This window comes from Thermobia domestica, chromosome 8 (genome assembly GCF_964235325.1).
Source record: "Thermobia domestica chromosome 8, izTheDome1.hap1.1, whole genome shotgun sequence".
Lineage (NCBI taxonomy): Eukaryota > Metazoa > Arthropoda > Insecta > Zygentoma > Lepismatidae > Thermobia > Thermobia domestica.
The window spans coordinates 164,339,743-164,411,831 of record NC_137461.1 but is presented as its reverse complement, the minus strand read 5'-3'; the positions used below and the strand labels follow the sequence as shown (position 1 = coordinate 164,411,831).

General features: G+C 37.7%; 2 protein-coding genes across 2 annotated transcripts; one reads left to right on the top strand and one right to left on the bottom strand.

Moving 5' to 3' along the window:
- Positions 1-17,314: 17,314 nt before the first annotated feature.
- Positions 17,315-54,658, top strand: EMC5 (ER membrane protein complex subunit 5). The gene is made up of 4 exons (XM_081767194.1): positions 17,315-17,469; positions 31,871-31,923; positions 33,994-34,097; positions 54,452-54,658. The coding sequence occupies exons 1-4, from the start codon at positions 17,388-17,390 to the stop codon at positions 54,597-54,599; spliced, it is 387 nt and encodes a 128-aa protein (XP_081623320.1). The 5' UTR covers positions 17,315-17,387; the 3' UTR covers positions 54,600-54,658.
- Positions 49,283-53,774, bottom strand: LOC145691502 (uncharacterized). Its single transcript, XM_081766911.1, has 2 exons — positions 51,309-53,774; positions 49,283-49,618 (listed from the first exon to the last, which is right to left on the bottom strand). Exons 1-2 carry the CDS (start codon positions 51,609-51,611, stop codon positions 49,283-49,285), a joined length of 639 nt encoding a protein of 212 aa, XP_081623037.1. The 5' UTR covers positions 51,612-53,774.
- Positions 54,659-72,089: the final 17,431 nt, after the last annotated feature.

Here is a 72,089-nt window from a genome sequence, read left to right as displayed (position 1 = left end):
GCTGTGTTTTCGGTAGTAATTCTCGATCGATTAAAGCTGAGGACATAAAGTCTTTTTTTTTACGTTTCCAAGTCGTTTCCAAGGGAATTTTTTGACCCAGGTCCTTTTGATGAGGGGCGTTTTGATTCTGCCCCTTTTGTCTCGGGCCCTTTTGTTGCGGAGACCTTTTGACACGGGGCCGTTTGACTCGGGTCCTTTTGTAGCGGGGCCACTTTTGACCAGGGCCCGATTGACGCATTTCCATTGCGACTGAGCCCTTTGGACGTTCGACCCTTTTGACCTGGGTCCTTTTGATGAAAGGCGTTTTGAGCTGGGCCCTTTTTTGAGAGTCCTTTTGAACCGGGCCCTTTTGACTCACGGCCGTTTGACAGGCCCTTTTGAGTGGGACCCTTCTGACCCGGGCTCTTTTTATGAGGGTCGTTTGGATTCGGCCCCTTTTGACTCGGGCCTTTCCTATGCGAAGACCTTTCAAGCCGGTTCCTTTGATGCAGGGCTAACTCGAACCCTTTTGTAGAGGGCTCCTCTTTGACACGGTCCCTTTTGAGGCAAAGGCTTTTGACTCGGGTCCTTTTGTTGCGGAGACCTTTTGACACGGGGCCGTTTGACTCGGGTCCTTTTGTAGCAGGGCCACTTTTGACCCGGGCCCGTTTGACGCATGTCCCTTGCGACTCAAGCCTTTTGTCGCGCGACCCTTTTGACCCGGGTGATTTTGACGAAAGGCGTTCTGACCCGTTCCTTTTTTTGCGGAGACCTTTTGAACCAGGCCCTTTCGACGCAGAGCCGTTTGACTCAGGCTCTTTTGTCTTGGGACCCTTCTGACCCGTGCTCTTTTCATGAGGTCGTTATGATTCGTCTCCTTTTGACTCGGGTCCTTTTGTTGTGGGACCCTTTTGGCCTGAGCCCTTTTTATTAGAGGCGTTTTGATTCGGCCCCTTTTGACACGAGGCCGTTTGACTCGGGCCCTTTTGTAGCGGGGCTACTTTTGACCAGGGCCCCTTGTGACTCAAGCCCTTCTTTCGTGCGACCCTTTTGACCCGGATCCTTTTGATGAAAGGCGTTTTGACACGGGCCTTTTTTTGCGGAGACCATTTGAACAGGACTCTTTTGTCGTAGGATCCTTCAGACCCGGGCTCTTTTTATGAAGGGCGTTTTGTTTCGGGCCCTTTTGACTCAGGCCCTTTCACTGCGGAGACCTTTTAAGCCGGTCCCTTTTGATGCAGGGTTAACTCGGACCCTTTGTAGGGATCCCTTTTTGACACGGGCTCTTTTGACGCAGAGCCTTTTGACTCGGATCCTTTTGTTGTGGGACCTTTTTGGCCCGGGACCTTTTTATGGGAGGCGTTTTGATTGAGGCAATTCTGACTCAGGCCCTTTTTTGCGGAGACTTTTGTCCCGGGCACTTTTGACGCTGTCCCTTTTGACTCGGGCCCTTCTGTAGCGGGATCTTTTTTGACCCGGGTTCGTTTGAGGCAGGTCCCTTTTGACCAGGACTATTTTGTCATGGGACCCTTTTGACATGGTTCTTTTCATGAGGGTCGTTTTGATTCGGTCCGTTTTGACTCCTGCTCTTTTGTTGCGGTGACATTTTGACCCGAGCCCTCTCGTCGCGGGGTTATTTTGGTTTGGCCCTTTTGTAGCGGGTGCCTTTTGTCGCGGGCGTTTTGACTCGGGCCTTTCTGTCTTTGCCCTTTTGTTTAGCCCTTCTGACATGGAACCATATATATAACGCAGCAACTGAAGTACTTGGGGCAGGGGGTTGGGAGAGTATGAGTAAATCGATGATCGATCGATCCAGGGCGCAGTAAAATTAATTACGCCATTGTTCATATCTTTCTATTCTCTCGACATCATGTCTGGAGATGAATGTTCTGACTAATGGGCTACAGCGGCGAAGGACGATATACGCTATCAATGATAAATGTTATTAATTTTAACTTAACATATATAGGGCAATAAAACGGAAACATTCTATGTCTCTTCCCCCCCCCCCCAGTTGGAAAAAATCCTGAGGGCGTTAGTGATTATGATGTTGCTTAGTTACTGTATTATATTGTTCTATATACGGAATAAATAATTCTCTGTTTTATATAATAATAATAACCTTATCTACATTCATTACGGTCCTTGCTTTACGACAGCGCAGCATATTCACTTTCAGCGTAATCAGTTTCCATTCTCAAATAATTACAGTGAAGCGAATGAAATAATTCACGCACACATTTAGGACTTAGAATAGTGTCCTTCGAACATTTCGTAGTAAATTCCTGAAGAGTAAAAAGCGCTAGTAACAGGTGTTAGCATTTATTAACTTAACATATAAGACAATAAATTGAAAATCTGAGAATACGAATCTTTTCAGAGATGACAGTGTGCGCCGATGCTTCAAATCTATGCCTTTACTCCCTATACCTACGTTATTTCCCTAGTCAAAATAAAATCTCTTCAAAATTAATCACAATTTCTTATGCAACCATCCCTTCCTTAGAGTACTACGCGGTCACATACCCGTCACGGTGATATGAAGGCACTTTTGGGTAGAGTTGGCGTGGGTCAATGAAAACTTGACCCACGACCCACTGACCCACCACCCACCGTGACCCACGACCCACTGATCCACCACCCACTATAACCCACCCTGACCCACCACCCACCATGACCCACCATCCACGGTGACCCACTCTGACCCACCACCCACCATGAACCACTCTCATCCACTTTGACCTACTCTGACTCACCAAAATCCATCTTCATCCACTCTGAACACGATCCACGGACTCTTCTGAACTGACTAAAGAGTTTACACTTGTAATAAAACAAGCCTGTGAAATTGTCACTAATGGGAGTTTGAATTTCTAGTCAATCGCTCAAACACCACTCTGTTACAATAACGGTGGATCTGACCTTTACGATATAAAATGGTAAAGTGTTTGTCAGTGAGGAAATTGCAACAGTTCGAGGTGGGGGGAAATTAGTGTGCCTAGAATATACTTGTACTAAGAGAGTATTCTTGCAAGTGTAAATTTCTGAACGCATTCCACAAGAAACTTCTATTCGCAGGAAAATACTCCTGTACAATATGGAAAAAGTTATGGTTTCTCAGTTCACAGTATTTTTCTCACAAAAGACTTGAAAAATCAGTTGTTCATAGGGTATAAAGTTGCTCGGGTACCCTATGTGAGAGCATTTCCATAAAGTATGCTCATAATTGTAATTTGTGTAATCACTAAAACACCGCGTTAAATTTAACTTACAAATATGCATAATTGCAATCATGGGCGGCGATTAGGGGGGCAAAGGGGGGCAGTTGCCCCCGCACTTTTTTTAAGTAACCAATTAATGTATATAGTTTCATTTGGAAATGTAACGATTTTGTATGTGTTACTCATTAATAGGAAAAAATGCTGCCATATAATATTTGCTGTTGCGTGAATACGTATTGGTTGTCTTCCCGTGGAGTAAAGAAAGCTACAGTAATTGCGTTTTAATCGCCACAGAAAATAACCCCAAAAAATAACCTATTGGAGCACAATTTCAGCATACTTTCATTTCTTCTTACAAGGGCTCGATATGTTAGTGAGCCGCTTTGAAGCTAATCGAAAGAGCATTATGCAAAAAAGTATGGCCTATTTCACAAGTTATTCTTTAATTGCACAAAAATTGACAGTTCCTAAAATGTCTTTTCTTCTTTTTAAAGTAAGGAATATCGATTAAAAAGAGCGTGATAAGAAACAACTTCTACCTTTTCCATTGTTTTGTAGTGTAATATACGAGTGAAGTGTTGTGTTTAAGGATGTACGAGTGTATATACAATAAAATTTAGTAAATTGAACATAATTCTAGGTTTTAAGTTTATTTTGTATAACTGAAGTGTGGATTGTAAGTATTGTTGTGTTTTGATGTGTTCCAAGAAAGTGAAATCTGCACCTAATGGCAACGAACATATTTCAAGAAGTTGCAAAAGCAAATATTTCTTTAAATGTCGTAGCATATGCTTGTAGTATTTACTGTCTTTCATTTTCTAAGAGTAATAACATACATTTAATAGCATGTGTGGAATTAAATATTAAGTTTTTCATTAATCCTCAGTTTCAATATAACTTTTGCAAAACAAGCATCATTATTCATTACTATGATTAATATTATCCTTTCTATTTATTTGTTTTGCAAATTTATTAAATAATCTGATATCACAATTTTCCAGACAGAATTTTAAGATGTTCATGAGCAAGGAATCAAATCTCTTCTTACACTTTCGTTGTTTAAGAGTACAAAGGGCTAGTATCTACTTGCGTTGTTCTTCTCAATTTACTTAATAAACTATTATATACGATATACGGTATTTTAACTGAAAATATAGTATCCTATTAGTTATACAACCTTTCGTCAAACAAAATGTTAGAAACAACCAGGAAAACTAACATTTATATACAAATATTCAGATCATGTCTTGCCCCCTCACTTTTAACGTCCAACCGCCGCCACTGATTGCAATTATTATGAATATTTATTACTAAAAATTAGGTACAAAGTTGAATAATACAATAAGCCATTAGTAATACAAGTATACATTTTCCATAACTTGTAATTTTCCACCTTAAAACAAATCTGAAATCGGATTTATTTCCTGTTGGTAACCTTTTGGCGGTAAATCATCCGCAGTGGAATGATGTCCATCCTTCAGCCAAGAAATAACTAGCTCGTATACTTTGAGCATGTCTAGCGGTGGGCCATTAACATTGATGAGCAACAAATTAGACAATGTTTGAGCACTTAGTTTATTTCTAATATTAGTCATCTGTAAATTCATAAGGGGAAATCCCCGTTCGCACTCTGTCGTGGAAATTGATAATACTTCTACCCGATTTCTGCAACTTCTCATCGACAATCTACTTGTTAGACTTAAGTCTGATAACGATTTTTCTTGGTCAAATTTGAAATACTCAGCAAGAAGTATCATCTCTCTATCACCATACAACATCTTTTCCATATCGATCATGTCAGTTGGCAATGTCGACCCATATAGAAAAGAAACTTCATCTACCACGCCTTTGATAGGGAATCTTGTGAATAAATTATCAATTAAAGTCTGATAAAGTGAAGATTTCTTGTTTGTTTATAAATTTAATTTTTGTAATTACACATGAAGGTTTGATGGCATTACGAAGTTCCCTCTCCCGTCTAGAAAGCGAAAGAGAACGTGGTTCCTGGAAAGTGTTCAGAGGTGAATGGGAATTTCCCTCCTGCTTCAACTTCAATTACCACACTGCTGTTTGCCATGTGTCAAATTACGATGAATTTCAATTAAATTATCATGGTATATTTATTTCCTTTTTTAATTATCAATACTTTTCAGTGGAAAAAAGGATGAAATTTCGAAGTTCTAAATCAAAGTAAGTAGACCAATGTAAAGGGAAAAAAGTATAAAATTTTCCATATAATTATGCGTACAATCCATACTTCAAATTTCCGTGTAATTAAGCTTACAGTACAAATTTTGTGCCTATTTTTCTCACAACTTTATGGGTTGATTGCCCTGTGCTGTGGGCGCTCCATATAATAAACATAATCTTCAGCAATCATTATAGCAGAAAGCAATGGATATATGAAGCCAAGCACTGTATTTTTTTGTTTCTGATTTTCTTTCTTAAATAACATCGATCGTTTTCGATCATTTTTACAAACCAACTCACTACCAATTTTCCATATATAGAAAGTGCCCCCCCTCCCCACATAAAGGAGAATTTAAAAAATGCTAGGACACATTCTGTTTATTTTCAATAAAGAGTTAATACACTGAATTTCATCTCCGTAAGTTTAACGACTTGCGAGATACTCATTTTTTCTTCGCAAAAATTCGGATCCTCACTACCTCCTTAGGATATTATGCATTACAATAAAAGCAATATAACATCCCAATTTGGATTAAGGCCTAACTATATACCAAAAGTAATTTCATTTGACTTTGCAATTTGATCGTGATGATCAGGCACACATAGTTACATTCAATTTTTATAATAATTTATATATTACAGTGATTGAAAAATGTATTTTTTTCCAGTAGTTAGCTCTAAAAACTCACAGGTCTCGAAAGCCAGGTTGTAGTGTAAGTCCTATTGCTATTATTACTATTAAAAATATAAATATCCAAAAGTGCCTGAAGTTATTTTTTCACTTGGTTAGATATACTCACCTCAGGTAAGTAGACAGAAACAAGTGGAAAAGGAAGGGAAATGAAGGTGTTGAAAGTAAAACGGAGAGAAATTTAAAGTCCTGAGAAGATACTGTCTACAATGCAGTGAGCAGAGAGGGTCGATAGATCATACTGAGTCGGTGGGTCGCAGTGGGTCACGGTGAGTGCTGGGTCACAGTGGGTCACATGTTGTTGACCCACGACCCACTGACCCACTCAGAAAACTTGACCCACTGACCCACTCCATCTCTGTTTTGGCGACGAGGACACAATGGGAGTCAAAGCAATGTAAGTGCTATACCAGATAGAAACGTGCAGAGAGAGAGGGTAGAAATAAGAACAAGTGTAAGTAGTCGTGTCATGTAATGAATTAACAGGCAGAATCCACAAGTATTTTACACAGAGTAGCACTACAAACTACTAGGTCATATGTTGCAAGGCGACAACGCGCCCCACTATTTTCGTTCGTGGCTACCGCGAACCTATTAGTGCGAGTGCTATTACCAGTCTCACAGTATCTAAAGTAATTACCACATCCACCAGATAACAGCAAAGGGACGCAGACAAGGTTGGACGACGACAAGCCTAGACACTTAATTTTGGTCGCTCCCGACAAGGTTGGACAACGACAAGGTTGGACGACGAGAAGGTTGGACGACGACAAGCTTGGACACTTCTCAATTTATCCTCTTGCGCGAGACTCGAACGAATTCCTGGGGTGTCCAAGCTTGTCGTGGTCGATCCCGACAAGCCTGGATACATCTTATTTTGGGTCGTTGACGACAAGGTTGGACGTCGACAAGCCTGGACACATTCCTGGGGTGTCCAAGCTTGTCGTGGTCGATCCCGACAAACCTGGACACGTCTAATTTTGGGTCGCTGACGATAAGGTTGTCCAACGACAAGCCTGGACACATTCCTGAGGTGTCCAGGCTTGTCGGGATCGATTTTGGATCGCTGACGACAAGGTTGGCAAACGACAAGCCTGGACACATTCCAATGGGCCGATTCGGTGCATTCAAAGCACGTAGATCTGACAAATACAACTGTTTATTCACTTCTACGGGTGTACAAGGGCAGTTAGTGTTATCAATGTACAAGGGCAACTGTTCTCTCTGATTATACTGCAGTGTTATTTTTATACCACCGTGATATTCATAAAAATCGTAAGAAGTACCACAGACATGATTATTCAATTACAATATCATATATCAATACTGAAAAATAAAAACCCGGTTTAAAATTTAAAAAAACGAGGATTAAAACCCAAAAATGCCTAGGGTTCAAACCTATTCAAGCCATCAGGCTTTGGGGCCGCTACGTTTCGACGACACCGTTTCGGCGCCAGCTCAGTTCGGCGAAAATTTTATGTACAAGGGCACACATCCCATTTAATAATTATTTAAGTAAAACGAAAATTTTGTAAATAATAATAATCTCTTTTAATAAAAGATAAATAAACTAAAAATAATTCGAAAATCCTCTAGTAGAGGGCAGTAGCTGACTGGCGAGAATCAGTCAATAGCGATATAGATGCGAGCCATGCAACTCTATATTGAAGGGCATGTATGTATGAACTGGAAACGCCTTAACTGGTAGAGTTTGTTGGAACAGACATTTCAAATTGGGTCGTTGCCGAAAGCCTGGACACATTCCTGGGGTGTCCAGGTTTGTCGCGGTCGATCCCGACAAGCCTGGACACATCTCATTTTGGGTCGTTAACGACAAGGTTGGACGACGACAAGCCTGGACACATTCCTGGGGTGTCCAAGTCTGTCGTGGTCGATCCCGACAAGCCTGGACATATCTCATTTTGGGTCGCTGACGACAAGGTTGGCCAACGACAAGCCTGGACACTTTCCTGAAGGTGTCCAGGCTTGTCGGGATCGATCCCGAGATGCTTTGACATATCTCATTTTGGGTCGCTGACGACAAGGTTGGCCAACGACAAGCCAGGACACAAAAAGTGTCCAGGCTTGTCGTTGTCCAACCTTGTCGTCGTCCAACCTTGGCGCGGTCCCACAGCAAATATTCCCCAAAAAATATTCATCTGAAGGAGAATGATAGAGTCACTAATTACAAATAATTAATTTCTCCTGGGTTGTTTTCAGTCAGGATGGTTAAAGGTCTGCCTTTCTTCCCTACACAAGGGAGGCAAAGAGAGAAAATAAGCTAAATATTTTCTAACTCTTACAAATATTCTCGGATAATTTTTCTCTTCAACAATTCTAAATTAATTCTTTCATTCTATTTGTAAGAATCTAGGAGTGTTCTTCAAGTAGCATACCAGACTCAAATTATAATAAAAACTCATCAGATTTCCTCTTTAAGATATCTTTATTGCAATAAAGTACGATAATGTCTGAGAATAGTCTAAGATCTCTAGATAAAATATTTATCTCTCTCTACTTGCTCTCCCGGAGACTAAGAAGGACTTAAGGATTTCTCTATCATAATCTCCAAAAATAATAGGGAATTAGTTCCTACTGTAGTAGATCTAAAATTCCTACTTCTGTCATTAAGACAAAAATACATATACTAATACACTTATCAGGGTTCACTCACGAAACGTTCTCTTACAAGCTAATGAAGTGAACAAATTTACAATACTAAAGATGCCTTCATCACTTATCCAGCACCTGACCTAAACCTATGCGAGAAATGGCCCGGAACCAGACCTTCCTCAAGAAAGGATACTATCTAACAAAATTAACAAGGAATAGGTTCAGTGAAGATAGAGGAATAGACCCCAATAAGAGGCCTTTCTAGATCAGCTCTCAGATCTAAAGATATTAGGTTAAATTCGCCCGTTCCAGTTTCCTAGCATTCTAGAGCGGGACCAAATGTATTTTTAAACAAACTATCAGCCTGACGTCGGCCGGTCTCGAACCCGGAGCCCTCCAATTCAAAAGCAATAAGCCTAATCACTGGACCCCAAGGACAAGGAGCCCAAAAATAAAAGTGTCTAATGTAAACTACAAACACTTAATGACCTAGTTAATATCTTAAAGTTGAAATCACGTGCTAACATTTATGCTGAATAAAATTTATGTATCCGTTAGATAGAGAATTAAACAGATTTAATTCTAAACTATTCCTGTGGACTCACTTGCCCACTCACCATACTATACAAGGACTTTTCAGCCTATTATGGAAACACCGGAACGACAGTCATCATGTAGACTGTTTCACCAAGGAACTCCAATCCCCTGAAATCGGAACCAGAGAAGGACAAAACTGCCTCTCCCGCTATTCGAAGCACTAAATGGTTCCCCGCCTCAAGAGATGCCTTCTATATATATGAGAGGTTCGGAAAGATATCCAACTTTTTTCTAGTAAAACTACCCATTGACTGATATAGATAGCATAAACGGCATAAAAGAAAACTAAAGTAAATCTGGTCCCCGTTCCCCTTTGTTGGTATCCTAAAACATGCTGGCAGCGGAACAATATTTCCAACTGTCAATCGATATCAATAAAAAGAGGAAAATTTTCTATTTTTTTCCATATACATATGCAGCAGAAAGAATATGCAAGATTATAGATTATATAGGGTAAATACAAGATGAATAGTAGTAATAATGATAATAAATATATACCATAGAACCTTTTATCTTCGAAACCAGCGCTGGTTTATCTCATACCTATATTATAGTTACAAACATACAACAATTCATACTTGTATATATATATATATATATATATATATATATATATATATATATATATATATATATATATATATATATATATATATATATATATAAACAGCAAGTGGCCCTGAACGGATCCCTTGCAATGTGCTAACAATAAACGTACCTACAGAAGATGTTCAAAGTGCTGTCTTCCTACATCTATGCAACGTACTAATCGTGAGTTTCGAATGCATTCCATCATTCCTAGTATGCTGTGTAATTGTTCACACATATCTTCAATGCAGTTTTGTAAACCGGCAAGTTCTTTTCCCTAAGTTTGAAATTCCTTTCCCCCCCCACATTCGAAGCTCTCTACCTCAGTCCCTGTCCACTTTCGTACTATATGTTATATAAATTTTTCTTCTTGTTTTGGTTCCAGGAATCTGTGGTTTTATTTTTCGCCATTACTTTTGGTACACCCTGTATATATCTGCGCTCAACTACGCAGACACTCGCAGATTTCCCCCAAATACATCAATTTATCTGCCAGAAACCTGGGCAATTCGTACAGGAGTAAAAGTCGCCCTACAACGGAAATTACCTATAGTTCGCATTTGTAGTGGTAGTCTTAGTGCTCTACAAGGGTTATGTAGAATCCCATGGACATTTGTAAATACATGGCTACACATTAATATTCATCAACAGCTTCGAATACTAGACAATAATAATCAAGTTGTTATGCTAATTCATATACCTTCCTACTGAGACATCCCAGGGAATGAAGTTAGTGATATCCAAACCACATATGCAACCCAACATGGCACGACTATTGATTCCCGTCTTCCTTCACCTGCTTTCTTCGAATTGTTGCTATAGAAACGACAAACCGAATGGTGCGCCTACTAACAACAAAGATCAGGACCTAGGATTTATTACTGGCAAATAAAACCTCCTCCCGCCACGAGAAAATGGGAGACCCCTCATAATTGAATAAGATGGTAGTATGTATGGTATCATTGTTTATATTCTCGCCTCCGTCTTTATACTGCTGAGACTCCAATCCAGCAATATAAACAACAGCAGCGCCCCTCCCGATTGTATTATTATGGAGAAGAAGTAGGTTCTTCTGACCTGACATTTCAGTGTTCTTTAAAGGCTGTTTACCGTCCGTACTCCGGCTGTTTTACTCAACATACTCATTCACTCTGTTTATTTCACTAGTCGAGTAACAATAGCCTTCTTCTAGCTAATGGGGCGTTTACACTTAGTCGATTTGCGTTCGATTCAGTTGAATTGACGTCACTTTCAACTTAATCGACCGTGTAAAAGGGAATTCAACTTAATCGCTTGTTGATCGAAAGCGACTAATCGACTGGCAACTGAATTGAAAGACGTTCTATTTTCTGTGATTGAAATAATTGAACACATCCATCGATCTGATTCGGCCTAGTTGCTTCGATTTAGTGGCAAATGCAGCGAGTCGATTTAGTCGTGCGACTAAATCGACCAAGTGTAAACGCCCCATAACAAAAACCGCCTCGTTCTTTATCATCTATTACAATATTACATAATAGTGCGGCAGTTTAGCTAGGATATTTCAACATATTGTGCACTTTTTGATAAAAGCACCAAATTTGGCACAGAGCCATACAGATGTAAGATGAACAAATTTGGATGTGGAGCCATCGGCCAACTGACCCCTGGCGGCCGTGGTGGCCATTTTCCAAAATGGCTGCCGTTGGACATCCGAAAGACAACATAAGTTAGATAAAGTTTGTTGCTGAAGGTTTTAATAGATGCTTTGAAGAAAAGTATGCCAGATATTTGTAAGTTATATATATTTAGTTCATAATTTTACATTTCAGAGCATTACCCGTCGCAAGCACATAGTGGTGTGCATTCCAGACTACCCTTCCTGCACTTGAACTTTTTCATGCAGTCTTTGCATTTGTAAGAGACGAGCTCACAGCAGATCTTGGATGCTTCGGGTAACGTTGTCCATAGAGGTTCATACACCCGCTGGTCTTGATCCAACCCCAGTCGGTTGGCGTTGGCAGTGTTGGTGCAGGAACCATGGCGTGACCCCAGACATGTCCGCCCTGATATACTGCTCTTCGGACGTGCTGCTCCAGGGCTGCTCTTGTCGGTGGGATCAGCTGTGCGTTGTTTTTCTTTGTAAACAGTTTGCGACGTGCCTTGTCAATGTCCGTTTCTGTGCTTTTTCTGTCATAAAGCAGTATGATCAACCTTTCAATTATATGCATGGCTTCTTCATTAATACGATCTGGTGCAGTGGAGAGAAGAGTGAGCGTATGCGTGAGCTCAGGTAGCACTGTCCATACTGCCCATGCTGTCCTCTTTCCACGTCCGGTGAAGCGTGTCGCAGCCCGTGAAAGCATGAAACATCGGTAGTGCCTGAGCTTTTTCAGGACCCAGAGCCAGAGCAAATTCATGGGCTGCCAAACAGCGAAACGTCTTCCCCGAGCCGAAGGATACACACATTTCAGTTTCCTGCTTCAAAGTGCGTGCCAGAGCCACCGCGAGAACAACAATATCATTGTCTACTGTACAGAGGAGGATCTTCTTGCGACCATTGTGAGCAGCGTGGGCGGCATGCAACATAATACGGGTATCGGCCTCCTCGTGGTTGCAAGGTGCCAGAGCTTAAGTATCCAAAAGCGCTGGCTTTCCTTTAGTGATGAGCAGCTCCTTATCGTCAAGCTGGAATGAATCGTACAGGATGTCAGAGAGGAAGATGAACAGCTCTGTCTTGTTTTCGTCCACTCTGAAGAAGCTAACCCAGTTCCCGGGTATAGTTGAATTACCCATCACTCGTTTTCTCACCCCTTTTCCCGCTTGGCCCTTCCTGCATCTTTTAACGAGTTTCTTGTGTAGTGGTCCCACACCAGGTCCAGTCGCGTGGCTTGATGAAATTTTGAGAGTATGTGAGGCACAAAAACTTGTTGAACATATTCTTTGAAGGTTTTTGCCATAGCAAGCTTCAGCAACTGGATGATGACTGCTCCATCTAGGACAATGCAGCTTGTTTGAGGTACCTCAGACCTAGGCTGACTGAAGTCTTCTAGACAACTGAGATCACTTTTTGCACCAAACCGGATGCCTCTGCCGTCCGATAGTGTAGGAGGGAAAGCTTGGTTTTTATGTTTGAAGAATTCGTCTAGATTTCCATCCCGGTTCCGGCATCCGATATACAGACGAGAGAAGAGGTTCACGTCATTTCTGAGGGATTTCATTTGCTGCTTGCCCTTTGCTTGAGGTTTTGTTGTAGGCTGATCAAATATTTTGATATTGTTTCTTTTGATAGGATCATGTATGGGTTTCGTTCTCTCCACCAGGCGTTCTCTGACAAATTTGTCAAACTGCACCTGTCCCACTTTCGACGGAGGTCGTCTACAGCTCAACATGGCGCGATCTCTTTGGTGTCGAGTACCAACAGATCTTGACTACCCTCTTCAAAGGAAGGATTCCCAAAGTCTTCAATCACTTTGATCATTGACAGTACATCGTTTTGGAAAGCAGTTTGCACACTCGATGTCTGCTCATGATGCTTTGTGTCTTTTGATCGTTCTTGGTTAGAGTCCTGGAACTCTTCGATGAGCCTGGCAACCTCTGGTCCTGCCACCATCCACCGTCGCATTGCGCTGGGATTGTCAGTCAGACCTACTGCACCTCCATCTCCTTTTATGGCTGCAATGTTCTGTTCGTGGGCCTGATCGATAGAGATGGCGGAGAACGGCCTAGTCGTTCTGTGGACTGTGAAATTCCCTACGAAGAAATCATTGGCGATTTCAGGGTATTTAGTCGGCAGTTCCACCATGTCTCGCAGATACACAGGTATCCAGCGCGCGTAGTTGGTGTGATCCAAGGCATGGAACCACACTGCTAGTTCTTTGAGCGCATCGACATACATAGCAAACGATGCTTGGCGCAGAGAGCGCAAGTACACTAAGATCGTCAGTTCCAATTCCAGTACAGTTGCCCAGTAGTGCAGCTGGGGGCAAGTCTCCGCCTTTTTCTGGTACCACTCTGCGAACTCAAGCTGCTTGGTGCTGGCGTCACGCAATTGGTCAATGTAGTGGTTGTATGCGTTCTACTGCAGGGTGAAGAGGGCTGCAGCTGTTACTTGATGAGCTCTCCTGGTTCGAGTGACATGTGATGCCCATAGGAAGGAATCCGCAGTCCCAGCACTGGTGATCTCTGCCTCAATCAGTGCTTGCACCCATCCGCTCCCTCGCAACAAGTCACCAATGGTCTTCAGCGCTGCCATCTCGGTATGAAGACCTCCGAAGAGGATGACGAACTTCTCTTCACCGTACACCTGTGGCCACTTCCATTGGATTTGCTTTGCCAGTGCAAAAAGCGGTTGGTCGAATGTGAGCACTAGAATCTGGCCAGGATTACTGCGTTCCTGACGACATCCATGGAGTGCTTGATCATAGCGACGGTATGGGCACTCTCCAGGAAGAGTGGGAGTAGTGAGGTGTGGCAGATAGCCCGACTTGTGTTACTGGACTGTAGACTTGAAGTGTTTTCTAATAGAAAATTTTCTTTACAGCTAATTGGATGTGTTTTAGCCAAAGATACTCTGTTTCAATATGTTGCTGCTGCCTCTCAGGGATGTCACGTTGGTAACCGGTACCTGCGTGTACTTGATGCTGCTGTTGACGGATGGAACATCTGTATAGTATTGGGGCAAATGGTCAACTGATTTGAGGCCTCTTTCGTTCGACCCTCCGAGGATACTGATGCAGCGGTGAACACCGGCTCCATGGAACGCAGGATGTTGCATCAGCGAAATAGCACTTCCATGAAATGACTGTTTTGAGGTCATAGAACTTGGATTATGGTCGATGTTGTCTACTGCAGCTGTGATGAAGACTTTGCCTCTCATCTTGCGAGGGCAGACTACTTGCTTCTGATGGTAGAGGCGGCAGGCCCTGTTCCCCAACTGTGCGGAGAGGGACAGGACTCGGTCGTAGGAATTAGAAATTCCCATGTGTGACAGCTTGTCGACTAGCTTCCTTTTACGAATGTGTGCATGTAGCATGAGTCCGATATAAATGGAAAGTGGCGTCTCTTGCGTGGTGGCGTACCGGACTGGTCGAGATGTACTGCCTATGTCGGCTCTTCGGTGCTTCACACAATTGAATTTGAGGAGTGTGCTCATAGACAGTGCCGCTTGTGTAGTGCTTTCTCTAAGGTCTTTGTTACTTGATCCTTCCAAGATCATAGTGACTAGGGCAAGCAACACGGATGGCACGGAATCCTGTTGACATTCTGGAGGAAATTCGTTGAACACATTGGATGTGGCATCGCACATCCGAAGATGTGGCGTCGCACAATTTGGGCAGCGCGCCAGATGGACAGCATCAGTATCTGTATCCAGTTCACAAGCCTTTGCCAAGGCATCGTCGAGGTCTTCATTACATGCAAGCAGGACATCGCGCCCCTGATGCTGTATACACATGTTAGGAAAGTAAGCAAGCAGTCTCGTTTAAGACGGGTCGTGTGCACTTTGTCTTCATACTTGATTCCCAACATTTATTCCATCCGCGAAACATATAACTGGGACAGGTCTGGAAGTTTGAAAACATGAGCCGTCTCGCCTTCCACTAAAACTTCTTTAATAAACACGACCAGTTGTGCAAATACAAGCCCTTCTATTGTTTGTTCACCATTTGAACTTTTACGAGACATTTCCTTAATCTTCCGAACGCGGCTATACAAATTCACGAGACAATTGCAGTGGTACTTCGCATCCTGTGCAATCATGTCCCCAGCGTTGAATTTCGTCTGTAGGTCCTTATCGCCCACAATCATTGCACACGACCTGACACGCGAGTCCAGTTGGAATGTCGCAGTTTCATGAAGAGGGGCACGACCAGCAGTTTCTCCGCAAAAGAAATATTTCACTTCTCGTTGTTTAGGTTCAGTACGTGATTGTCGTGATAGACTGCATTTTCACTTGTGGTCAGCAGCTTTCTGTACTTCGTCATCTTCGCCTATTTTCAGCTGCCTCTTTTCGTTTTGTTATACCTCAGCATGCAGGTTTTATGGTATCCTGCATTGTTTGTAAACAATGCTGCATCAACGTCACTTCCTTCATCTAGTCGGCTGAAAAGAAATGATTTGGGGAGAAGGTCAAGGTCATTGAACCTTTTCAGATAGCTGCTCCCCTTGTCTTTACTTGTATTCCAGGATGGACAAGTTAGCGATTCTCGCGTCACTTCTTGACATATGAAGCATAATGATCAGTCTGTCTCTGTTCTTGCTGTTCGGCCGGAAGTAGACTGTACTGTTTCTGCTTCTTCAGTACGAGTCTTCACGAGTTTGAAGACCCTCGACATTGTTTTCGAAACAGAGAAGGAAGAATGAGTAAATATGTAAATTAGTATTAAAAAGTAGCATCTTTCGAAATTTCAAAACTAGCTCAAATTAGTGATTGTTTATAATAGTCCGGCAGTTTAGATGGATAATTCAACATATTATGCACTTTCTGATAAAAGCACCAAAAGTTACACTCCAGTAATATCGTATGTCAAGTGACACTCCGGGAAAGTTTATTATATTTTTTTCCAAAATTGTGGTTGTATCTGTAGTTATGCAATGCGAATGAAAGGGTTAAGTATTACTGTTGTAGATGTTGCGCCTATATATATCACAAGACAGCATCTTTTTATTCAAAACATTCAATAAGTATTCACTAAAACATTCAGCAACAAACTTTATATGATTTCTGTTGTCTTTCGGGTGTCTACTGGCGGCCATTTTGGAAAATGGCCACCACGGCCGCCAGGGGTCAGTTGGCCGATGGCTCCACATCCAAATTTGTTCATATTATATCTGTCTACCTCTGTGCCAAATTTGGTGCTTTTATCAAAAAGTGCACAATATGTTAGCTAATCCGCAGTACTATAATGAACAACTACGATTTATAATGTGGTCAGTGTACAACAGTGTAAAGCTTTCTTTTTTCGGTGCAGTTTTACTATACGGATTCACAGATTGCAAAATATACGGAAAAATTTGTGAAGTCTTTAATTTGTTTATTTTATGTCGAGAACAGAACCCAACAAACCCCTGCGGGGCTTCTAACCCGTTCCTACTAGTAGTAACACGGATCCGTATAATAAAACTGCACGCTTTATTCATAGCAGAATGTGGTATATAGTGCCTCCGTCATAGTGTTCCATCTAAATTGGTAGATTCCAACGGCGCCGATTTCTTTGTAACTTTGGGGGGGGGCATTCATAAAAAAATACATACAACAATACATTTAACAATAAAAATACATATTCATAAAAATACATGAGGGCCCACATGAGATTTGGGGGCCCCGGACCCCCTTCCCCCAGGATCGGCGACCTTGGTATATTCTGTTCCTATTGTGCGTTTTCATTTAGTTTCCAGATTCATTGGAAGATATATGTCTTTAAATTTATAAATCCCGATTTACCGATTGGATTGCTCAGTAGACATTTGGCTGGAGCATCAAAACTTTATTAAAGAGTGAGGGGGGGGATACGAAATTGTATTGTATAATGGCTGCCTCCTTGTTTTACAAGTGTGTTTTCATAACAGGATTTTTGTCATTGTTCCATGCAGCATATTCGGCTGCTCAGCGTAAGTTCTAAAAGATATTTATTGCTGTAATCGTGCGTTATATTAATTTGATTCGTAAGATTGTGAACAGTATGAAAACTACGATAATTTTTATTCACAACCTCTTCGTTAAATTTCAATAATTCCGAGCAATATGGAATGAAAATATTTCCGTACAGATAAACAATAAGGAGACATTTTTATAGAACAGTATAACTCACACTTGTTCATAGAAATGGTATCTTCACATTTTCTAGACTTTTGGTGTATATAAATAATTCGCTTTGAATATATCGACTCGAGAGACACCACCAGATGTAATTCAAAAGGTTACATTTCTGTCAAAATATTTCGCAATGCTTTCTAGTATTTATTTAGCATTTATTCCGTTAAGCCTCGCCAACTAGGTTAGGTTACCGTGTAGGTCGAGTTTTAGCACACTACCCGAAATAATTGTTGGCAAATTATAATTTCCACCAATTTTCTTATTGTTCTCCGAAAGAAGACATAATCCCTTTTAGCACAAATAAAATTCAAGGGAGCTTCCACAAGTAATTGTGGAAGGGATATAGTATTCATGAAGCTGCATCAGTTCCCGAAGGAGCAGGACGCTCATACTTTTAAGGATTATTCACTGAGTGTGTACGAACTTACAAAGGGGGTAACAAAGCAACTTTTATATACTTATCGACTGATACGAAAATAAAAAAGAATGTACCTGTACTTTATATCTGCATGTGTAGTGCCCTTGTACTTTGAAATGAAATGAAATGAAATCTTTAAGTTTAACGTCCCACGATTATGCCGGTTAGGCTAAAGGAGACGGTGATTATGAGAAATGAGTGAAATGGTGGAATGAAGAACGTGGGAGGAAACGGGAGAACCCCGAGAAAACCCACGAGCACGGTGTTTGTCCACCACAAAGTTCACACGGCGCGAGCTGGGATCGAACCAGGGACCCCAAGCACCGGAGGTGAACGCTCTACCACTGAGCCACCGCGCCCCCCGCCCTTGTACTTTATCTATGACTATGTGTGTGTGGGGGGGGGGGGTTAACGCATATCGCATGTTTTGTGCACATGGATACTTCTTACTATGCACTACGTAGAAAATCTATGGTATTTCATGTAGAAGTGGTAATGGAACACAGAAGAAACGCAGATCAGGGGGTTCTCATGTATACTATTACCTCATTACAATTGCTTTAGGATGGTTAAAATAAGTGAGTGCATATGAAAGATGACTATTAGATGTTATTATGATGTACATCCGGAAGCCGTATTTATAACCAAGTCGAGAAAGAATTGTAATTTTTCAACTTTTACTTCTGGTGGCCCCCTTGTATATTATCTATACCAAGTGAGATACTTTCATGTCGCCCAGTACAAACCTTTTAGGAGACAATAAGAAGGAAATTAGTGAAAGAATTATAATTTTTCAATAATTATTTCGAGTGGTGCGCCAAAAGTAAACCTGCAATTAAAAACACAAACCAATCTATGGTATATTGTCACTATAAACACGAATGCTATCTAACCGGGATAGGGCAGCGTGAAGCAATTTTGCCTGCATAGGGAAGCAGAGGCGTCAGCGACGGTGGGTATACAAGTTTCAATAGCAGTTGTGATAGTTGTTTACAAGTAACACTTCACTTGTAAACATAAAAACCCTCTTCTGTACACTGCGCAAAAGTACACCCCTGGTGGAGAATAGTATCTAATACGGTCATCTTTCATATGCGCTTACTTCTTTTATCCACCGTAAAGCATTTGTAGTGATTTTGTACTATTTAGTAACCATATACTTCTAAACCTAAGATACAAATGTATCACTTTGTATTTAATTCTGTCGCCAGCAGAAGTTTGTTCTTATAAATATGTCTTTTCAAGCAGAGTATTGAGTTTTACGTGTAAATTTTCCATGTTCTGGTGTGCCAAAACTTGACCAACACCAGGTTACGGTAAGTTTAGTTTTAAGTTAGGATTGATTTCCCTCGCGTACGTAGTATATACCTGGGTTTGGGGCTTAGTGGAACTTAATCCGCTTCTTTTCTTGGCGTCTGCCCACTAACTTTGTACAGGCTTATATTATGCCAACAAACTTACGTGCTATTATGCAATTTGAGAGTACGGGATTTTTTTTTTTTTTTTTTTAATTTTAATTATGTAGATGGAATTGTTAACCGTTACTGACCGTAGAGACACTTTAAGAAGTGTCTTTCATTACTATGGAATTGTTATGCGAAGGTGATTTCTAGTGACTAACTAGTATAGTTTGATGCGTGTTCTCATGTTTGGTATGATTTGCTCTGACGGACAAATATGTCATACGAGTTCAGTCGAACTCATTCGACCTGGATCAAACTTGGGATAGGCTGCTATTCTTTGGTTCCTAAGAAATCAAGTGAAGAACTAATTTTCAGGTTAACTATCGCAGATAGCAACCCCAAAATACAGATTTTGCGAAAAAAAAATGTACGGAATCAGATGAAATGCCACCATGAGGGTAACAAAAACGTATTTTCATAGACGTGCCCACCAAATATTTTCTGGGGGGGGGGACAGTATCTTTCACTCAACATTATGAGCTAAAATTAAAGAAAGGCTGATGGCACTACACCCCTCCAGAAATTTTCGATATGTCACATGACAAAGTTCTGCAATTTGGGATAAATCCTATCAATGATTGGAAACGGGTTCTATTTCAGCGGCGCGAAAAACCCTACTTACAGATATTGACAAAATTTATTAAAATTAATGGGGTTTCCAGGGTGATGATATTGACTTGTATATTTTGAGACAGCACAGTGAATTTAAGGTCAGTAACTCAGCATATTGTTCAAGTCCATGTCTTCATTTATGGGAAACATTGTGCATTGTTTCCCATTTTGGCACTGAAAGTGGTCCTTGAAATGTCCTGTTAAGTAGTTCCAACCTGCTGATAATATCTTCAGCCATTATGAACTCAAGAAACGTAGATTCTTCTTCAAAAAGCGCAAAGGTCCAGCTGCTGATCCTGAAGAAGTGTTGGCATTTCCTTCAGTCTTCATATCTTCCAACATGTATAGAATTTCTTTATAATGTTAAACAACTCCCGTTATTTGAAATGAAATGAAATGAAATCTTTTGAGTTTTACGTCCCACGGTTATGCCGGTTAGGCTAAAGGAGACGGTGATGATGAGTAATGAATGAAATGGTGGAATGAAAGTGGGAGGAAACGGGAGAACCCCGAGAAAACCCACGCACACGGTGTTGGTCCACCACAAAGTTCACTTGGCGGGGGCTGGAATCGAACCCGAGACCCCAAGCACTCCCGTTATTTGACTGATGTGAGTCCACAATCCACCTAGTGGGACACAAGGGTTTAATGTTTCACAATGTTTGAGACGGAATCACCAGCATTAGCCTCGATCAGAGAAGAAAATCCTGATCTCACTTGAAGTGACTGCGAAAACAATACTCCTAGTTTATGCACCCACTGCAAAGAGTTTCTCAGTACTTCTGACGCACAACAAGCATCCTAAATCACAAGATTAGCACAGTGATCTCTACAATGTGCGTACAAGGCGAGAGGTTGCTGTTTACAAATGATACGAGTAGTTTGAGCACCAATATCTGCACAACTCATAATTCGAGCGCCTTCATAACCTTGTCCTCTGAGTTGAGCAATGGGAAGCTGGAGTCTCACAATCGCACCCAGAAAAACTTAAGCTATAAACTCACCAGTGGTTCTTGACATACTACTATAGGACCCAAGAAAACTTTCAAAGTTCTTCATCAACCCACCTGGCACAAATATTTAATTGTTCTTCACCACTCACATCATGGGAACCATCACACATGATAGGGAACAGAGAAGGGTTTTGAGACTTCATCTTGTTACATATGTGAAAAAGAGTTTCTTGTACCATGATTTCCAGGATTTTGTTCCGGATTTTACCATCCATGAAGTTACATCTCTTCATGTTTAACTCTATCCAGCTCTTCAATTGTGGAAAATCTTCAGAGTGAAGGCTTATCAACTGAAAGAAATTCCAATACCAGGAGTCATGCTCTCTAAATGAGACTTCCTGTCTTCCAAGATAGCGTATACTTGAAATTATTTTTTCCAGGTTTTTCCTGGCGTTCAGTCGATCATCTGTTTAGTTCGTTTTCCATTGGATTTTTAATCTGCGTGTAGCGAATTCTGAAGTTTCGTGTAAACGGAATTTCTCTTTAACCTTCTTCCAGTTGTTAAATCCTACAATAGTGAAAGCGTCTTCAATGATTCTAGTATTAACTTGTTCTTTATTTTTTTTGAAGAAGTCCATACAGTAAAAACAGAAAATGCTGTTAGTTTTGTTTGGATCAACATGCAGCCAGGGAAATCTGGAAACAGGTTGGTACAAATTTCAATGTTCGACCTTTCAGAGACTGTTGTGGAAAATTTGTAGGTAACACTAAAGGCTGATTGGGTTTCGAAAAGTTCAAAGGATGGAGAAAATCTAAACCACTTGCTAAACATGGGGATTGAGGGGTTTCTCCTATAAGACACTGATGGTGATGGAGACCTGGTATGGAAATTCGAATTTCCATTGTCAGTTTCAGGTTGTAATCCATCAGCTGAACTATCATTTGAATTAATTTTTCTCTTCTTTTCCACAATAATAACACTACTTTTGCCCACGTACTGTCTTCTTTTCTTTTTCTTATGACAAATTTATACATTTCAAACGACACTTAACACAAGCAAGAGATGAAAAATTTCAGATCAATGTTATATTTACAATCAGACATGGATATAACTATCTAAACAACGTTATTGTTGGAGAAAACACGCTACAAAATAAGTTCTCTCAAAAACAGTGCCGCACGCGCGCACAGCCCAGTTGATGGAGTTGAACAGCACGTTAGAAAAAACACGCAAAGAGAACTACACATCCGCACATAAAGAAAAAGGTCTCTTTAGGCAGATATTCGAAATATTTTTGCTTTGGAAGCAAGTTGTAAGTCTATTACAAATTGGTAGCTGTACAAAATAAAAAGGCACACTAAGAACTGCGTATTTTCAATTAAATCTACTATTTTCATCATACCTTCTTACATTGCAATTGAACGTGTGCACGCTTTATGGTAATTTTCGATATATCTAATACAGTCTCGCTACGTTCTGTACTTCAGTTAGGGTCTATATACTATGGTATTTTTTGCAGAATTTTCTTCAAAGAATTGTAATTTTTTACCCATTCCAGGAATCATTAATTGACAATCGATCCCATTTCAGTATTTCATCTTTTTTTGGCGAGGAATTTGGAGAAGACTCCCGCTATACAATTTTCTGAGGGGGACGCGTCCCCCTCATCCCCCCCCCAGCGGGCACGCGTGTGGTATTTAATAAAGGTCATCAGTGTAGGGTGATTAATTAGGGAGATAAACGAAGTTAAATTATGGATTATATGAGTTCGCGTATCGTACAATATTAGAAAACGGGCAATAGAGCATAGTATTTCAAACCCACTGCCTTATTAACTAAAGTAGGACGTGCATCCTGCAGTAATGGAGGGGAGTACAGAAATGTAGAGGAGAAATTAATAAAAGGGACTTTGTATCTGAACTAAATGTGGTGAAATGAGGTAGAATTTTCGATGCTGTTCTATTTTCTGGGGGCATGAGTTCTATGCTGTTCTATTCTTTCAATGAATCGATTCGTAGGGAACTGGTTCCTCGAAACAATTCGTTAAATATACTAGGTACAAGTTCCTCACGAATCGAATCGGACAGAAATCATGGTAATTCACACTAATGCTTCTGCGATTATTTTAAACATTGCCAGATTCAAATCCTGATAGATTTAGAATTATGCTAACTTTCCATCGTAATACAGTTCTAAATTTTTTGAAACTTCAAATATGCAATGTATAAAATAATTTTTAAAATATGCTACAGTAAGAAGCACTATATTTTTCGTCCGCTATAAAGGCATACATTCAACAATAAGGAGACAGAAGCAAGCCCGAAAGCCAAAATAGAAAAACAAAAAAAGGAATGAAAAATATGAACCACATATTAGACTACCAGTATATATGTGAGGGGATATGTCCCCTAACCCCCTGAATAACAATTAAAATCATATACTAGCTGAACCTGCGCTCTCTACACAGCGCATCATTCACATATGAGCATGAATCTCCTTGTTATTTCTCACATCTGTACATGTCCCTTTACAGACACAAGTGAAAGACGTCTTGATAAAAATCGGCAAGAGATACCATAAAGGGGAGGTTTTCTTCTATTATTTTTTCAATATCACGCACCGTTTGCAAGATTTGAGCCTACTTCCGGTGGGAGTTTTTAATCCATGTATGATCAGTGTTTTCTTCTTGCATGCAGTATGTAATAAGCAAATACATTACATACAGAATTAGTTATAATGTCAGTGATATATGGTGTTCATTGGGCAAAACATTCAAAACAATAAAGATTCAACTTAGACTGGGAAAATAGTTATCCTTTGTTTTTCATTATAATTTGGCCATGAAACAGACGCCTGAGATATATGCAACCCCGTATATACAATTGTGTGGTATTGGAATGTATAATGCGTAGGATGCTTTACCTTTTATTCTTTAATTTCAACACCCAGTGTACCCGTAAAAATTTTAAAAAAGAAATAATGGCCGTGTTTTTTTAAATATTCAATTAGAACTGAACAATCTACGCGAAATTTGCAATCGATCAGTGAAAACGTGATCTTTCTAGAGCCTGTAGTTTCCGAGTTCTCATTGTCGAAAGGATTGGCCACAAACATATACACGTTTATAAACGTATAGTTTAAAAGAACTCCAAAGATGGCAGCACAGTTCAATTGCATTGATTTTGGAGAAGACTTATTAAAGTACAAAGGTTTTGAACAATAGTTTTAAAACAAACTTTTATTTTAAAAAAAAGATATATATATATATATATATATATATATAAAATTTATTTAAAGCACACATACTTTAAAATATTGTGTGTGTTAAACGTGAAATCACAAATAACCGTCAATCAAAGATTTGAAATTTAAAGTTAGAGGTTGGAGTTCAGTCGTTTTTATAGCTTTCGTAGCATTTTAATGGATAGATACTACAAAGGAAACAGGCACGCGAACCCTTTAACCAGAACCAATCGAAATAATTAGAAATAAATACCTGAAATTTTAGGGTGGTGTACCGTAAATATAGTTCGGTAGCTTGATTCATAAATAAATGTTTCTCCCCAATATTATAACTAGAACAAATTTCCTACTCTATAGATAATAGCTGAACTGCAATACTATTTCTTCTGAACCAAATATACAGCTCAAACTTCTCGAATGGCACCAAACGTTATTAATATTTTGTGTGTATGCCACACTAATAGGATTGACGAAATTCGAGGAGTGGTTCACAGTTAAACGTCTCCACTGATTGCTAAGTACAAATAACCACTTTAAAAGAACGTTAGCTTCACTGACACATACTAATGTTTACAACCTATATAAATTCAAATTTTTAATTTGTTCATTATCAAAAGGAACGTTAGATATGTGCCGCCAGAAAAGCAGCTTAACACACAATGGAAAGCAACATGCACAAAATAGCAACAAAACACAGGACATGAAGTCAAATCATACTCACACTTCCGCGTTCAAACAGAAAAACAATAACAATCAACAGTAAATCGCCCTGTAACTCGATACCAGTAACGAACCTAGAGTAGATAAGTTCTCAAAACCGGAACCAAAAGATTCAAATCACTGAATTGAGTAAAATGAATGAAATAACCTAAGTAAAAACTTGCTTCATAAATTTGTAAAAATTCATGGAAGAGATACAGTACGTTACTTTATTCCATAATATAATTGTACGAGTAATTGAAATGTCGGAATCTTAATTCTTGCGTAATAAGATAGAAATATGAAATGGAAAGTGAGCTTTTACTAGGTAGTGTCCGTAAAAAAGACATGACGAACTGAATTGAATGTAAAGGTGATCATAGAAGAGTTGCAAAGATGTGTCACACGCAGGACATGTGCTTTTATGCCACATAAAGTGTTTTTCCACTATTTCAGTTATGCATATATCCACCGTCACTGACGCGCCTGCCCCCTAAACCGTTTTGGGTGGTTTACTTTCCATTATGATCAACCGCTTCAAAATAGCTCGAGTTTCGTACGTTTCAATAAAGATTCGCAGATCGAAATTCGATCGCGCAAATGTTTTCGAGTCAATTTAGGGGACACGCAGATGTCGAGCTTCTTTTTGTAGCCAGTTTTCTCCAAATGGTCTACCAGTATTTGGTGATAGATGTCTAGGTTACTGGCGATGTCATGACTACTTACACGCCAGTCTTGTTCGACTTTTGCTAGAATATCATCCACTTGTGGTTTGTAGCCCATTGCGAGGAGCATCTTGGACATCGAAATTTCTAGAAGAAAAGCGACTGAAGCATCTGTCGGCTATTGTTTTTGATAACCTATTTTGCTCATAAGCAGCACAAATTTCTTACCGGGTCTTTGCAGCATTTACGCCTTTATTGAAATATAATCGTAAAATGTAGCACAGTTTCCCAGAAAGTTCTCTCACCTTCACGGCGCAATACGTCTGACTGTAAGAATTCCAACACTTCGTGCACATCTATTAGCTTCAACAGTCAGCTGTTGAGTGACGTTAGATCTGAACCGCTGCAACTCATATACCCTGAAATTTGAGTCACTTCGCCATTTTCCGTTAGGGCGAGAAAGACTTAAGTTTTTTTTTTTTAATGCGGGGTCTTCATATTGTTCTTGTATCTCAACAGAGCCATTTCGTATCAATCAAAAAACGATCTCAAATCTACCCTTACAGATTGCAATGTTATTTTATATTTGACCGCTTACCAGTATGTAAACAAGCGTAAAGCTCAGTTCATTTTTGTGAGCCAGTTTCGAAGTTACAGGCCTCCAAAGTTAGCAAAATTACCTAAAAATTGCATGAGTGACATTTGTTCGATTGGCATTTGCGGCTGACCTAAAGGACCTAAGACGTTGGTAACTATGCAAAGTTCTGAAAGAATCAGGATTTAAAACTAAAGTCTGGTCTAGTGGGTTTTATTGTGCAAAATTGAGTATTGTTAAATTCTGTACATACATTTAAAGCCGTATTTCTATTTAAAATACCACTTATGCATTCTTGTTGTGTTGTACACATTTGGAATGAAGCTAGAAATTTCCTTGTCACACAAAGAGAATCTATCGAGACCTATGACACACTTTACACGCTTATATTTCGATTTCTAGAAAAGCGGAAGTAGGCTGTTTTGTAAGAGTAACAAAGAAATGGATAATTCTATATAATATAGAATAAGAATAAAAGCCCCGGTTACACTCATGATTCAAGGACCGGCCATCCTGACTGAACCACTCAAATACTAGGATAATATCCCAAGCGAGAAACCATAGAAGGAAGAAAGCGGCTTTATTAAACATTTTGACACAAACGCTGTGTAATGCACACATATAATCATCATCCCCTAGAACCTATATGCTTGCTCCAAAGTGATTTGCTGTGCCTTATGTCCAGAAGGTGTAATGTTATGTATTTTCCGCTCTTTCGTTTGACGTTGTAGGTTGATGCCATCCTCGCAAGTTTGAGTTTCAAACGAAGCCACGTGTTTTAGGATATCCTAGATATATTTCCAGGGTTAGCTGTTTTTTTTTTTTTTTCTTTCTTTCTTTCTTCAAAAAAACCAACTGGTTTAAACCAAAAAACAAAAAATGTAAGTGTTCGTAAAATCTTTATGAACACACTCTTGTGGGTTATCACGTTTCACTCCCGTATATTATTCGTATTATATTCAAACCTAAATTTTCCCAGAGATTATACTACAAAAGCAACGTCTGTTTATATATATATATATATATATATATATATATATATATATATATATATATATATATATATATATATATATATAAATGTTTCTTTTGTGATTTTTTATATAGTTTATTATTGTTGTGCAATTGCAATCAAAGAAAAATTCTAAATATTGTTTCGTTTTAATAATGATTACTATTGCTCAAATACATCGGAATGCCGTACTTTTTGGGGGGAGGATCATACAAATCCCATGAGAGGTATTTATTGAAATGAGAAGTATCTTTGGTATCTATTTATGTATAAATGGGTCAGAGCCAAAGTGGACTTAAGTAATTCGTATCTTTATTCACTTTTTTTACTGATATGCAAATTAAGTCGTATTTCTTGAACTTGGACTAATAAAAATCTTAGTAAATTAACTTTGATTAACTTAGTTCTTCTCTACTCTGCAATATTTTGAAATTGTTCATATGTAATTCTGTATAATGGCTTCACTTGTGCAAGTGTTTAGCTTTTTGTCCTTCTGAAATGACTTGACAATTATATTAACAAGTACGTAAAGAACAGTATAACACTTTTTATCAGGAGTCCTTTGTGAGTGAGTCGGCAGACTTGTCGCATTTGTGGCCAATTAGTCCCCGTTTCGAGTTCAAATGGAGGACAATTTCTCTCGGATGTAAGCCGAGAAACGGTTTGGATTCCGTTTTAAGCTTATGTGACCCTTTTCAGCATAACCCGGTTGTTGCATAATAAGACCAAGGCACAACAAACTTATTTCTGGCCATGTGTAATATAAATACATAGAGCAAATTATTTATACCAATAAAAACGGGTTTAAACAAAAAAAATTTTTTTTTTGTTTTTTTTAAATAAAAACCATGTTTTTTGCCAACCCTGTATATTTCTGTCTGCATAGCAAAAGTGAAAGAAAAGAAAGTTTAAGAGTATTGTTTGTCGGTACTTTAGGTCCGCAGTTCATGCACATAGCCTATATTAGGAAATGTACATTATAGCATTTTTCCCATTCCCCTCTTTACATCCATAAAATTTGATATTATTTAGTCCTGAGCCAGAGAATGGAAGTGAGGCCATTTTAGCTGTATTTGTGTAGGCTTATTGCATATTTATTAGCATATGTTAATTAGGTGATGTAATTTGAGTGAATGCGTGGTATATTAGAAGGATAAGAGTTGTTACTAGGTTCGATTCTCCGATAGTATTTCATTTATATTGTCAAACAGGATTGAGAAATACGAGAACTGTTCAAATGAAAAGGTACAAAACGACACTGTGGATATAATGGAAGTCTTCATTCAAAAGTAATCACCAGAGCACTGAGCGCAACTATTCCACTGTTTTACGAGGCGAAGGATTCCGCTCCCAGAATTCCTGTGGCCGTGACAGCACCCATTCCTCTACTGTGTCCTTCAGTTCGTCGTCCAAGTTAAAAAGCTTTCCTTTATGGAAGTCGCAGAGCCTCCCACTTGAATTTTCCCAGTATACTCTGTCTGACCTTGTAGACGTGTGAACAAGCTTATCGTCGAGCAGAATCACTCTCTCCGTGAGCAGTCCAGGCCGTTTGCTCTTGATGGACTTGCGTAGGCTACAGAGTATCTCACAGTACACACCACTGTTAATGGTTTACCGTGTTCGAGGAATTCAATGATTATCGGACCTCGGACGTCGGAAAAGACGGTGAGCATCACCTTGCCTGCTGAGTGTACGGCTTTGAATTTTTTAGAGGGAGGTGACTAAGCATAATTCCATTGCATGCTGTTCCGCTTTGTCACTGGCTCAGTCTTCATGATACCGGAACAAGTGTTTCAGTTCTGTCCCATACACATTTCCTTTTGCGGTTCGCTGAGTATCTTCGGGACCCACTGCACGCACACCTTCCGGTAGCCCAACCGGCACACACAGTCTTCCCCATATACGGCCACCATCCAGCGATAAATATCGGCCGATTTAACCCTTTCCGCGCTGCTTCTCAAGCGTCGAATTTTTCAATATGAACGCCATGCTTTCTTCACGCACTGCTGTGTCATTTGGACGGAACACATAATTGCCTTATTCTATCCTGCGTCATGTGAAGACACCCGCGCATGCGCACAACCACATCAGACACTACATTCTCTCTCCTAGACGTCGCACTACGTTATCTCGAAACAGCATATTCCTATTTCAACCGGTTTGGTTTGAACGACGTTTCATATCTTTTCATTTCAACACTCCTTATTATTATTTTTTTTTAAATCGTAACTATTCTAGATATTGCAATGAAACTTGACACAAGCATTACGTATAGACCATATTTTCCAAGGTAGATTATGTTAGGGTAGTACCTGTAGGTCGAGGCCGCACAGGGAGGGTCCATGACATTTGGGCGCGGCCGTTTAGACGCGAGACATTTGGGTGCAAAACCTTTTATCCAAATAGGTTTACCTACCTACATATATTATAGTGTATTTCATAACTAGAGCCCGGATGTTTAAGCGCTAAAATATGAAAATAGGCACTGGAAATTTAAAAGAACTTCCACAAATATTTTTGCAAAAACTAAAAATAACATCAGCAAAATTTCTGCACATCGTGCACTACTTGTCTCTACCTGTTGAAAAGAAATGGGAAGGAATCGCAGTAGACTCTCGACTATTCCGCTCGCGAGTATCCGGTCTCCATACTATGCGGCTTTAAAAGAATATTTCCTTTTAATAAAATAAGGCATGTAATTTGTGTAGAAAGACGTACATTTTTCGTTAATGTTTTGTTATTTTAAAGATGTGACTATGTATTCATATTGCACTGTGTACTTGATTTTTTTGAGTCAAACATTATTAAATTTATCTTAAAATGTATAATAATTTATCTTAAAATATGCTCTACACATTTTCATTTTCATTATAAATTATTAAAATGCATGGTACAAAACATAAAATGTTTATTAAATACTGTCCTGTACCAAGAGGTCAGAAGAAAAGAAAAAGAGCTGGTTTTGAAATAAAAATGGTGTTTTTAATGCTGTTGGTAGGCCAGGGAGTGTTTTTTTGTTATATGATCTGCCCAATAGGCTGGATAGCTAATACTCTATTGTTTTAATAGAAAGCTATTTTAGATTTCATAAAAATAGGCATTTATAGGCACTAGCTATACATTGAAATAGGAAGAATAGACCAAATAAAATTTACTGTAGGCAGCCTGACGCAACAAAAGAAATTTTTGTTCTTTATGATATATCTAACGTAAAGGAACGATACGACTGGGCGACAGAAGAAGAACAGCATTATTTCCAATAAGAATATGGAATCTACATGACAGTATGACAGGGTTCTCTGACCAGTCAAGAACGAACAACCACACCGAAGCAGCTCATCGTGGATTGTTTTGCGCCCAAACGTCCTGCCCCGTACAGGGACGGGGGTTTCAAATTTTAAAAAGACATTTTTCGGGGGGACATTTCCGTATTTTACCATGATTTCCCTTCTCTCGTACATGAAGTACGAATGAGCATGATACCATTTGAAAGCTTGTTTTATTCTGAGGAGAATGTCTTACAGCCATAATACTCGGATGAATAGCACTACTATCTTCAGCTGTCAGCTATCAAATTGCATTAGACCTGAGCCGCTGCGACTCATACCCGATATTTGATTCACTAACGCCATCTCGTGCCAAAAGGCTCGATATTCTTTTAGACTACATAATATTTTTGACTTGCAAAATTAAAATGTTGCAAATGGACGAAGTCATTTTTGCACATAAGTTATTATTTAAACTGTGCCAATGGCTCGGTTTTACTAGAATTTTTCATAATGTAACAGTACAATTTAATTGAATGTTGTTGTAGAAGGGGACTTGAGTTCATTTTAGGGGGTTCTGATACCAATGACTTTTCTGTAAAATAGGCACATTGCTCTTTCGGTATCTTTCTGTTGAGCTTTCAGTGTTGAAACTGTATTGGAACATACAAAAATCCAAAACAAATCATTGTGAGCTTTAGCTGAGGATCCGCAAAAGAAGAGCTTCAGAGTTCAAACGAGAAATTGATGAACCTGAGAAAGTTCCCGAAGCGTTCAGTGAGTCCTTAATGTTAGTTTTCAGCTTCAGATTTTGTGATAGAACAGCGTATTTTTAACAATCAATGTATACTTCTCTTCTTTCATAGACGGGCCAAATAATGAAAAAAGGTATTTATGTTGGAGAATTTCATATATTTTCTTCAATTTCAACTCGTAAACTAGCCTTTCTATTTAGAAGTTAGTTGACAGCGTTTTTGAGTAAATTGAAATTAATAAAACAAGGTACAATTCATTAAACTATGATAATTTTGATAGCAGAGACGGCCAGTTATGTGAAAATACCTGTTTTTCATAAAATTATCCAATAGTAATATTCCAATATGAAATGGGTTTTAATACTTTACTAAAATGAAGGGTGATGGAACATTTTCATGTCCATATTCGTGAATAGCGTATAAAATGGACTTTATGTAACTGCCTATTTTGAGCCATGTGGCAAAAACCTTGTTATACCTAATAATTAACTTTCAATATCATGTTTCTTTGCAGATCGATCGTATCTTCGCTTGACAGAGCAGGAATTTGACTCACTTCCAGTAGACGTAAGTTTCAAGTTCTAATCTTTTGTGTAATTGAAACTAAATACAAGGTACGTTTCATGTATTGTGTAGATTGATTTTACCTTTTTCCGAATCTTCAATATTTGTTAGAAGTTGATCTTCAAACTATATTACACGGGATTAAAACTTGTTTTAGCTTTCTCGAATTTTTTTTTTACTGGGTACTTGCAAATGTTCTACCCATTTCTGATGTGTAGATGGAAGTGCGAAAACACAAACTTATAACTCACATAGGGCTGTGTATAATCGCTAACTTGCCATCTCACTCGTAGGAGATGAATCCCACACCAACAAAACTTCTTAAGTTTGGAGTCGAAGAATTATTATAAGGGTTTTCGTTGCCTTCATATCATCACAAATTTGCCGAGCGAAGGAGTTCTGTAACGCAAAACAGACGACAGTCTTTACGAGTACAATGAAAATTGGGCAAATGGAGTAAAACCTCCCGAAGTTAATTTATTTTTGGGGCCGCGGTGGCTCAGTGGTAGAGCGTTCACCTCTGGTGCTTGGGGTCCCGGGTTCGATCCCAGCCCCCGCCAAGTGAACTTTGTGGTGGACAAATACCGTGTGCGTGGGTTTTCTCGGGGTTTTCCCGTTTCCTCCCACTTTCTTCATTCCACCATTTCATTCATCACTCATCATCACCGTCTCCTTTAGCCTAGCCGGCATAATCGTGGGACGCAAAACTCAAAGATTTCATTTCATTTTTAATTTATTTTTGACGTGTGATGTTAGCATCATACATGTAATGTTAGCATCACATGGCATGACGTTGTGATGGTGGGTGGTAATTGGTTGGCGATTAACGGGATCTAGCCGCTTCGATCGCAATGCTGCTCCCAGTTTGTTCAACTGTTCACAGTAGAAGGTGGCATTAATGTTTTGATTAGGGCCCAGGAATCCCTAGTGAGTTATTTCTTTGACATCCCACCTACACTTAACAACACCTTTCCGAGATGAAGTTCTGATTCTTTCGTCTACAGTGGCGGATCAGAAACGCGACACACAGTTTAGCAACAGTTTGCGTTCAGGTTAACACAGATCGCTTCTCGTTCCTCTTCTTGATTTACACTCGACTGACTTGGAAACGAATGATCGAACTTAGGAGTGAAACCAGTGGTGTAAGCCATCTTTCGATCCATTGTCCTATGTACACTCATGTCCAAAATGATTGTCGCATATCTATAACTGTCTTCTTGTAAGAATGTAATATGATAATGATTTTGCAGGGTACTTTTAATACTGCTACTATGTGTATAATCGGAAAATGTATCTTTGTGGTAAATTTCATAGGAAAATAATTATAAATATGAAAATTAGAGTGAGTAAAACAAAATGTTACTAATTGGACAAGAAAGTTCTATTTTCGTTTTATTGTTCTTATTTACTGCTCTTTTGACATGAAATTTGCCACATACATGTCTTTGCCAATTATACACATATTAATACTATAAGAAATACCGGGCAAAATCGTTAACATTATATTCCTACAACAACATATTTATAGACATGCGACAGTAATTTTGGACATGAGTGTACATGGAGTTTCCGCTACGGTTGACGTCGGAAAACGCTGCTGGGCGTCAAAATCATTGTTGGTTTTGATATATTCTGTCTCCGTTCCTGAATTTTCGAAACCAGCAACGTCGTGTGTGCTATCGTCAGCTTCTGCCCCCGAACGCTGAAACCTTCTGATGTATACTTTACCGGTCTCCATTTCACCCCGTGTTCCCTAAGAGGTCGTGCACATTCACTGCCTGATCCCATTGTAATGTTTCCTTGATTACGCGACCACTGATCTACGCACTGGCAGCGCCCTTTGGGAGATCGGTACTCCACTACACTGAACTGTTCCTTGTCAAAAAAGCGTTAGAACTTGTGCATGTATCCAGTATTAACGAATACATAATTGAGTAAGATTACGTGTAAATTCTTTTTATATAACTAGAATAATTGCTTGAATGTAAAAGTGAAAATACTAATTTTCTGCATAGATAAATGTAACCTTTCTTAACAAATACAATTAAAGGAGTAAACCTCTTTTTCTTTCAGATCCTTGTACAGGGTATCTTGAGCTTGTTTGTGACTATGTATGGAATTATGTACATAGCAGGAGATTTTAAAGAAATAAGAGCAACTGTAGATTTGGAAAATAAGTAAGTAAATAATAGTGAGGGAATTGTTTGCTTTGCTGGTACATTTTATCTTTATTATTATTATTATTATTATTATTATTATTATTATTATTATTATTATTTATAATGTTTAGAACCACAAGTAGGTCCTACAGCACATTTTTCGTTTCTTTAAATTTAATCTTTCAGCATCAATGCTATATAAGACGTGGATCTACAGTATAACATGACGTCCGAACTTTGTGACCTCTCACTTGTAATTGAACCCTGGTCTCCCGCGTTGAATGCAGTATTATTATAAAATGGATATATTGTAATTACCTCATAAAAATTGAGGGTAGGAGATCGATGAAGGTGATCATCTCTGATAAGAGAGATTCCTATTTGGATCATTGAACATTAAATTTATGTTTACAGAAACAGGTTCGTGGATTTTGTCTTTCATTTTCCTCCACAGTCTTTACTATTTCTTTCGTGATCATTCACTTAAGAGTTTCATCCGATTCCTTAGTCCATAGGGCATAATTATGGAACATTATAATAGAACTTCCAATATTTTCTCTCTAGGATAGTTGGAAAAATAATTTTCACACTCTTTCAATATAACATAAAGTTGCAAGGAAGAATATAAATATTGTGTAAAATGTTAACCATAGATTGGCATTTCTTAATTCTTATCATTCATTGTAATTAAACGTACATGTTCTCATGTTTAGGAAGAGTATACAATGTGTCTGATTCACATTCGAAAGAATGTGTAAAAAATACAACCAAATGTCGGTTAAGTGAATTTATATCCAACAGCAGGTTCACAGCTTTTAGGGATAAAAACTTTTTTTTTTTTTTTTTTTTTTTTAATGGCACCAGATTAGGTCAATTTGAGCAAATCAGGTTTTGAGGATCTCAGATTAGCAGTTTTCTGTTGTTCAGATCAGCAATGCTTTAGTGTAGTCTTGGCAGGTCTTTTACGGTGTTATACGTGAGAAGTTCGTCATATTTACGTGAATGAACGTAACTAAAGATAATGATCCTTCTTTGTCTACGTCGTTTTATTTTCAGCCACTTCATTTTTTCACCCTTGGAATCAACATGGTCATGTGTGAATTCTTGACTTTTATATTAATGAAATCCGTTCAGTTTAGCTTTTGACTATGTTTGCCTCTATCTCAGATTTAATGAAACAGAATGAAGAAAGCCAATTCTGGGCTGTATGAGGATGATCCAATTGATGCATGCGATGAGTCTTGCGTTTGAGCACAGAATGGAGTGTTGTGTTATTCTACAGCAACAAGACTTCGGCAAGAGAGCGTGCCGCAACTTATTTTATTTTTATTTTATTTATTTTATTTTATTTTATTTATTTTTTTTTTTTTCTGGATTCAGCGGCTAAGTTTTTATAAGAACTAACAATATGCAACAGCTTTTATTGTCAAAATCAAGCAAAACACCATTTTATGTTCCAGAACACAGTTGCCATTATCTTGCAAGTTGAAAAGGTCTGTTCACTTTCATCGTTGATCCAGCGTCGGGATGTAGCGTCCTCATCGCCCAGTTCTTCGGAACTACAGTCAACCACTGGTCCTCCAGGTTAGGGGTTGTGCCGGGCCTATCACTTGGCATTTAAAATCTTCGATCGAGATCTGTAGAAAGATTAGCCTCTGATGTTGACGGCTTTTTTGGATTCCAGCCTTGCTATGGCCTGTTTCGATAAATGGATTTGTGGTATTTAAGACTCATGGACCCCGAGTCAAGGGGCGGAGGAGTGAAGCACATGCGCACTCAGCAGGACTGATTAGAGTGGTGTCCTAAATGGTTGGTGGGAGTCTTGGGAAGTGGATGGCCCGTGCATTTTTTCCCTCATCTGGAGTGGACATGCACCCATCCCGGCTTGTTTGCGTCCAGTGTTTGTATTATCTTTGAAAAAAAAAAAAAAAGTAAAATCAAGCACTGTTTCAAGTGTCAACACTTCGGGCACACCAGCACGTTGTGCGCGTAACCGGGTGCTGCTCTGTGTGAATTGTGACCGGGGTAGTCATGATGTTGAATATTGTACAGCGACAAAGCCATTTTGTATCAACTGCAAGAGCGAGCATTCTGCTTGGTCTCGGGACTGTCCAGTCTTTCAACGTGAGAAACGCAAGGGCAGCATCAGGTTAGATGACTTCTTTGCAAAGGTAATGTCCAAGAAACAAGAATATTCTGTTTTGTGGCATGTTGTGAAAATGTTTAATTTTATCCCGGCAATGCCTCAGTTGAGGGCAGGTTCTCAGTCAATAAGACACTTATTGTAGAAAACCAATCGACGATTTTCTGGTAGCACAGAGGTGGGTGCATGATGCAACTATGTACTATTGGGGGTGTGAAATCAGTTCCTATTGATCGAAGAATGCTTCTTTCAGTTCGTTCAGCTCGGAGACGCTATGATGAATACCTTAAACAGAAACGAATCCAAAGTGCAGAGGAAAGCAAAATCAAAGGTGAAGAAAAAAAAAAAAAAAAACTAAGCGCTAAAGTTAAAAAATTAGAAGCAAAGGAGAAGCAAATGGAATTATGTTACAAATAAGAACAAAACGCTCTCGTAGAACAAATTCCAGAACTGAAAGCAAAACAAAATTCTATTTAAAAATGTAAATGAGAGTATTAACATGTCTCAAAGTTGGCAATATTAGGACTGATAGTATTAGGTCTCAGGGAGAGTTGGCAATATATTCCTGACTGCATGTTATATTGCTTTTTATTATTTTTTCAACCAAAAAACAGTATAATTTGCAATGTGAAGGTATGTGGTCTGTATCATACATATTTTATTATATACTAACATGTTAATTTTTGTGTAAATAACAATAACTCATATTGAACATAACAAATATATAAATGGCAATTAAAGGAGTGTGGTGGACGGCTATGGGGATGGAGGAGGCCGTTAAAAAAGTGTATGGTAAAATTTACCCCATATCTTCCCATTTATGTTCAAGAATTTGTTCGGGAAAACAGGAATTTGTGTCAGGAAATGTCACTGAAGTCGACCTTCACCTTTTTGTGGGAACCCTGGAATAGTATGGATTCCAGTAGATGAATCAATTGATGTTCTTCCTTCATATATATATATATATATATATATATATATATATATATATATATATAAATGTTTATTATCGTATATCTTGACTAACTTATTTTATATTAGTTTGAGATGAACACGTTTAGAGGACAAAGTTACAATGTAAGAGAAAAGCTAACGCGAAGTAAGTGCTTAGCTTGAATTTTTTTTTTTTCTCAGAGAGGTTCTACATATTGTCGAACATTGTTGTATGTTTAAGTGGTTATTAGGCAGTGGAGAAGAAAAAAGAGTCGCTTTTCTAAGCGTATTGTGCTACAAGTAAATATGTGAATTATGTCATAATTGATTGTTTTCTTACATATTTTCGCAACTCTTTATTCCCACTTTTGAAATAACCAATTCTTAAAACCTTACTCTCATGGCAATACAGTGTAACAGCAAAATGGGCCTCCTTTACAAACATAGGGGCAACATGCACAGAACCGTCTCCAAGCAGTAACGCATTATTCTCTAATTTTACAAAAGTATTTACGATACTCACACACTGAAAAAAATTAAAAAGATAGAAGGACTACACTCACAAGCCATAGATACCTAACAGTCATCAAAGGCCTTCAATTTTAAATTTGATTTTATCGCCAATTTAGATTTCGGCAACCTAGCGAATGTTGAACTTACAGCAACTGTTCTTTTGTCGAGCCCGTTCAAACTACTCGACCCCCTTTGCCATTTGAAATGTTCAAGTTTACCCCTATTTGGGGACGTCTGGGGTGGGACTTTTTTAGCACAATTTCAACCCCTGAAAATAATGACGGACGTGTTTTTGCGTTTTCTCATGTTCACAGTTGTTTCGCATTTACACGGGGTGGCAACGGACTTTATGGACCGAAATGTGAACCCCTGCCATTTTGAATGGGGCCAATATAACGACTTGAAACTTTTGGCAAAATATTTCTCTTGTCGAGGCTTTTCTAACGATGTATTACTCGACCCCCTTTGCCATTTAAAATTTTCAAGTTGATCCCACGTATTCCTATATGAGGGCGTCTGGGATGGACCTTTTATAGCTCAAATTTCAAGCCCCTTACAATAATGGCGTACGTATTTTTACGTTTGTTCATTTCGCAGTCGTTTCGAATGTACACGGGGTGGCATCTGACTTTATGGACACTTTGTATATACAAGCTTGTTGTTTAAAACAATTGGGAAGTGATTCTAGACGTGAAAACAAGGAAAAGTGTCCATGTAACACAAAGTCGAATACGCATCTATCCGGAATTACGGACATCCGAAAGTGTGAAGAATTGAACGCCCACTTGGAATTGTGGCAAAACGACGAGTCATAGAACCGGCGACAGGCGGCACACAAAGAAACAGTACGCAGAGATTCCAAAGGTGCAATAATCTGTTGGGGATACTGAGGACGCAAGGGATTCCCCGAAGGAAGAGAGGGGTTCCCATCAATTTTCTGAAGGATATATGGACCAAAATAAGCGAAGTGTACGGCTTGGCTGGAATAGGTACGGCATGCTGTGATAGATGTTGAGAGCGTAAACCGATTCACGATGGCGGACGAAACATGATGTGCGGGATTATATACTCACATGCAGGAAGAAGTACAAGGGTCGTTCAAGGTTGACCGGGTCTTTTATTTCTTCAGAGGAAACAGCACAAGAAGCATCAAACTATGTCAGCTTTTCAAAGTATTCTCTGTGCGCGTCGAGGCACTGTTGCCATCGTTGTGGCAGCTCCCTGATTCCTTTGGCATAGAAGGAACTTGATTCTTGTTGTAGCCACTGGGGACATCGTTCCGCAGTGCTTCATCTGTCGTGAATTTCTTCTCTCCCAGATGGTTTTTAAGGGGTGCAAACAAATGATAATCATTGGGAGCTAAATCTGGACTGTAGGGGGATGGGGCAGAACTTCCCAGCGCATTTCGCCCAGAGTTGTTGTCACATTGGCCGCGTGAGGGCGGGCATTGTCGTGGAGAAGAATGACATTTTCAGACTAGGGATGGCCTGTATCGAAAAATCTGTTTTTCGATTTTCGGAAAACTTTTCGTTGGAAAAATTTTTCGTTTTTCGAAAAAATTTCTTTTTATCGAAAAAAACTTCGTTTTCCGTTTTTCGATGATTTTCGTTTCTCGAAAAGTTTTCAAAATTCATGGAATGATAATGTGGGAGGAAATGGGAGTACCCTGGAAAACATGGACATAATGTTGTCTGCCACGAACTTACTTGACCTGGGGTGAAATGCACAACAGGTAAGCGTTCTAACACTGAGCTACCGTGCCCTCTTAGATTTGGATTTAATGAAAGGATAGTGTATAATGCCTACTATTGACGAAACTCATCCAATCACGACCAAAATTAGTATGGTTATGGACTGCGATGTATTTAATACACGTTAAATATTATGGTGTTTGGGACTTTGGTTTCAGAGTTATTGCTAATCAAATTTGTGTCTTAAGTTAGTGATATCAAGAAATTTCGCTAAGATGCATTTGATTAAGCTCAAATGATCTTGAAAGTTCGTAGGATCGTAAATATTGACAAGCTTGGGATGCATGGAAGCTCAGTATAAAATATTATGGTGTACAGGCTTTTTGTTCCTGAGTTAGCTATCAATGTTAGGTTTGAAATCAGTGAAATCAAGAAATTTCATTAAAGCGCGAGAGATGGAACTTATCCAATTTTTACCAAACGTGGCATGGTGGTAGATCTTGACGAGCTTAGTAACTATAAAGGTAACCAAGAAAGATCTGTCGCTTTTTCACCCACCACCTTCGAACATCGGTATGTAACCTAAGACATATCTGGAAAATCAAAAATAGTCTCCATCAGCATCGACGACCTTCTGCCAACGTTCTGGAAGGCCATGTATTCCATCGCGGTAGAACTTGGTGGGTCGTGAAGCGAAGAAGGTATCAAGTGCATTTTGCACCTCTACTAGGGATTTGAACTGGCGTCCTCTAAGCTGATGTCCAAGAAATGGAACAGGTAATAATCGGATGGTGCAATGTGCGGGGAGTATGGCGGATGCAATAGTGTTTCCCATCCAAAGTGTAGAATGGTGTCCCGGGTCATCCTAGCCACGTGGGACTTAGCGTTGTCCTGTAACAGGAAGACCCCTTTGCGATTCAGAAGTGCTGGCTCCAGAGTCTTGAGTTTTTTCTTGAACACGGCTCAACTGCTGACAGTACACAGTTGCATTGATGCTCTCACTAGCTGGTAGCAGTATTTGTTTTCTCAAAATACTGTCCAGAAAATTTGAACTTGAACTTAGTAAAATCAAGAAATTTCATTAAAACGCGTTAAACTCGTCCGATATTGGCCAAAGTTGATATGGTCATAGACTTTAACGAATGTGGTACGCGTGCGAGCTCAGCACGAAATATTGTGATGCACAGACCTTTGGTTCTCGGTTCTTAAGGGATATAAATTAGAAATAATAATTCACAAAGGTAAACAATGTAAAATTTATATTTTACAGAATATTAAAAAATAATTATTTACTAATAGTGATTATTAATGTGTTATCGACAATTTGGCATTACTGCTGTATCGCCGGACCAATTTGAAAATCGAAAAAATGGAGCAAAATCTACTGTATTCGGTTAAATTTGGTTGGATTACATTGTTATGTTAGATTGTGTTATTAGGTGCGCAGTTTTACTATACGGATCCATAGTATAAGTAGGAGTAGGAGTAGCAATAGTAGTAGTAGGGGTAGTAGGAGTAGCAATAGTAGTAGTAGTAGTAGTAGGAACGGGTTAGAAGCCCCGCAGAGTTGGTTGGGTTCTGTTCTCGACATGAAATGGGCAAATTAAAGATTTGCCCAAATTTTTCTGTACATTTTACAATCTATGGATCCGTATAGTAAAACAAGTGTACCTCCCCGCGAAATAGTCCATCCGTCTCCACATACAGTGCTGCTTACAATGTCAGAAACAACCAGCAAATAAAATTACTTTCTGAGCTTTTACTATTCCCCTTACCTGACTTTCAATCACTCTTCCTCATAAACTTAAATAAATTCTCCAATTGACCCGGTAAATTTCCTAAAATTGGTCCGGTGATACAGCAGTTAACCCAATAATATATTTTATAATGTAAAAAAAAGACTAACAAATTACCAAATAGAAGGATCCTGTATAAACTGATCGTGACAGTATCAGACAACTCTGTAATAAATTGACTTTTAACAATTGATTTTAACAAAATATGAAACATGAAGTGATTATATGTACTGATACTGATTCTAAAGACTTCTCACTAAGATCCCCCATTCATTTCTCTTATTTTCTATAACTAATTAAGTCAGTATCAAAAACAATTTGATTGCTTTCAAAAATAGGCAATTTAATACTAACAAAATGCTGTTGAATTGTTTATTTGTTCTAAAGATGTTTTATATACGGCAGGACAAAGAACTAAGTATCTGACTATAATGATCTCATCTAACGAGAATTCAAATTTTAAAGAGGTGAGTCCTCGTTTTCGTATTAGTTTTTACTGCTACTGACTTCAGTAGAAGAATACTACTAAGATAAAATATTTTTTATTTGGTTGTTTGTTGAAGTTCAGCGTCCCTTTTCAGTATCGAGCGAGACTATACAAGACGTGGATTTACATTTTAAAGTGGAATCCGAACCACCATAACACGTTCAATGTTTTCCCACTCGGGACCCTGTGCATCAAAGGAATATGCGCTAGCCACTAGACCAGTGGGCAGGGCTTGAAATCTTTTCTTGGAATTATGAAATTATATATTTAAAAGAAACGTTTGTCGCTTCCTAGTACCTCTCTCGTTCTATGAGAAAAAAATATTGTAACCAGAGATATAGTAAGTATTTATCACTTTCGTTGCATTAGAGATGGAAACTACCATTGTGGCATAGAATCCATATAAAAAACTGCTTCCGGCTATCGTCTTTTCTTTACTATGAAACCGGAAATGGTAGTTTCTCACAATTTCCGGTTTACATAGAGGGATAGCAATCGAGATGACAATCTTCGAATCCTGGATTCATATATATATAAACATATCTTGTTATCTCTTATTATTTTTGCTCTATGGTGATCAATACTGAAACCGGGAATTGTGATCAGGGATGGATCCAGGACGGATTTCTGAAGGGGGTTGTAATACTGCTACTTAGAGCTACTTTTAAGAGCTCCAAACTCTGGGATGGGTTTTATTTATATATAAAATAAGAAAGTGTCCTCTTCTGGGGAAGGGGCGATTGCCCCTTGGATCCACCCCTGGTTGTGATACATTTTTCCTACTTCCTGTTTTTGTAGAGAAACAAGTGAGTTTCGTTTCACCGTATAAAACTACGGTAGACTTCCAATCTATGAGAATTGAGTACTCAAACTTCAGTACAACAAGTAGCACAATTAAATAAGATCAAAGATAGAATCTGTTCCTCGGATGCTGAATCCCTACCAAAAAGCCATTATTAGCTATCACTTATGGTTTTTGTTCTATGGCGATAAAGATTGGAAGCAGGAATGGTTAATTTGAACCACTTCCGGTTTGAATACAGGGTTAAGGGAGGAGATGAAATCTATTCTTAGGACGCTAAATCGATTTCAGAAAAACCGCTTCTCGATATCTTTTATAGTTTTTGCTCTATAAATATAAGTATTGGAACCGAAAGTAGTAGTAAATTTCAAGCATTTCCGGTTACAAAAGAGTGAAGCACGTTATGACGATATGTTCTCTTAAAACCCTGAATTGATTCCAGAAAATTGCTTGTCACTATCTATTACAATTTTTGTTTTATTGTGACAAGTGTTAAAACTGGAAATGGTTAATTTAAACACTTTCGGTTCAAATAAAGTGTTAAAGAAGAAGGTGGAATCTGTTATTGGGATGCTGATTTTTTTTTTTTTTTTTTTTTTTTTTTTTTTAATGCAACTCGATATCTGTCACCGATTTTGTTCTATGAAAATTAGTATTACCTATAAAATCAAAAATAGTAATAAACTTCAACCATTTCTGCCCTTGTGGAGTGTTGCGGATTGTAATTGTATTTCCTCTTGAGACCCTGAATCGATTGTAGGTGAACCACTTGTCGCTATCTATTACCAATTTTGTTGTGTGGCGATAAATGTTGAAACTTGTAATCGTTAATTTGAACCACTTCTGGTGTGAATAGAGATCAAGGGAGAAGGTAGAGCCTATTCTTAGAACGCTTAGTCGATCGCGAAAAACCGCATCACGATTTCTCCAAGTTTTTGCTTTATAAAAATCAGTATTGAAACCAATATACTAGTAAATTCAGCCACTTTCGGTTTCGTTAGTATTGTGGGTTGAGATGATATATACTCTTGAGACGCTGTATCGATTCGAATGAAAAAAAAAAAAAAAAAAACTTGTGGCTGTCTATTACTATTTTTGTTCTATATCGATCAATGTTGAAACCGAAAATGGTTATTTTAAACAACTCCCGATCTGAATAGAGGATTAATGGAAAAGATAGACCTATTTCTTGGTAGCTGAATCGATTGCAAAAATCTACATCTCGATATCTCGTAATTCAGTATTGAAATCGGAAATAATAGTAAATATAAATAATTTCTGGTTTTGATTGAATGTTGTGGATAGTTATATGTTGTCTTCAGACGCTAAATTGTTTGCAATAAATCGCTTCTCGCTATCTATTACTCTTTCCGTTCTATAGAGATAAAAATGGAAACCAAAAAGGGTATTTGAACCACTTACGGTTTGAATGGAGGGTTAATGGAGAGATCGAACCTATTTTAGGGGCTCTAAATCGACCGCAAGAAACGACTTCTCAATATCTGTTGCTGTTTTTGCTCTGACACCTGTCGACAGACAGACGGACAAACCCATTCTAAACACTTCCGATACTTATGCATAGCTTAAGCTTCAAGTGTATTAAGGGCGAACATTGAATATATTCTTGGGACACTGAATTGGTTCTGGAAAACCGCGTCTTTCTATATATTACCGTTTGTGTTCTGTGGTGATCAACAATGTAGCAGAAAGCGATAGATCTCTACCACTTCTGGATTAAATGAAAGTCAAGTGGATTAGATGAATCTATTCGTGTTGCAAAAATTTGTATGCTTCTCGCTATTTCTCACCGCTCTTGCTCTGATGCCAGCCGACAGACGAACGGATGGATACACAGACAGATGAACATAGCCGTTCTATAAGACTTCCTATACGTATACACAGTATACTATAGTTTGGAAGTACTAACAAATGAAATGAATTCAGTTTGTTTTACGAAAATTATCCGTTTTCCGTTTCTCGGCAGTTTTCGTTTTCCGTTTCTCGAAAAAATTTTCGTATTTCATTTTTCGTTTTCGAAAAAGTATTTTTCGAAAAAATATGGCCATCCCTATTCCAGACAACATCCCAGGTCTTTTCTTGCGAATGGACTTTCCTACAGCACCACTCAACAATGTGGAGTAATACTGGACATTAATTGTGCTTCCTTTCGTCTAGAGAATCCACATGGATAACACCCTTCATGTCCCAGAAGACACTTGCCATGATCTTTCCAGAGGACGGCTACGTTTTGCTTTTCTTGGGCAGCGGGGAACCTTTATGCCGCTACTCCATGCTGCTTCTTTTGGTTTCTGGGGTTGACTTGTGCAACCATGTTTCATCACACGTGATGATGGATTGCAACAATTCATCACTTTCGGCTCGAAACCGATTCAGAAGCTGTTCACAGACTGTCATGCGTGTCCACTTTTGATCAAATGTCAGCTGGCAGGGAACCCACCTTGCACAGATTTTGCGGAAGCGTAAGTGGTCGTGAATGATTGTCTCAACACTCCCGACACTGATATTCGCCTCGACAGCAGTATCCCGCACTGTTATTCGCCGGTTCTCAAGAATCATTTGCTCAACACATGCGATATTCACTGGTGTGAACTGCAGTCATCGGGCGAATGTGTCCATGCGCTTCATTTGTCACCAGCTCCCGTCCTTCGCGAAACTGTTCACACCATTCGTACACTCTTGTCCGTGACATCGTTTGTTCACCATACTGTGCTTGCAATTTTCTAAAAGTCTCAGCTGGTTTAACTTTCTCCTTCACAAGAAATTTTATTACACACCGCTGCTCCACAGAGACACTGCTTGCCGCCACAAACGAATATTACCAGCAATTAAACGGGTTGAATTTGTTAAACTCACAGATTTTCTTTTATTACTCTTAAGGGACGGTGGTGTGATATTGTTTTAAATGTACATGCCCCAACTGAAGATAAGGATGACGATATAAAAGACAGTTTTTACGAAGAAGTGGAACGGATATTTGACCAACTCCCGCGATACCATATGAAAATTCTATTAGGGAATTTCAGTGCGAAGGTGGGACGAGATGATATTTTCAAACCTATTATAGGGAACGAAAGTCTGCATAAGGAAAGTAATGACAACGGTATTAGACTAGTGAACTTTGCAACATCCAAAAACCTAATCGTGAAGAGTACAAAATTCCCACATCGCGACGTTCATAAATACACTTGGACATCTCCAGACGGAAAAACACATAATTAAATTGATCACGTTTTAGTAGATAGAAGAAGGCAATCTAGCATAATTGATGTTCAGTCGTTTAGAGGGGCTGATTGTGACACTGATCACTACCTGGTAGTAGAGATAAACGAGAGAGATTATCGTTGAATAAAGTAATATTCAATGTCCGAAAACGGAGAGATTTAATTTAAAGAAATTAGAAAAGAGCCAGGTAAGAGAGGAATACCAGATTGAAGTTTCGAATAGATTCTCGGTTTTAGAAGATTCGGAGTGCACTAGTGTTGAGGATACTTGGATTGAAATTAGAGATAGCATTGAAAGTTCAGCAATAGAAAAATTGGGACACGCGGAAATATGTAGGAACAAACCATGGTTCGACCAGGAATGCATTAAACTAGTAGAGAAGAGAAAACAGGCAAAATTACACTGGCTACAAAATCCGAATGAAATAACTACACAAAATTTCTCATATCAGGCGTCGAACTTCCAAAACTTTTAGAACAAAGAAACGCGATTTTTTTAAAGCTAAAATTAAGGAACTTGAAGATAATAGTAAAAATAAAAATATTCGGGACATGTATAAGGGGATCAGCGAATTTAAGAAAGGGTATCAATCTCGTGCTTATATATTAAAGAAAGCTGACGGAACAGTTCTCACTGATACGGATAGCATCTTAAATAGATGGAAAGATTTTCTTGACGATTTGCTGAACACGCAGCCAAAACTAATGTGCGTGGAGAAAAGAAGATACACACCGCAGAACTGTATATTCCAGAACCCAACCAAATAGAAGTAGAAACCGCTATAAAGAAATTAAAGAAACACAAATCTCCGGGTGTAGATGAAATTCCGGCTGAGTTAATTTTAGTTGGAGGCGAAAATTGTGGAACAAGATACACAAACTCATTCTCCTTATCTGGAACAAGGAAGAATTGCTACAACAGTGGAAAGAATCAATCATTGTTCCAGTTCACAAGAAAGGCTACAAAACTGACTGTAAGAATTATTGAGGCATTCCTCTTCTGTCAACATCCTATAAAATCCTTTCATATATTCTTAGCAAGATTGACCCAATACGCAGATGAAATTATTGGAATTAATCAGTGCGGATTTAGACGAAATCAATCAACTATCGACCAAATATTTACCATTCGCCAAATACTCGAAAAAAAAAAGTGGGAATACAATACCCCGGTACATGAACTATTTATTGAATTTAGAGAGGCGTACAACTTGGTTAGGAGAGAAACGTTATACAACGTTCTTACAGAACTTGGAATACCGAGAAAGCTAATTACGTTAATTGAGATTAGTGATGGGATTTTTACCGGTAAATATTTTTTGGGTATATACCTAGGGTAAATACCCAAGTATTTACCCAAATTGGGTAAATATACGGGTATTTTTCATTTTCAATACTATATGTGGAACAGACGTTTTTTCGCAGTACGTAAAAATAATGAAAAAGTAAGAGTAGATCCAGTAGAAACTAGAACAAGTATTAAAAGGGAATAAATTTATTATTTTCATTAATATAAATGATTTATGTTGTTGTTCCTGTTTTGATAATAGTAACATAAAACAAGTGTGTTTCTCCAGAAAGCAAATTTTAAAAACTGATGACGGAAAAGACAGCATTTTTTTTCTACAAATAAAGAAACTAAAATAATACATGGAACGTGGATAAGTACTCTTCTTTCAATTTACATTTTACACGTGACTATGGAGAACATGTTATTAATATTGACATGATTTGAAATATGTTTCTGTCACATCATGTATGCTTTATTAACTAGAAATGAAACTGTAGGAGTATATATGCGGGGACTTTCACACTTTAACTACACTTGCTAGCTAAACATCAAAATGTAGTAAAAACTGAGCTGTCTGAAGCCAAATTGAAGTAACTGTATTAGCATTCTTGGAAACAAGATAGATAAAGGGCCATTGGAAAATGAGCTTCAAATGACAGTTACGTCAGTTTCTTTAATTAGTGTCTGTTTCGGTGGCATTAGATTTGTACGCCTAATTGAAATGATTTTATGCTTTAATTCAAAATTCGGCAAAATGCAGTTAGTTCACTCTGATTTCAGACATCTCAATTGGCAGCATCATCCACGTCATTTCTATCATAAACCTAATAAAAGAACAAATGAACTACAGAACATTCAAGATTTAGCAGCATTTTCCAAATATTCTATACACATAACTGAAAAGCGTTATCTCGTTATGGGATAGCATTTCTACCAAGATTACTCATCAGATTCATCGGATACATGGAATGAATATATGGAATCATCGCTGCTAATGTCTTCATCTATCTCGCACACGGAAGAAATGTCACTGCCACTGTCTTCTTCAGAGGCTTTCCTTTTCCTTGGTACTATAGTGCATTTCAAATGCGATGAACTTGTATCTTGCGGTAACGTATTTTCTAAGCCTTTCTGCTGCTCTGACTCAACAATCTTCTCTGTCTCTGTACGGTGTGTTGATACTTTCGGCTTTTGTTTCCGGTGAAGCAGTTTCCAGTTATAAGCTATATACGTAATTTTTCCGGCTCTGGAAGTAGTCAGTCTATTCCTTGGCTTAGTGTGAATTTTTGAGAATGTACTAAAGGATCTTTCTGTGGCGGCTGATGATACCGGTGCTGTTAATATCCGCTGTGCAACTTCAGATAAGTGGGTACTTCCACACAAACCTTGCCACCAAACTACTGGGTTCATTTCCCCTGAACTTGTCCAAATGAACTTCTTGCCCCACAAACCTTCTTTTGCCTTGTAGTGTGCGAAATCCTTCATCACATTTACGAGATTTACTTTCATGTTTTCTGCAACCTTGTGTATGAACTCCAATCCATCAACATGTTGTTCTGGAGTCAAGTCAAACCCCTGTGATGATGGATCTAGCAGTGCTGCGGCATAGTGAATCGGTTGGAGTGCTGTAACTTTTCTGCTTTCGAAATTATGAAGAATATTTGTTTCTTCTGCTTTGGACAATGGGAATTCGGGAACAGATTTTCTCAATTGCTCTTCGATTTCTTTGACAGCCGGAAAAACTCGGTGTATGTTACATTCATCAGATTCTAATACATTTATCCAGGATACTATTGGTTTGAGAAGGTGTATTAGCTTTTCAACTGTCACCCAGAAACCTTCATCGTCAAGTAACCTTGCTTTGTGGTCTTTGATAAATGCTGTATATCTTGCAGTGGTTTCGTGAACAGCTAAGTTCTGTAGGGTGACTTTTGTAGCTTTCAGACTTTCAAGAGATTTTAAGTAGCTTCCCCAACGGGTTTTACATGGAAGAGTAAGAGAACTGTGTATGTTTTTCTCATTGTTAATTGCATGAAAAAGTGCATTCAAGACCTGAGTATTTCTAACTGTTTTAATGATGTCTATAATATTTGTGATAAATGATGAAATTGAAAAACACTTCAAAATATCACTGCAGACAAGGTTCAATGTATGTGCTATACATGACAATGGTTGCAAATGGGGGTACTTCTCTTGGACAAGAGAAAAAGCCTTCTGCATATTTGCTGCATTATCGCCAATGAGAACAAAGAACTTACTGGGATCGTATTTTTCAATGACTTCAAATACTTGATCTCTAATGCACTCAAGCAGTGTGACGGTTGTCTTTCGTGTTTATAAAGTGAACAAATATTGGATGAGGGTTGGTAATAATGAAATTGATTATTCCCTCATTGCGAACATTACTCCAACCGTCACATTGAAGATTTAGATATTTCGAATCTTGTAGTTCTACACGCAGCTGTGTTTGCATTTCATTAAACTGGGCATCAAGTTGCCAAGTTGACAACGACTTTCTATCTGGAAGTTTGAATGAAGATCTTAGACGCTTGAAGAAATCTATCCAGAGAGGATGTTCCACCATGGACAATGGCGCTCCAGTTACGTAGGCAGCTTTCGCTAGCATTCTGTTTAACATTGCCTGGAAGATAAAATATGAAAATATGTTGTAAAATAAACCATCATAGGTTGAACACGTATCTTAACCTATTCCACTAATAAATGCATAAGATTATTTGCACACATAACCAGCATGCATTCAATTTTCACTGTAGGTACAAATTTATCACATGGAAAAAATCAGCTACAGCTATATCTGTTACGTGTTCCCTTTACGGAAAGTTGTTAACCTAGAAATCTAGAAATGGAAAACAGTTTCTGATCTTAGCCAAGTACAATTCAACCATTTGTGTGAAGATTGTGCGTTTGGTTGGAATTGGTTTTTAAAAGATAATATTAAAAACGAAATAATATTTGAAATTATGCCCTTGTGCTTAACAATTCTATATTTCATAGATTTTCTATAAGTGTTAGGAAATGACGTCACATTTGACAATTGTCGTTCACCCCCATGCAACCATCATTTTCTAAAAACGTACTAGCAGGAATATGCACTTGTTTCTCCTGAAAAAACTGCTGGTATTTCCTAGCTTTCAACATAAATTGCTGGTACGCTGGAAATTGACCCAATACATACATGCTTGTGGTATATGAGAAATTTTGCTGGAGCACAGTGAAAGCATGAGTTTTAACGTGAGAAGTGAATATTGTACATATTTTTGTTAATAACGAAGTTCATTGTACACATGTAATGAAAGTAAAAAGATCAATATTTAAAAGTTTTCTGCTAGGGGTAATAACCCAGATAGGAAACTAATGAATAAAAGGTGAAAAAAGTAAAGATGAATAGTTCTTGAATCAATTCACACAATAAGAATGTCCTTCCATTTTAATTCTGAACTAAGCGAGTAGGAAAGGTCATTCTTTTAAGTAATTCATTCGTTTAATTTCGATGGAAACAATGGTAACAAAATTTCTAATAAACATTACTTACGTAGTGATTAACGTGAACCTTGGGAATTTGGATGCATGTCTTAAACTACAAGTATCATACATTTCTTACATAAACGTCAATATTTTCTTGCATAATGTTCTTAACACTCGACCATTACTTGACTTAACCATTTGGCCATTATTTACAATATGTAAACTGTTTGAGAATATTTGGAATGTGTTTGACCAATCAATTTTGACCTGTCGTTTCTTAATTCATTCCACAAGGTCACATGACAAGCTGTTGAGTTATATGAAACAAAATATGTAATACAATTAGTAAAAAACACTTGCGTCATTCATTTTTTTTTTTTTTCGACTCTTCGATTCCGTGATTTGTTCTTTCGGTTTCGCACAATTTTATAAAAATGGTAAAAACTTCCCTAATCTTAAGCTAACCTGTTCCTACTTGTACTTTACTTATCAGTATCTTGCTCTACTCTACCCTACTCTATTATACTACTCCCTTTTAAAGCGATCTTACCTTTGGATGTGCAGTTGGAGCATTGGAATCGAAAGAAGAAATCACTGAATCGAAGAATTAAAGAAAAAAGATTGAAATGGCTAAAGTAAAGACTTCCCGTTACATTAATTACACTAGTTAACTGTTCTTTGCCATTTGCAATTTTTATCTGATATTTGAGATACGTTATAGGCACTTCGGACGAGCAAACTACTCCCTTCTTGCTCTACACAAAACGGAACTTGATACGTGATGGACATGTGAGCTCATTAACCCATTAACTTACATGTGTTACGCTATGCATATGTATACTTACGTTTTCATCAGCTGTCATTGTATCCATAAAAGTAGCAATGCTACTAGATGAACTTTGTTCATTCGTGGAGGAGCTCCTCTTATATGAAACTGGCATCAAAGTTTTATCAGTCACACTCGTCACTAAAGAGTCATCAATGCTCTTATTGGTACTACAACTTGGCGTAGGTGGTGCACTTTCATGGACTTGTTCCGTCCCAGTATTTTGCCAACAATCCGACAAACTTCTTCCTTGTAAACCTTTTAAAATTGTTTTCTTCAAACTTTCAGGACACTTGAAACACTTATTCACATGATCTGACATTTTATTTACATTTGCGTGTTTATAATTTTTACCACAGTACTTGCAGTTTACTGATTTATCACTTCGTACATTGAATGCGCTCCAAACAACTTTTCCTTCTACCCATTTTCAGTTTTTTCTCTCTCTAAGTAAAATAAAACTAAGGAAACTCAATTAAGGTAAGAGGCACGTTTACTCTCAACAAGTCTCAAAGCTAATATCAGTACTGAACTAAATTAGAAACGGGGAAGATTGAAACAGTGTTACCAGATATAAATTGAGTTTCCAGTGTTGCAAGTTTGCATCTTTCTTTAACCACATTTGTGTCTGGAAGATTTTATACTGTTATTTTAGAATCCACTATGTCTTCTTATTATGTAATCTTGCAGTTTGTAATAAATACCCATTTTTTGGGTAGGTAAATAAAATTTCGGTATTTACCGGGTATTTACCCAATTTTTATTTACCTACCCAGTGGGTAAATACCCAAGTCCCATCCCTAATTGAGATATGTTTAAATGAATCTCAAAGTAAAGTCCGGGTAGGAAAATTTTTGTCCACAAGCTTTCACGTCGAAAATGGCCTGAAAGAAGGAGATGCGTTGTCGCCATTATTATTTAACTTTGTTCTGGAATACGCTATAAGAAAAATCAAAGATAGCAACCAGGGCCTAGAGTTGAACGGTATTCGCCAGGCTATGGCATATGCTGATGATGTAAATTTAATAGGGGATGATAGGAGAACAATAGAAATAAATGCAGAGAAAACTAAATACATGGAAGTGCGTCGGACCCGTAATACGGCAAATTATGGATGCGTTAAAATATTAAATAATACTTTTGATACAGTGGATACTTTCACATATTTAGGATCAATATTAACAGACGAAAATCATATTCACGAAGAAATTAAATGTCGACTAAAAGCAGGGAATTCGTGTTACTATTTGGTTCAAAATCTCTTGTTGTCGCGAATTCTGTCGAGAAATTTGAAGCTTAAAAGATATAAAACGATAATCATGCCTGTTGTTCTGTATGATTGCGGAACATGGTCGCCTACCTTGAGGGAAGAACAAAGACTGAAAGTATTTGAGAACAAGATCCTGAGACGAATATTCGGACCCAGGAGGAACGGGAATGGGGAATGGTGGAAACTTCATAACGAGGAACTACATAATTTATATGGTTTACCCAACGTTGTTAGGGTCGTCAAGTCTAGGAGGCTTAGGTGGACAGGTCATGTAGCTAGAATGGAAGAGAGTAGAAACGCTTTCAAAGTCTTGACTGGAAGAGCAATCGTAAAACGACCATTAGGTAGACCTAGACGCAGATGGGAGGACAATATTAAGATGGATCTCGCAGAAATAGGAATACAAAGTAGAAACTGGATCCAATTGGCTAAGGATAGAAGTCAGTGGAGAGTTTTTGTGAACGCGGCATTGAACCTCCGGGTTCCATAGGCCATAGAGTCAGATCGTTAAGGGGGAAATTTGGATCACAAATTCTTTATAAGTGAGATTAGGAGGTTAAGGAAGCATCATGCTTAGTTTTGAAGGAAGTAGAAAAAAAAGTAGCAGGAAGAAGACCCTTAGGTAACAGGAATAAGAAAGACTTGTAGTTAAATATTATGCTGCCCAACGAAAAATTTTATTTTCAGATGGACAGTGACCCAGACATTTTCATCTCCCATTAAATAATCAAGAATCAGATCTCATATAAAACGCTGCAACAAAACTGTTGATTGAAAGTGTTGAGAAATAAGATGTTTCATTCACTATATATACGGGGACACTTGGTCGAAAAGGTGTAACAACTTTTCCATTCCAGCCATTTTGAGTGAGGTTTCTCTTCGATTTTCCTCATTCATACCAGGCAAATGCCGGGATGGCGCCTAACATACAGGTCCCAGTCCACTTCCTTCCTTTCCCATTCCTGTCTTCCTTTGTCACTAATTGATTCAATGCCTTCTCGAATCAATGCGGTGATAGATAATCATGGTTCGTGGACACGCTATTAGGTTTTAAATTATAAGATTTTTATGATTATCGAAAACTGTTTTGTTCAAGACTAATATTAGTTTGAAGGTATGAAGTGTTCACGAGCAGAAGGAAAAAAATGTTCTAAGCATTTGGAATTACCAAGGCAGATGATCGTTTATTAAGTGTTGTACCTAGTATATCTTAACAATATGTGGAAGCGTCTAATTCGCCAAATAAAAATTCAAAATATCATAACAAAAAACTAAGTATGATACAGCTTGATTGTATCTATATATACTAATAAAATGTTCAAAAAGCCAGTTGAGTTTGCTCGGGTTGGGTCCACTTGGGCAAACCCTAGGAACGATGCTCAACTAATGATCTGGCGATGAGCCCAACCATATCAAATGTAAAATGTCAGTTTCCTCTGTGTAATAAGCTTCATTCCGTTGAAATATACCGGTAACTCATTATTTTGAAAGTTACTGTGTACTAGATTCTTGCAGGACTAACACCATGTGTTCTGTCAGTTTTGTTATGCTGAGTTAGCAAGCCCTAAGAATTAATATACAATAATAATATTGATATTATCAATATACTACTTTCAGTCGATCTTCCAATAATTTTATTTAATAGTAACAGTTTAATAGTTTTATTTAGTAGTAGCATCTTTTAATAGTTTCGTTTCAGTGATTTGTTCTAAAGTTAACTGGTAAGCTAACATAGTGTTCCGTGAGAAATGTATTTTGTTAAGTTACAAGTCCTGACAGTATCAGAGCTAAATAATTTCATACTTTTAGAAAATATTTTGCTGTGTAAAAATATTTATATATATATATTCAATATTTATATATATATATTTTTTCTTTCTTTCTTAATATAGATCTTGGGAAACATTGAGGAATGTTCCATCATTCTACATATTTAATCATAGAGGTAAAGCCTTGTCACCGAACTACAAACCGCCTTCATTAAATAAATCTGCGTTAGAAGAAGTAGACAGTATTTCGTCTAGTTTGCATACGAACTAATTTAACTTTTCTTTGAAATTTATGTATATACATGTAATAAAGTTATTTGAAAGTTTAAATTATAATTTTCCCTTTCCCTTTGAAATTCATGTTATCAAAATAATAGAACTATGTACTTTACAACATAAGATGTGTGAAGTGTGCAGTGCCTAACCGTTGTTAGTAGCGTGTTAAGTGATTACTGCATATGGGCAGTGGGCAGAGACAGGGTGGTTCAAAATGGGAGATCTTTCTGAGTTCACGGTCAAGACAGTTTTTGGGTTGCGATTAAATTTCCAGGACGATTTTCAGAACCACCGCTCGACCCGAAGAAGTTTTTGGTATGGTGGGTGTGACCAATCGTGTCTTCGTCCGTCACACAGTGATATGTTTCTGTCGAAAAATTGGCCAAAATTCGAAATGGAAAATTCTAACTGATAGTAAATTTAACCTTGATAAATTTCGTAGTTCAATTGGCCAAAATTCGAAATGGAAAATTCTAACTGATAGTAAATTTAACCTTGATATATTTCGTAGTTCAATTGGCCAAAATTCTAACTGATAGTAGACGAGAGTCATCCCTTTCAATCTATATCAGTAAGGACACTTAGTGATTATTCTTCAATAGCTAAATGATTTGTGCATTTGAAGTAATTTACAACGGAATTAAAAGACAAGGATATATATACCATATTCTAAAATTAGAATCCTCTATTTGAAGTAAAAAGTTTTTACTTACCCCTTTTTTCACTTAAGTTAAACATGTCTAAAATAATAAAATTTAGAACAGATTTTTGCAAACAATAGACTAATGTTTTAGTCACATTGTTAGGATGTATCAAAAATAAATTATTGCTTCAGATACAGAGCGTTCAAAAAGTCTATACACCTGAATCGTGGCAAGTCAAAGTTGCATTTAAAGTCACATGAAATAAAATTTTATGCGAAGGTTTGCAACACTGCTATATTATCGCCTTGCGTGAAGTTCCTTTTTTAGATTCCAGTCGGCAAAGTGACGTTGAAGCGATTGTTGCATCTAATTAGCGGTCTCTGAAACAATGGTGTTAACTTTGGAACAACGAATATTCCTGGTTGAACATGTGTTCCGTGAACTAGGTGAGTACAAACAGTCAAAGATAAGTTTGCAGCTAGGTTTCCGGATACACCTGTTCCGAATCGTCACACTGTAAGGGCACTGATCGATAAATTTAGAGACATTGGAACGGTAATGGACTATGATCGAAGTGGTAGACCGTCAGTGCTCGATGAAGAAAAAATGCTACACATATCGGATGTAATGCAACGTAGCCCCCCATAAACCACTTCGAAAACTTGCCCAGGAAGAAACAATAAGTGTTGGTACGGCACAAAAGGCGGTTCGTAAGAAGCAATTACTTCCTCCCGACAGTGTAAAACGAGTGCAATATTGTGAATGTTTACACGGTTTGTTATGGACAAGTTTGACAATGTTTTTGATTTTTTTTTTTTTTTTTTACTGATGAGGCCTGGTTCCATTTATCAGGTTACGTCAATGCCCAGAACTCACGTTTGTGGTGTGCAAAAAACCCACATGTCATACATGAAGTTCCTCTGCATGACCAGAAGGTAGAGGTGTGGATTGCAATATCCAGAAGAAGAATAGTCGGCCCCATATTTTTCAGACAAACAATAGATCCAACTCGTTATTGTGAAATTATTCACCAGTTCATGGGGGAACTAACGGAAGACGAAATTCGTAACGCTTGGATACAACAAGATGGCGCTACAGCATATACAGCTCGCCAATCCATGAGATTACTGCAAGAGGTTTTTGGAGATCGAATAATTTCAAAGGGATTGTGGCCACCTCGGTCTCCTGACTTGTCTCCTCCGGATTTTTACTTCTGGGGTTATGCAAAGAATTCTGTTTATAAAGGGAGCCCCCACACGCTACAAGAACTCGAAACAGCTATTCGAGATTTTGCTCATAGCATTCCACATGAACAACTCGTGAGAATATTTGAGAACAAGAAGAAACGTGTGCAAGTATGTTTGGAGGCTCAAGGGGGACATTTCCAACATTTGCTGTGAAAATGTGTTAAAATGTGTGTGTGTATATGCTACGTCCTGTACATAGTGCTTTTATAGCATAAAATATAATAAATTTTGAGTAAAATAATTTTCTCTTTGCTTTGAATGTGTGACAATTCAGGTGTATAGAGACTTTTTGAACGCTCTGTATAATCTAGACCATAAGGAGAGCACAAGAGAAATATATTTCTCAGCCAGCGGCTGTATTTTAAAAATAGCTGTTTATTTTGAACATGATCTTATTAAATAAATATAGAAATACTATCAGAAGTACCCGTTCATAACGCGGAAAGAGTAAAATGTAATAACTATAAAACCGACAATCTGAATATTGCTTAAATATTAGACGAATTGCGCCCTTCAGGAGCTGAATTCTCGAAGTCGATCAAACACGAATTCCCTTATTTGTAATGGATTTTTATAACCTCTTTTTAAGGTTTTGCAGAAAAGACTTCTTTGTCACGAGAGCAAAAATAGATTTGTGAAATATATACCATCTGCGAGAGTAAACAGGAAATTTTTGAGGGCCAAGAATAGAGTATCTCCTAAAGTTAGAAATATGAAACTCGACACACACACTTCTAAATACCTGAATATGCGTCAGTGTTTTGGAAATTTTCACTTCTAAGGGAGGAAAGGGAGTTATTCCTATATTTAAATTTCCGATTCTTGATTTGGAAAATGTCCAATGTGAGAATTCGCTTGAGTTTCAAAGATGAAATATTCGATATATCAACTCTTAATTAAAATTAAAGAGAATTAGTGTTCTATAATTTTCTAAAATTTGTTCCTAAAGTGGACACTTTCTGTTCTATCCAAATTGCTTATTTTATTTTATTAAACTTTATTCTTCCCGTGCGAAGAATGAGTTAGTATTTCTATATTTAATTAATAAGGTCATGTTCAAAGTAAGCAGCTATTTTTAAAGTAGTGCCGTAGGATACGGAGCATATTACTTCCCAAATACTTTCCGTTGTAATTGTTCCTTTTAGACAATTAAGGATGTTGTGACTTAAACACTATTGTTTGCAAAAGTCTGTATTAAAAGTCTACTATTTTAGACGTTTAATTTAGTAGATAAGTATAACTATCCATCACGACTCTGGAACTCACTAAAGGAATAATTTAACACTTCTGACCAGAATATATACACGTATTTATTAAAACTAAAGTACAGTATAACGGTTTCGACAACTTAACGTTATCTTCATCAGACACTAGCTAAAAGAGATATCTTCAGTTACTTAAAGAATACATACTAAAAGTAAAAGTACGAAGATTCATTGTTTGTATGGGAAACCACTTGAGTCTTACTTCCTCGGGTCTCATCTGTCGGCCACCTGCCCTAACTTAATTATCCTTCCATCTGTGTTTTATCTTTTGCAAAGACCTGTAATCCACCCGCTTATAATTGACCAATTGCCCTAAAAATTTTCTCTTAGTCCTCCTATTAGATATAATTTAAAAGTAACAAAACTCTACTAAATACAACTGATTATAACAATATAAAAAATACATATAGAAATAACAAAAAAATTAACTATATATAACAATATTAAATACATGAATATAAATTACATGTAAACCTGTCTAATCATGCTCTTTTCCTTCAATTTGTTTCAATAATTTATCCCGTAGCTCATGTATTAACAGTCCACTTGTCCAGTTCATTAGTTCATCATTTTTTCTTTCTTTATCCTTTGCGCTTCCTGCCATTTCCTTATTATTGGTCTGTTCTCTCTTTCTAGCCCCTGTACACCTTCCCAGGTCCCCTTTCTGTAATATGGCATTATTTTTTCTCTTAAGCCACTTGTTTTATTCTCTCAAGTTTATTTTATTTATTTTTTTTTTTTTTTTTTACCTGTTTCCCCAATGTATATCATATCACAATCCTTATACTCCACTTTATACACTACACCTTCATCTTCCTCACATATTTCCTTCGCCCTACTTTTCATCTTCGTAGCTGCTTCCAGAATTCTCCGTCCTCCTTTTCTGTACGTCTTTACAATACCTCTTCTTAATAAGTTCTTTAATACTTGTCTTCTTCCCAATGCTCTCTTTCCGTGCCAATTCTTCTTCTCTCTTCCTTTGTCTCCTTTTCCTTTCCTTTCCTTTTATTCCTTTTATGTTCTGTTCTTTAACTTTTCTTTGTTGTACCCGTTGTGCTCTAATAGGCTCTGAAATTTTTCTGTCCTCCTCTTTCTCTTCTTCACTATCTACTTCTATTCTTCTCTCCATATTCCTTATGAAGTTTCTTTTGGTGCTGTAATCCATATCACTCCTTTCGTGACAGTAACTCCTGCCGCGCATTCTTTACTATACCATCTTGTAGTCAAGTGTCCATCTTTTCTTTTTATAGTCATATCCAGTAAGTTTATAATATTGTTCTCCAGTTCCATTTCCAGTCGTATTCCCTCCTCTTCATCTTCAAATCTCTCTACAAATTTTTCTAGTTTTCTCCTTGTTCCTCTCCACACCTCTAAATAGTCACCCACGTATCTGCAAACCAATATGAGGTTGTTTCCACCTTCTATCACTTTCTGCTCCCATCTGTTCATTACTAGTTCTGACAACACCGGACTTAATTTTGAACCTATACTCAGTCCTGCCTTAATTTTGACTAATTTATTTATTTATTTTGTAAAAGGCATACAGGATTACAATCCTACAATAGCCTTATTAACATAATATTTTAATACGATACCATTATTCTAAAATAAAATAGACAAGAAAGTAAAATAAAATAAGCAAGCTACAGACAAAACGAGACAAGATAAAAAAAATACAAATACAGATACAACAAACAAAAAATAAATGTAAGTATAAGCACTTTCCTGCAAATTGTACATATATTAGAAATGCACTGCAAATATTAATTTGAATTCATTATTTCAATTCACAAATATTAATTTCAATTCAATACTATTCAATATAAAAGGACATACCAATAATGTTTTAGTTAGTGTTTTTATCTTTTGAGTGTACATATTACGAGCAAAATCCATTTCAAAACATTAAGCCAGAGAGCTCCAAATCTATACATAATTGTTTAATTTCTGCATGAAAATGTGATTCAGTATAAAAAAAATATATCACAATATTTCGACACAAAATTATACAGTTTTAAAGTTCTAACAATCGATGAATTTTTGTGTTGAGTAGTTCTTGAAAATGAAACAAAAGAAGAGATCGTATCTAGGCCTAAGGCGTGGTACATATAAAGAAACCTATTGTACAAAAAATAATTTGTTCCCTATTATACAAAAACTATTGTCCCATATTACTCTCAAGGTTTTCACTATTTTCTCTTTCTTCCAGTCTCCAATTTCCTTCCTTTCCACCTCTTCTATAACTTTCACTATGTAATCTCTCTTTATACTCGGAAACATTGCAAGTGAACTTTGTGGTGGACAAACACCGTGTGCGTGGGTTTTCTCGGGGTTCTCCCGTTTCCTCCCACTTTATTCATTCCACCATTTCATTCAATACTCATTATCACCGTCTCCTTTAGCCTACCCGGCATAACCATGGGACGTAAAACTCAAAGATTTCATTTTTCATTTCGGAAACATTGCCTTAATATCGACACTAAACATGATTGTTTTCTCCTCCTTATTCTCTATCCGCTCTACCATTCTTTTCACTTCCTGCGTATTATTCTTCACTTTGTGACTCTCTTGACCTATCTTTACTGCTATTTTTCTTAATTCTTCTGCTAATGGTTTCAGACCCTTTCCCCTACAGTCTAATACTGGCTTTAGCTTAATCTCTTCCTTGTGAATCTTTGGGAATCATCATCATTGGAATCCTACCTTCTTGGTTTACCCACTTTTTAAAACATTTTCTTCTTCCATTTTCAACCACTTCCTTAAGTACCTCATCTTTCATCTTCTTTTCTCCTATGACTTCGTACGTTTCTTCACACAGATCATCCAGTTTTCTTTCATACCATTCTTTCTCCATTACTACCACTGTATCTCCTTTGTCCGCTTGTTCAACAACCACGTCTTTCTTCTTCCTGAGTATTTTAAGTCCTCCTTTTCTTCTTTTCTAAGGTTCCCCTTTCTAACGTAGGCATTCTGTCTCACTATTGCCACCGCTCTTCTTATTCTCTCTCTCTCTTCTTTGTCTTTCACGTCCATAATAGCTTCTTCTACTGAAAACACTACTTCTTTCACATCCACTTTTTCTTCTTTCACTTTAAATTTGTATCCCAGGGTTAGGAATTTTCTTTCTTCCTCTGTAAGCTCCACGCCTAATACTACCACTCTGTCCTCTTCACCCCGTCTTACCCTCTTTCTTCCATCCTAATCTTTCCCCCTCAACCTTAGTCTCTCCTTTTCCCTAAAACTATTTTCTCATTCTTCCAATTTCTTTTAAACCCTTTCTTTTGAAGCGGTACACAGGTTTTCTTTTTCCTCATCTTTTATTATAAAAAGTTCCATACAAGTTCGCAGTATTACGAATAACGAGATGTCTAATAATATTCCTTTCTCTGTGGATTTGGACCTCCTGCCCAGAGCAGCGCGGTGACGAACAGGAACCTCTTGGTTAATATCCTGCCCAGTCCAGTGCCGAGAAAGTGAGGTTAAGGAGTCTCTTGCCCAGAGCAGCTTGGAGAGAAAAAAAGGAATTGATCAGCTGGAACTGGTCTTCTGCCTCTTGACATGCTCTTTTATAACCGAATTTAGAGACGGAGCTTGTGGAGGGGTTGTAGGGATTTCTTGGTGTCGTCCTCGTATTTCTTCAGAGACGGCATCCGTCGGCTGCTTTTAATTCTTGTGGAGAAGTACATGGTGTTTATATACATATGATGGGATATTTCAATATGGAGACTGAAATAAAATTAGTTTTAAAAGAACTAATTTAACAGGAGTTACATATTTTTATACGAAATTAGATGTTGCATGCAAAATTTTGATTTTAGAATTTCAATACAGAATTTATGGTCACTTCAGTTTATAAATCATTATACTAAAATGATATGCAGGACGTCCTGAAAGGTTGGTATATTGACCAGATGTATCAACAGTACGTTACAGATTTTTCATTTGCTTCTTCATGATTTGAAAGCTATCTTGTTTTTCTCCTAAATACATTTTTACATGTAGTTTAAGTGGCTACATGTATTAAAATATGCATTAACCATTAAAAAAAACTGTCGTTATAGCACACAGGAGTTGAGTTTGCTCCGCTACATACACACAATTTATAACCTAAATACTTCGCCAGCTTTTATCTACTAGCTGGAATGCCCGTTCTTCGCATGGGAAAACAGGTTTATAAAAATAATAAAATTTGATTTCCGCGTTTCATATACATTTTAATAGAAGTGATTATAAAAACCCTTGAAGTATAACTATTGTAGGGTTAAATTTGGAACTTGCCTATTCCCTTAGGATGAGTCCTTTGATCAAAATGACAATATAAAATCCTAGCTTCCAAAGTACTAAGGATATCCAAAATTAATTTCTAAGGCAGGATCAACAATTCGGTATTACTTTTATCAAAGATGAGGATGTGTTGGCACTCATTAGTTTAATGAATACAGACCAGTCCGTCTACAGTAATACGAGGGGGCATACTGAAAGTCGTGAGCAATATTTTTTCATAACCGTAATTTTTATTTTTAAGTGAAACCAAATAAATGTCAATCTACAAACCTGCTTCTGAACGCTGGTCAATTTGTCTACGTTTTACTTTCAAGGCCTCCATTTCCCTTTTTCATTTGTTTCTGTTTGCTTACCTGGGATGAGTATCTCTAAGTGAAGAAAGAACTTGAGGCATTTTTGGATATTGCTATTTGTAATTATAATAATAGCAATAGGACGTATACTATTACTTGGCTTTCGAGACACACAACCTGAGAGTTTTAGAGGAGCTAACTACTGGAAACAATACATTTTTGAATCACTGTAATATATAAATTATTATATAAAAATTGATTGTAAATATGTGCGCCTAATCATCACGGCCAAATTGCAATCAAATAAAATGGCTTTATATATATAGTTAGGCCTTAATCCAAGCTGTGATGCTAACATATTGCGTTCATTATAATAATATCCTAAGGGATAGTGGGGATCCGAATACTTGTGAAAAAAATTGAGTATCTCGCAAGCCGTTAAACTTACTTAGCTGAAATTCAGTATATTAACTCTATTGAAAATGAACAGAACGTCTCCTAGCATTTTTTAACATTCTCCTTTATGGGGAGGGGTGCACTTTCTACATATGGTAAATAGATAGTGGGTTAGTTTGTAAAAATAATCGAAAACGATCGGCTGAGTTCGATTCCCGGCGGGAGCTCATGTGGTTCGGATTCACGTTAATCCGTACTTCATGCCGTAAGCGTCGGTGGACCACCGATGGGTAACTAGCGACATCTCGCCAAAAATTGACGGCCCCACGGCGACGATCCGCGGTGGTCCAACTTCCGTTTTGAAAAAGGAATTGTCCAAAGGTCACTTCTAAACCGAATTGTTAGCACGTATAATATGTTACCAGAAACTGTAGACGTTTTTTTCAAATGAGCATACCTTCAGATCATCTATAAAAAACTATATTTGTAATGTTACATAATTGTTAAAATGTTTCAGTGTAAAATGGCCTAGTGCTGCATCTGAAACCTATTATAAATAAATAAATAAATTATACCAACAGTGGCAGAGACGCGACAAAACGCCAATGAACCGCAAAATTATTCCCCCAAAATATGTTAAATCCCCTATAAGTGTCATTTTTTTTACATTAAGGTGAGTCTAAGAAACAAAAAAAGTACCAAAAAATTAACCCGGAGAGGGCTCGAACCACCAACCTTATGATTAGTGGCCGGATGTTCTTCCGACTTTGCCACGGAAACGTCGGTGGTAAAGAAATAAGAAAACGTCGTCGTTTCGTTGAGATGTTTTTAATTTGGTCAATCAGTGCTCCTTTAACCGTGTATATGAGACGATAACTGTTTGGGATAAGATAAAATCCGTTCGCCATGTAATTTTATAACAAAATGACGCGTGTCTATTTACTTTATTTCATAGTTCTCCCATACTTACTTTCTAATGATCAACGACAGTTGCCATCGAAATTCATACAATTATCGCACTTATATCAAGATTTTTCACTTCATGATGTTGAGGCAGAGGTTATTCTTGACCCCCGGAGCTCACTTTAGGAACAATTCATCAGGAAAATAAAATATATAATAATATCCGCATGCACATGACTGGCGATAGTTCGTGTTTGTCCTTTGCGATTCTCCGCGACGAATCGAAGGAGCGCGGACCAAAACGAAGTCATCGCTGCTACGCAGTGGTAACTTCAACACCCCGACTCGAGATATCTCTTTCGACTCGACAAAACCTTGCCGCCAGTGGGACACTAGCGGCAATCCTTCGACTCGTCGCTATATTGACGATCGACGTTTACCCGCTAGTGGGCCACTAGGTGTTGGCGGCGTTTACGCCATGGGTAGGTCCATTTTCATATAGCCTCGCTGCTGAAAGGGACGTTAAACTCAATATCAACTCAACAAAAAATACAGTGCTTCGCATCATATATCCGTATATACTTACCATGCGCTTTATAATAATTGCTGAAGCTTGTTTATTATATGGAGCGCTTAGAGCACAGGGCAATCAACCCATAAAGTTGTGAGAAAAATAGACAAATTTCTGATGTTAGCTTCTGTATGTTGGTCTACTTACCTTGATTTGGGACTTTCAAATTTCATCCGTTTTTCCACTGAAAAGTATCGATAATTCAACAAGGAAATAATTAGATCATGATAATTTAATTGAAATTCATCGTAACTTTGCCCATGACAAACACTTTACCATTTTATATCATAAAGGTCAGATTCATAGTTATTGTAACAGAGCGGTGCTTGAGCGATTGACCGTAGAAATTCAAACTCCGATTAGTTAGAATTTGACAACCTGGTTTTATTACAAGTATAAACTTTTTGGTCGGTAAAGAGGTCATGGATCATGTGTCAGAGTTGATGATGATGTGTTTTGGTAGGTCAGTGGTTCATGGTGGATGGTGGGTCAGAGTAGTCCACGGTGGATGGTGAATCATCGGTCAGAGTGGGTCACGGTGGGTCGTGGGTAAAGTTTCCAATGACCCACACCATATCTGATCCAATCTGTAAAACCAAACCAAACAAAAAACAATATTACTACACAAAACGCTCAACATCTTAGCTATTCATGACATAACTATTGCATTATCTGAATAACTCTAGTATGTCCACAAATCATCATTTGTCATAATTTACCGAAATACGTCATGATTTTTCCGACAACCTGATATTTTAAATGTTGTTAATACGCAAAGTTCATTGATCTCATCACTTGTTCACTTACTCTCTTATGATCATCAAAACCTTTAGGGTACTTCCCGTAGATATAGAAAGGGGAAATGTAGTATCCAGGTTGATGTAGCGAGTAAGTAAACAAATGAAAAGCAACACGATAATATTTCCCTCCCCCAAACCCCCTAAAGTGGAGTGTGTTGATTATTGAACAAAAAGACTTGAAATCCAATCAGAAAATTCATAAAATATAAAATATGTAGCCAAGTCTCGACTTTGCAGCAATAATAATAATAATAATAATAATAAAGGAATAGCAGAATTACAAAATCAATTAGGAGAAAGTCGGATAAAACCGGGCCCTGGGTTTTCTGGCTATATTAGTGCCACTATATGTCGGCCAACGCATGAAACTAGTTGCAAACAACCGCCATGTCATTCTTAGTTTAAGAGAAAGCTGAGTAGCTGGCTCCTTTGTCGTTGGCGATGTGTTGAAGAATTTGTGCAGAAAAGTTTTGATTTTTCTCCCATCGATAATATACTGCGTTTCCTAACCACTGGAAGATTGACTTATGTAAGTATACAACATATAATAATAATTCTTCCTGCTGTTATTTCATGTGTTGAATCAGGATATTAGTGCTCTTTGAGAGGTGCTAGGCCTGTAGTTCTGAATAATGGCGTAGTACGATAAAACCGGGACATCAACAGTCGGACAGAACCGGGTAGTACAGTGTAAATTTGAGAAAGTTAGATACAGTGTCTTAACTGTAAAGGATGGGCACACGAAGCTTGTAGCAATATGGATTAATATGATGAAACTTTTATTTGTGATTGTTATTCTTAGATTTAACAAAATCGTGACCTAAAATTTTTTTTTCTATGTTATTGGTCTAATATAGTCTAGCCCTCTATATTTTCCGTACTTTTTAAGCTCACATCTCTTTTCAGTTGTATTGATTGTTAGTGTACTAGTTCTAGGAGTAATTACATATTTTTCTTGCAAAAGAAAAGTTTTTTATAATTATTTTACATGTACCCGGTTTTGTCCGACCTGGTCGGGCAAAACCGGGTTTTGCATACCCTTTAAAAAATGTTTTCGCTCTCCAAATTTATCAGTTTTTTCCACTGAAATAAACATTTTTGTATCAATAACAAATCTATTTAGCATTTGAAAACTAATTCAAGCTATATATACAATCCATATAGATGTTGAGGAAGAAGCAAATAATTTAGGGTCCCAGTTTTATCCGACTTTCCCCTATATAAACAATACCTTCCAATTAAGAAAAAAAATGATTGCCACGACGCAGGGCCGTAACTTAAAACCACCACTGTCCTCCGGGAAAGCTCCATGCGGTTCGAGGGGGGGGGGAGCATTTTAAGACAAAATTGTCTTACTCCATATACGATACAAACATGAAATTATAAGTAAAGCATCAAACAAGTTCACTACATTACATAAACAGAACAGCACACAAAAGGTAAATAAAATAAAAATGAGTCGTGGGCCCATTTCAGTAATTTTTTTATATCCTTTTACTCGAGATTTCTTAATAGTTGGTTACTAAAATACTTATTAACATATCCTAATTTTATTGACCTAACAAACCAATATGAGTACGTTGTCAGTAAAATAGTTTAGATTGATCGAGCCTTTTGTGGGTAACCACAATATTTTATGTCACGCCCCCTCATTACAAAATCCTGGCTACCCGAACCAAAATATTATATAGTAAAATAGTTTAGAATGACCCAGCTCCTGGTATGATAACTTCAATATTTCATCACGGATCCCCGCTATTACGAAATCCTGGCTACGTGCCTGTCTGCCGGCTTGCATTTTCGCGTATTCCAAGAATTTCAGATATCCTCTGATCTTATTGGCCAATACAGATAGGACATCAAGAGTCATGACCTACATATAGCGGAAATTAAGGCCAACTGCTGTCAGCCTTCGTGGCCGAGCGTACTGCCCTCCCCGCTGGTCTAGTGGTCAGCACGTGCGCCTGTCGTGTACGGGGTCCCGGATTCGATTCCCGGTGGGAGAGCCTTTGTGATTTTAACTGTCCTCGATATTTCTGTGTTCGTGTCCGTGTCGTTGTAGATAATTGGAAAAAAGTCGAGTAAAGCAAGTAAAATTTAAAAAAGCGTACTAGGACAACACTCTAGTAATGAAAATAGTGTTTTGCGTGGGTTCGAACCCTGCCCAATTTTTTTTTAAATTTTCATAATAATTAAAATAAGCTTGCAGTTTTACTATACGGATCCATAGTGAAAGTAATACTACTACTACTACTACTACTACTACTAATAATAATAATAATAATAATAATAATAATAATAATAATAATAATAATAGCAATAGTAATGGTAGTAGTAGGAACAGGTTAAAAGCCCCGCAGGGTTTGGTTAGGTTCTGTTCTCTTGCTCAATTTTTTCTGTACATTTTACATGACCAACTTCGAACTAGGGTAGTGCGCGAATACTGAAACTCTTGGAATCGGCGTAAGTGCTGCCGGCTTTTCGTCTGGAAATTAGAAGTTACGATGAGGAGGAATAGTAGTAATGTAAATCGGGAGCAGTTAAAAACGATGAGGTAGTCTGAACTTGAAGAACGTTTCGTGATATTTTGCCCATTGACGAAGGTCTATATAACTTGTTTTTGAGTTAAAGAAGGAAATCTCGAGTAAGTAAGTCATTGTGACAATCATAAGGAACGTCTTATTATAGTATTTGTATAATCTTACATGCAACGATTTTAACTACCGGTAGCTAAAAGTTTAGATAAAAGGTGAAGTGACGCGGTAGGTGAGTGGTTAGAGTATTGAACTTCTGTTCGGCGGACTCGGGTTCGAATCCTGGCCAGATTGGAACTTTTTCAAATGTTTCAATTTCAATACATACTCAGTGTGACTAGAAAGATCTTCTCTTCTCCAGAAAGAAAATGATGTTGGAATGAGGAGAATTGGAGAAGGTTTCTCTATGGAGGCAATCATTTACAAACTTATTTCCAGGAGTTCTAGATTTGACATTTTCAGCTACTTTCAAGCATTTCCTGATAAGTGCATGGTCAGTATTTATATTTCTGTAAACATACAGTATATAAAGAAATAATACATTACATACACAACAATATTGAGATTAATATCTAGTGTTCTTTGGAAAACACGTTCCGAACCATACAGATCCATCTTAGAATGGAGAACTGTTTCGTTAGTCACCTACTTTACAATTTTACCTGAATAAACACCTGGATCAGGTCTAGCAACTGCTGTCAGTTGCCGCGAAAAGTTACATGTAAAATGGGTTGCATCTGTCTAGGCGTTTTCACAACTGCAAATTACCTGGACCCCAAGTAATGGAATTAGAGCGCTTAGTGGGGGAGATACTTTTGTGGCTGGGTGTACTAGTATATTAGTAGACAATCGATTAAAGTATATGTATTCCTCAAACTCTTGGGGGGGGGGGACAATTGCTCCCTCCTGTCGCCCCCCCTAAATGACGCCCCTGCACCTATTTCGGTGTTGAAATAACTCCGTGTGTGGTGTTGATGTAAGCATTTTTCTGTGTTGGAAAAAAATGTGGTGTGCATGCTTACGCTTACCGAAGATTCTAATTTTAAAATAGGAATATAGTGAACTACAGAACACTTCATATATAAAATTTTCATAAAAATTTTTGACGTCCTCCCCAACATTTATTGTGAAACATTTCTTGATGATGCGAAACACAATCTTCACCAACATCTTGTTCAAGAATAACAGAAACTCTTACCTTTATCCTTATAATATGTTTGCCTCTTAATCGTGTTTCTACTTGTTTTCCACCATTTTTGAAGCACAGTCCCCGGTGTTGACTGGCGAGCTCTAGTGCAGTGTAGAAGTGAGACAGTAATGCGATGTTGTTTTTCGCTGTTGACATATTTCTTCAGAAACATTATATAAAACAATTGAAAACTCATCGCGCGGTTTGCATGTTAATATTTTGCGTATACTTGAATTTGTTTAAGTATTTCTTTCTACTGTATTTGTTTGTAGTTTCAATTCATAAGCTTTTATAATTAGATGCCCAACATATTTGGCAATCACGCAGAAAACAACACCGAAGATTCTACGCTTGTGTTAATTTAACACACAGGCTGTGTGTCATTTCAACTACCGGCATTTGACACACAACTCCAAATGGAGAGTGAGTTGTTCTAACCACCTGCTTATGTTATATTTTAACACAATCGTGTTAACACATAATTATGTCGTTGAAATAACACAACGATTTTTTACAGTGCGTTATTGGTGGTATAAAAGTAGTGTTGAGTTGATTTTGAAAATGACATGAAATTTTTAAGTTTTACGTCCCACGGTTATGTCGGCTAGGCTAAAGGAGACGGTGAGGATGAGAAAGGAATGAAATGTTGGAATGAAGAAAGTGAGAGGAAACGAGAAAACCCCGAGAAAACCCACGAGCTCGGTGTTTGAGTTGATTTTGAGTTTATTGTCCCATTAGTTATGTGAATATAGACTAGACCAAAATTTTTTATTGGTGTCCATTTCAGGATCACTCACAAGGGAAGAGAGGGAGATTATATATCGAAGTGGAAGATGATTTATACACCAATCGAAAGTACTAATGATGCCTATTAAGAAACTGTAATAAAAATTTTCCGAATGCATATACTGTGCGAGTTATATGAATATATAGGGTGTCCAGAAAGTCTGTTGCCACCCCTAGAAATCGAAAATGGTGAGACAGATCCGAAAACAGGAAAACACGTGTTTGATCATTTTGAAAGTACAACGTATCAAAGCAAAACATGTTGCCCTAGGGCCACCCGCAGGGTCCCAAGCGGGGTCCAACTCAAAAATTGCAAACGGTAAGAGGGTCAAGTAGCATATCGTTGGAAAGCTGTTTGGAAATGCAAGAAGATGAAAGAAGTCTCGACTCTCTAAAATTACCCTGTGCAAAATAGCAGACGGATCAAAATGTTATGAAAAACGTCACTATAAAGTCTATGGCTACTTATATAAATCTGAAACGGCTAGACAGATGTCAAAACAGGAAAACATGTGTGTCATCATTTCAAAATTACAATGATTGAATGTAAAAAAAAAAAATGTCGCAGGGTCCCAAACGAGGTCTTAATCAAAATTTTTAAATGGCAAGGGGGGGGTCAAGTAGCATATCGTTTGAAAGCTCTTGTTAAGGCTGTTGCTACCTCTTTGTCAAGTCGAGTTTTCCCCTATCTAATAACATTGGAACTTTTTTCGAATTTTTCTCAGTAAGCAATGAACAAATCCATACAAAAATTTGCATGGAGTCAGGTCAATAATAAAGGATTCCTTATATGAACTTATAATTTTACTAAAAGCCTCCAATTAAGTTATTCATTCCCCCCTTTTTTTCATGTGAAGATTTGCAACAGTGTGATCTCTCTTTCTTCCTGTTTGTGTTAGCAGCGTGCGAGAAATTCGGGCTAGCCATTTAAAACAGGTTTTAAAACTCTGTCCATAACGCATCTGCGGTATGAATATTTCTAGCCCTGTCGCCTTTTTCGAGGACAGATTTATGGCACTCAGGAAGAGTGGGAGCTCTTTATTTTCTTTGCTGAACCTATTGCTTTTAGTATATTCGTCCAGTCTTATTGGAAGATTTTGTGGTTACTTTCAAACCTAGCAAGGTGACTCTTGCATCTCGTGTATTTCAAAGTCTTAGATTTAGTGATTGGTTATACAAATATAAATTAACAGACGGCTGTGATACCAGATCAATCTCCGGTGTGAAATATTATTATTATTATTATTATTATTATTATTATTATTATTATTATTATTATTATTATTATTATTATTATTATTATTATTATTATTATTATTATTATTATAGGGAATCCGTGGAACAACAGCCTGTAAGGAGCAGGGAATCTCGGTGCGGCTTTGACACTAGTAACCTAGTTAAAATGTGAGGCCACCACATCGGTTCTCCCTTGCCGGTTATGCTCGTTTCCTTCTGCCTTTAGCGTGGGAGATCCTTATTCGATTCCCGGCGGGAGCTCATGTGGTTCGGAATCCACGTTAATCAGTAGTCTCGTTTCATATAGCCTCGCTGCTGAAAGGGACGTTAAAATCAATTCATTGTTTTCGTGCCGACACCAGCTGGGTTTTCACATTGAATACACTAGCGCTCTTTCACTTTTGTAACCTCACAGAAACAGGTAAACCAGTTAAGGTAGCATTTTGGACTAATAATTATAATTATAATATGTATCGCTTTAACAGCTTTGAATACTATTATAGAATTTTTATGCTAAATAGTAATCATTTTCTTTACCACATGCGAAGAAAATTTAGAAATAAACCTCCTTTTGTTACACAAATTTATTTTTAGCGTGAATGCTGTCGAATTCTATTCCTAGTGATGACAAATTTTTCGGTATTGATTCAGTATCGCGAATCAATTGGGAAATTGAGAAACTGACCACACATTACCCTTCTTACAGAGCGCATTTGTAGGAGAAAGTGAACTGTAGTATCAGGGATTCTTTTATTACACAAGAGAGACATCTATACATAATGAAATAGGTACTTTTAATATAGATACAAATATCATTTTCTATTATTATAACTTTTCGAAATATGAATAGGGATTTATTTCTTGGTTACAGGATATAGTGTAACCTGATAATAATAACCTTGAAACTTACGCATTCTACACATGGAATATTTATTTCCAAATGATGGAAGTGAAATTTTATATATGGCTACAACACATACAGTATTATACAAATAGTACAACATATATTATTAACAAAATAATTTTAATTTTATACATTATCTTTTGATGCTTCATTTTAAAATACAGGCCTTACTTTTTATTGAAGTACACCCGTTTGTCAATGTCATACTTATTCAACTAAAACATTTTCGCATAAGTATAAAAAATATGTGATAGAATACTGTTTCATCAAGCTACCACATTAATGAAATTCGAGTCGAGACAAAAAATATACAAGTTAAAATATATATACACACATCAGCGAGAATATTATGACTATCTACCTAAGTGTCAGTATGTCCACCTTTGGCACGGATAACAACGGCGACACGTCTTGATATGGACGCAATGGTCCT

Excerpts from the sequence above, each read along its gene's own strand:
- EMC5 (XM_081767194.1), top strand. The coding sequence starts at position 17,388 with ATGGCTGCCTCCTTGTTTTACAAGTGTGTTTTCATAACAGGATTTTTG. Across the intron at positions 31,924-33,993 it reads TTGACTCACTTCCAGTAGAC|ATCCTTGTACAGGGTATCTT; the intron begins GTAAGTTTCAAG and ends TTTTTCTTTCAG. Across the intron at positions 34,098-54,451 it reads ACTGTAGATTTGGAAAATAA|ATCTTGGGAAACATTGAGGA; the intron begins GTAAGTAAATAA and ends TTCTTAATATAG.
- LOC145691502 (XM_081766911.1), bottom strand. The coding sequence starts at position 51,611 with ATGTCAGATCATGTGAATAAGTGTTTCAAGTGTCCTGAAAGTTTGAAG. Across the intron at positions 49,619-51,308 it reads CAATGACAGCTGATGAAAAC|GCAATGTTAAACAGAATGCT; the intron begins GTAAGTATACAT and ends TTTATCTTCCAG.